This window comes from Bufo bufo, chromosome 1 (assembly GCF_905171765.1).
Source record: "Bufo bufo chromosome 1, aBufBuf1.1, whole genome shotgun sequence".
Classification (NCBI taxonomy): domain Eukaryota; kingdom Metazoa; phylum Chordata; class Amphibia; order Anura; family Bufonidae; genus Bufo; species Bufo bufo.
In genome coordinates this window covers 187759646-187831734 of record NC_053389.1, presented here as the reverse complement: position 1 = coordinate 187831734, position 72089 = coordinate 187759646, and the positions used below count along the sequence as shown (strand labels likewise).

The window sequence follows — 72089 nt, the reverse complement described above, 5'->3', positions numbered from 1 at the left end:
TTGTCGGTACGCTTCGGAGTACCTGGACAATATCGTTATCCACAGCATCGACTGGGAAAGTCACCTACCTAAAGTACAGGCTGTAGTGGACTCCCTTAGGAAGGCTGGCTTAACCGCTAACCCCAAAAAGTGCGCAATAGGATTTGAAGAGACCAAGTACCTGGGGTATGTAATTGGGCGCAGAATTATTAAACCTCGGGTGAACAAAATTGAGGCAATTAGGAATTGGCCCTGACCTGTCACTACTCGGCAAGTAAAGTCGTTCCTGGGTATGGTGGGGTACTATATGAGGTTTGTCCCCAATTTTGCTACAGTCGCCGCACCATTGACATGCCTTTTAAAGGGACGCAAGTCAGTAACGGTTCAGTGGAATGAGCAGGCAGAAAAGGCTTTCTCCGCTTTGAAGTCTGCCTTGTGTGGGTCCCCGGTATTGGCGACGCCTGACTTCAAGAGGGAGTTTGTGGTACAGACCGATGCCTCTGAAGTAGGCCTTGGAGCTGTACTCTCTTAGGACATCAATGGGGAGGAACATCCTGTTGTTTTCCTGAGCCGCAAACTTACCCTAGCCGAGACTAGGTACAGTATAGTGGAGAGAGAGTGCCTGGCCATCAAGTGGGCACTCGAGTCTATCTGCTATTATCTGTTGGGGAGAAAGTTCCGTCTGGTGACCGACCACTCCCATCTCAATTGGATGAGCCAAGCCAAAGAGAGGAATGCTCGGGTCACCAGATCGTTACAGAACTTCAAGTTCTCAGTGGAACACAGGGCAGGCCGCTTACAGGGAAACGCGGATGCCCTGTCCCGGGTACACTGCTGGCAAGTGTTCACCCCCTCAGGGTTGAACAAAGAAGGGAGGTATGTAGGAAGGCGCAAGGGTCCGTCATTGACGGAAGGTATGTGTCACCGAGATTCCTGGCCTCGGTGAGGTAAGAGTCGGTAGTTTCATGTGTCAGGGGCAGCTAGTGCTGGCTGACATGGTTTTGCTATTTAGTATGGCTGTAAAGCCGTTCCGGGCCAGCTCTTACAGGGAGTAGCCAAAGTGCTGGGTGGGTGGCTTCTCCTCTCGCTCCAGGCCGGGTCTTTTTTGGCCTATATAAAACCTAGCCAGCAGTTTCATCTGGGTGTGGTTTATCCTCCATCTGACAGAGAAGCTGGGGAGTCTCTGTGTTTTGGGACCTGTGAATTTGTGCCGTGCTAAAGGGCTGAGAGCCGCATGCCGGGAAACAGGCCCCTAAACCCTGCTGTGGACTGCGGATGGAAAACTGCTAACCAGGTGAAGATTTTGTTCTTTGGACATTGCATGGTGTGAACAAACACCAAGACTGTGAACGGTCATTTTGTTTTTCCTTATGTGTGAATAAACACCGAACTGTTTAAGTTAAAGACTTTGTGATTGCCTCTATACTGCGTCCACTAGCCTGTCTACCAGAGCAAAACCCCACAATATATATTGTGGGGATTCGCTCTGGTAGACAGGGTGTGTGTGGACGCAGTACAGAGGCAAATTACCAGCTCTTAAATCAAACTTCCATGTTTATTCACACTTAAAGCAAAAACAAAAAGTCACTTTGCAGTCTTGGTGTTAGTTCACACACAATGGAAAGTCCACATAGCAAAAATCACCTTGTTGGCAGTTCTGCCTCCAGCAGTCCATAGCAGGCTTTTAGGGGGCCTGTTTCCCTTACAGAGGGGTCTCAGCTCTCCAGCACTGCACAACCCTCAGATCCCAGCAGACACACCTCCTGAGCTCCACTGTCAGACTAAGGTAATCCTTCTCACCTGGCAGTGCTGGCTGGCAAAACCCAGCCTGGAACATGGGGAGTAGTCAACCACCCAGCACTTTGACTACTCCCAGTAAGAGCCGTCCCGGATCAGCTATACTGCCATACTAAGTATTCATTTCATGAAGGTGATCGCAGCCAAAGTGCAGGGTGGGTGGCTACTCCCCACGTTCCAGGCCGGGTCTTTGTTTGGCCTATAAAACACAGGCAGCACTGTCAGGTGGTAGGAATTTACTCCTCTCTAACAGTGAAGCTCTGTCAGACTCTGTGTTGGGACCTGGAATTTTGGGCCTGGGTAAAGGCCTGCTACCTTGTTGGCGTGAGAGCAGGTGGTTTCTGCTATGTCCAAGGACTTCTGCATTGCTGCATGGTGTGAACAAACACCAGACTCAAGGTGACTGTTTTCCTTGAAACTGACTTTTTGTTTTGCTTATCCTTATGTGTGAATAAACACCGAACTGTTTAAGTTAAAGACGTTATCGTTGCCTCAGCAAGACTGTCTACCAGAGCAAATCCCCACAATATGTATGTATGCCACAAATGTCCTGATTAAATGGATTCGTAACATAATTATAAAATTAAGATCAAAATCTATCTTGAACATGATGATCGCCCGCTCAAATAGGTCGTCAGAGATGGAAGGGTTACCCGGGATTATTGAAAACACATCTATATGGATCACAAAGACACATATATTTCTAAGGAAGAAAATAGGACAATGAGTAAAAACACAAAAGACCACAAAAACCTGTTAAGAACAAAAATAATTAATGATTAAAAAACCACAGTTAAAATAGTAATCATACCTAGTGGTCTGATGATCGCATGAACAGACGGACCTTCAGGTTGCTTATAGGAAGGGAGCAAAACTGTTACCATCATTTAGACCAAATGTTGTTGAGTATAAAGATCCAGTGTGTTTCCTTCTGGCTAAGGAGTTTCTTCCAATTTCCCCCTCTTGGTGATATATTCACGTGGTCAATTCCCCTAAAACGAAGAAGGGAACTTTTGCAGTCATGTTTTTCCTTAAAATGTTTTGAGATGGTTGTCAAAATGTCAGTATCATCGACTTCCTTGGCAGCTTCAATGCCCAATACATGTTCACGGATACGTCTCCTGAATTGGCATGAGGTCATCCCCACATAGATCTTGTTGCAGGGATACTTTGCCCAATATATAACACCAATAGTGGTGCATGTGATAGGATAAGTGATCTTATATTGCTTCAGTTGTGAAGAGTCCCAGAACACATCAGTCCTGTCCATATTGGTGCATGCCACACACCTTCCACACTCTTTGTTACCCCAAATTGGGCCCTTCGTGCCAAAGATCCCAGGTTGTTTAATCATGTGATGACTCTTGACCCAATGATCTCTTAAATTCTTTGCTCTTCTGTAGGTGACCTGTAGATGAATGGAAATAGACGTACCTAATTGAGGATCCATTCTCAATATGTTCCAATATTTTTCTAAAGCTGCATGGACCTCCCTCCATTTTGTGTTATATGTAGTGATAAATCGCATCACCCCAGTGTCATTCTTCTGTGTTTTTTTATAGAGAAAGTCAGGACGATTGGACAACCGAGCTCTCCGATAACCCTCTTCAATGGAACGCATAGAGTAACCCCTCTCATAAAATATTTGGCGCAGATCCTCAGCCTGTCTTTCGAATGCCTGTTCGGTCGAGCATATTCTCCTTGCCCTTAAAAATTGTCCAATTGGTATGCTGTTAATCAATTTGCTAGGATGTGCTGATGGCCAACAGCAAGGAATTGACTGACTTTTCTTTTCTATATAGGTCTGTGGTGATTCGACCATTGTCACCCACACACAACTAAATATCCAAGAAGTCAACCCGTGTACAACTCACCTTATAGGTAAGTTTGATGTTCCTGTTGTTTTTATTCAGTAATTCGACAAAAGTCCAAAATTGTTCTTCCGATCCATATGGCTCTGCTCTCTCTGCAACTGCCGCGCCCTCTCCACTTTCATCGACAAGGCCAGTCAGTGTCAATAAAAGGTACAGAGGGCGCAGCAGTTGCAGAGAGAACAGAGCCTCTAGGTGTAACGGCAACGCCCCTGTTGCTCTTAGAGGCTTAGTTGCATATATTAAAACATCATTTTTCTCAGCAATGCGGACACATATGGACATGGGACCAACACAGATGCCTTCAGCTGCCAAGTGCACACGTAACAGGTCAGTCAGTTTCATAGGTACAGATCTGCTGACAGATGCCCATTTTGGGTACCTATTTGAGTAGGCAAACAGCATAATTAAATAATAAAGTATATTAGAAAAATCATTTTTGGACTATTTACATTTTAAAAGTAAAAGAGTTACAGGGGTTGTCTCACTTTAGCATACTGCATTTATCATGTAGAAAAAGTTAACAACACATATAGTGTGCAAGCAGTTCCACTGATGCTGGATTGCGTAGAGAAAGTTAATACCAGGCACTTACTAATTTATTGTGATTGTCCATATTGCCGCCTTTGCTGGCTGGATTCATTTTTCCATTACATTATACATGCTGGTTTCCAGGGATTAAGACCACCCTGCAGTCCAATGTTGGTGGTCGTGCTTGCAATACATTAGTAAGTGCTTTGTATTAACTTTGTCTACATGATAAATGCCATTTGCTGAAGTGAGACAACCCCTTTAAAGGGGTTGTCCAAGTTATGAAAAAAATATATATATCACTGGAAATCTGATGGGCAGCATTATATAACTAAGCTAAGCAAGTTTTAGGCAAACAAAATCTATATTTCCTCATTTCCCTGGTTCTCTTCTGGCCCTTTGTTTATCTATAATAACAACAATCTCTGCCCCTCCCCCTGCTTTGCAAAGGATGTGAATAGAAGTGCTGCCCTGAGTGACATGTCTGCCTGCTGGGAGACTCAGCAGTATGTTGTATGTGTAGAACTACAAGTCCAAGCTGTACAATGACACTGCTGATACACACAGGATCTTTCCCCTACCTTTTCTTGTGCAATGCTTCGCAGAACTCCTCTCTCAGCTTCTGTGCCCAGCATTTGTCTCCTCACTGCCTGCAGCTACTCAGTAAAGCCTTTATCCCCGAGTCTGTGCAGCTGAAGGGGGTTAATGTTTTTCCTCAAGAATCCAGGGAGAGAGCAGACAGCAGCAGATGACAGTGCAGGGGGCGTGGCCAGCACAGTGACATCTGGTGTACAGACTCATATCTGATCTCTCAGGCTTGTGCACCAAACATCAAATGAGCAGGGAGAGAAGCTGACATCACAGGTCATGTGACCCTCAGTGAAATCTGAGAAAGCAGCAACTAGAGATAAAGTAAGTGAATTGTAAAGTCCTTTCATTTGCCTAGTTAGAAACATACAAAGAACAAAAAAATAACTCAGACAACCCCTTTAACAATTGTTAGGGTGTCTTCACACTTGGTAGTGGTTCCATTCAGAAATCTACAGTATGTGCTTCCAGAAAAAATAACCCTATTCAGATTATTGGAACTGATTTTCAGATGCAGGACAATTCCTGCAACAAAGACTGCAGTATGTGAATAGGCTCTTAAAGTGAATACTGTTGGGGATTTATCAACCTTCTATGGCAGTTTTATGGAGTAGAAAGCAATGTTCTGTATTGACTGGCTAGAGCAGCTCCTGTCCTGCTAACACCCCCATGCTATTCAAACACACATATCTTAAAGGGATTGGCGGGATCCTACAAAATGTCTTTTAATTGTGTAAACTTTATCGAATCTCCTACAGAGCATATCCTAAGACTTCACTTCAGCCTCCATGGTCCCGCAGCGCTCCATTGTTTAGAACCTGAACTTCCAGGTTCTGGTTGTAAATGAGCAGCAGCCACCAGGGCTGCACCTTGCCTTTCTGCTGCCTGAGGCAAAAACTGAAATGACGCCGCCCCCCCCCCCCCTCCTCACATGCCAAATTCTCAACCTAACCCTTCCCTCCAGCCTTACAATTAAAGGCATACTTGGAAAACATTACATATAATTGTCATGCCCCACTCTGACGATGTGCGGAGGTCAGCCAGGATTGCAGCACGAGTTTAGTTTTTGTTTTGATGCCGTGCTGGATCCGCCTCGCATCAGGTGCACTGGGTGGAGTCATTAGTTTAAATGGTCTCCAGCTAATTGCTCTGAGCGGATTATACTGTTCATTTTGGTCTGGGAAGTTTGGAGGGAAGGTTGGCTGTCAGTTCCTGCTCTCAGCAGATAAGTGTCATTTCTTGTTTGGTAGTTTATGTCATCTATCCCATCCAGGTTCTGTGCGAGCAGGCTGCTCCTTTCTCCCCACTTCACCATCTCAGGGAGTTCAGGGTTCTGTCAGTACAGGCTGGAGGACACAGCAAACCTACCTTTAAGGTCTGTCTGTGGGCTGAGCAGTGCAGGGAAAGAGGTCAGGGATAAACTAGGAGGTGACCCTTCCCCTGTCTCTCGTCCAGAGGCTGGTTGGTGTGTTATCTGTTATACTGTGCATGTCCGCCGTGACATTATAATCCGCCATACTGTGACTGCCATTGCTCAGCGTTTATGTGATGGCGTCAATTGATGCACTGGTTGACCGCATGCAGGGTTTGTCCCTGGAGGTTGCGGATCTGCGTAGTACGGTCACAAAGTGTCAGAGGGTGTTGGCTTCAGGTACAGGTCAAATTGTTGGGGAGCCTAAAATCGCTCTTCCTGAGAAATTTGCAGGGGGTACTGATGATTTTTTCCATTTCAAAGAGTCATGTAATTTGTACTTTCGATTGTGCCCATTTTCATCAGGTAATGAGGATCAGAGGGTGGGTATCATCATGTCTTTGCTGAAAGGGGACGCGCAATCCTGGGCTTTTTCCCTGCCGCCCGGTTCTCTGGCTCTCCGGTCGGTGGTGGAATTTTTTAAAGCCCTGGGATTGATTTACGATGACCCAGATCGAGTTTCGATGGCAGAGTCAAAATTACGTAACTTACTACAGGGTAAACATACTGCTGAGGTTTACTGCACAGAGTTTAGGAGGTGGGCTACTGAGTCGGGGTGGAAAGACGCAATGTCTTTGGCGATACGTTTGGATAGACGTATCAGAGAGAGGTGTAAGGGTCCCTCTGTGCAGGGGATCCCTCCTATGTGTGGTTTTGTTTCACCAGCTGACCAGGGTGATATTGCTTGTTACTCTGGGGTAGGGGAGGAACCCATGCAGTTAGGTCAGATATCTTTCCATTCGGATAGTAGAGACTTTCGAAAAGAGCACAAATTATGTTTCTATTGTGGGAAGAGGGGTCATTTTGTTTTTTCTTGTCCGTATTTTGAACCACAGGGGGAAGTGATAAAGAAAAAAAAACTCCCCTCACACTTGGTAGTATGAATGGTGTGGTGGAGCAGCCTGGTATGCAAGTTCCCTGCAGTTCCCGTTTTCTCCTTTCAGCTATGGTGGCACTAGAGTCTAGAAGTGTGTTTGTTGATGTTTTTCTTGATTGTGGTGCTGGGGTAAATTTAATTGGCTTTCTGTTTCTTGAGGGTTTGGGACTAAGTATTTGCACGTTAGAGAACGAGATTCGTGTTTTTGCTATTGATTCTTCCCCTCTTTCTCAAGGGAGCCTTACTCACGTTGTTCATGGTATTCATTTAAGGGTGGGTGATTCACATGCTGAGATTATTTCCTGTTTCGTCATGAAGGATTTGCCAGCTCCAATAGTTTTGGGGTTGCCATGGTTGTCTAAACATAACCCAATTATAGACTGGCAAGCGAGACAAATCATTGGTTGGAGCAAGTTTTGTTCGGATAATTGTCTTGTCACATCTATTTCTGAAGTGTCCGTTACGGCCTTGCCTCAGTATCTCTCTGATTTTTCGGACGTTTTTTGGAGGGTGGGGCTCAGGAATTGCCCCCTCATCGTGACTATGATTGTCCTGTGAATCTCATTCCGGGGGCTAAGTTGCCTAAGTCTCGGCTCTACAACCTCTCTCAACCTGAGAGAGAGGTCATGCGAAAGTATGTCGCCGAGAGTTTGGCAAAGGGTCATATTAGACCATCTAAGTCTCCAGTGGCTGTAGGTTTGTTCTTCGTGAAGAAGAAAGATGGATCACTGAGACCGTGTTTGGATTTCCGGGAGCTGAACTGTATTACAGTCCGGGATCCATATCCCCTGACTTTGATCTCTGATCTTTTTGATCAGATTGTTGGAGCCAAGGTGTTCTCCAAGTTGGATTTGAGGGGAGCATACAATCTGATCAGGATCAAGGAGGGGGATGAGTGGAAAACGGCCTTCAATACGCACGAGGGTCATTTTGAGAACCTGGTAATGCCTTTTGGGTTGACGAATGCGCCAGCGGTATTTCAGCGATTCGTCAATGATATTTTTCATCATTTGATGGGGAGGCTCGTAGTAGTCTACCTAGATGACATTTTAATTTATTCTCCTGATCTGAAGACCCATCAGGATCATCTGAGACAGGTTTTGACGATCCTTCAGGAGAATAAGTTATACGCCAAATTGGAGAAATTTTTGTTTGCGGTGCAAGAGCTTCCATTCTTGGGATACATGCTTTCTGATTCTGGTTTTCATATGGACCCCGAAAAGGTCCGGGGGGTTCTGGAGTGGGACCGACCGGAGAATCAGAAAGCTTTGATGCGATTTTTGGGGTTTACGAATTATTATAGAAAATTTATTTTGAATTATTCCACGCTAGTCATACCTCTTACTGATATGACCAATAAGGGCGCTGATGTCTCTGTCTGGTCAGATGAGGCATTGCAGGCCTTTTCGGCTATTAAGGAGCGTTTTGCGTCTGCTCCCATTCTGGTGCAGCCGGATGTATCTCAGCCATTCGTGGTCGAGGTTGATGCATCAGAGGTGGGGGTTGGGGCGGTGCTTTCGCAGGGTCTTTCTCCTGGCAAGTGGGTCCCGTGTGTCTTCTTCTCCAGGAAGCTCTCGGTCGCCGAGAGGAATTATGATGTTGGAGATAGGGAGTTGTTGGCGATCAAGTTGGCCTTTGAAGAATGGCGTCACTGGTTAGAGGGGGCTTCTCACCCCATTACTGTGTATACAGACCATAAGAATTTGGCTTACCTGCAATCTGCCAAGCGTCTGAACCCTAGACAGGCCAGATGGTCATTGTTTTTTACCAGGTTCAATTTCGTGGTTACCTTTCGCCCAGGGGTCAAGAACGTCAAGGCAGATGCCTTGTCTCGCAGCTTCCCTGGGGGAGGTGATTCAGAAGATCCAGCGCCGATTTTGGCGGATGGAGTGGTGGTCTCCGCTCTGTACCCTGAATTGGAGATGGAGGTGTTGGGAGCTCAGGAGGGGGCTCCTGGTTCGTGTCCCCCAGGGAGGTTGTTTGTTCCTGAGGGCCTACGATACAAGGTGTTCAAGGAACATCACGATACTGTTCTCGCTGGACATCCTGGTGGTAAGTCCACCTGTGATCTGGTGTCCCGAGGTTCTGGTGGCCAGGGTTGCGTAAGAGTATTGAGAATTACGTGACAGCTTGTGAAACCTGCGCTCGGTCTAAGGTTGCTCATACTCGACCGCCTGGTTCACTTCTTCCATTGTCTATTCCATCTCGTCCTTGGACGCATTTGTCCATGGACTTTATTACGGACCTACCGAGTTCCTCCGGGAGAACAGTGATTTTGGTGGTAGTCGATCGTTTCAGTAAAATGGCTCACGTTATACCACTAACAAGTCTACCTAACGCTAAGACTCTTGCGCAGATTTTTGTGGATAATATTGTGAAATTGCACGGTATTCCTTCGGATGTGGTCTCTGATAGGGGCACGCAGTTTGTCTCCAGATTTTGGAGGGTGTTCTGCTCTCGACTTGGCATTCAACTTTCTTTCTCGTCGGCTTTTCATCCACAGTCGAATGGTCAGACGGAGCGTACCAATCAAAACCTGGAGACCTACTTGAGGTGCTTTGTGGCTGAGAATCAGGAGGACTGGTCCTCATTCTTGTCCTTAGCAGAATTTGCATTGAATAACCGTAGGCTGGAGTCCACGGGTAAGTCGCCATTTTTTGGCGCATACGGTTTCCATCCTCAGTTTGGTACCTTTTCTGGGTCTGGTTCCTCCGGGATGCCAGAGGAGGAGAGATTCTCTTCTGCCTTATCATCTATCTGGCGGAGGATTCAAGGGAATTTGGAGAGGATGGGTGAGAGGTATAAACGAATGGCTGACAGGAGACGTGTGACTGGTCCGGACCTGTGTGTGGGTGATCTGGTGTGGTTGTCCACTAGGAATATCAAGTTGAGAGTGCCATCTTGGAAACTGGGTCCAAGATTTGTTGGTCCGTATAAAATTTCTGCGGTGATCAATCCTGTGGCGTTTCGACTGGATCTGCCGCAGACTTGGAGGATCCATGATGTCTTCCACAAGTCTTTACTAAAAAAATATGTTAAACCGGTGGTACCATCGTCATTGCCTCCTCCTCCTGTTCTAGTCGAGGGAAACTTGGAGTTCGAGATCTCCAGGATTCTCGACTCGAGAGTTCTGTGGGGTTCCCTAAAGTACCTGGTGCACTGGAGGGGATACGGTCCTGAGGAGAGGATGTGGGTTCCGGCGTCAGATGTCAACGCCAGCCGACTGGTGAGGGCCTTTCATAGGTCCCATCCGGATAAGGTTGGTCCAGGGTGTCCGGAGGTCACCCGTAGAAGGGGGGGGGGGTACTGTCATGCCCCACTCTGACGATGTGCAGAGGTCGGCCAGGATAACAGCACGAGTTTAGTTTTTGTTTTGATGCCGTGCTGGATCCGCCTCGCATCAGGTGCACTGGGTGGAGTCATTAGTTTAAATGGTCTCCAGCTAAGTGCTCTGAGCGGATTATACTGTTCATTTTGGTCTGGGTGCACTGGGTGGAGTCATTAGTTTAAATGGTCTCCAGCTAAGTGCTCTGAGCGGATTATACTGTTCATTTTGGTCTGGGAAGTTTGGAGGGAAGGTTGGCTGTCAGTTCCTGCTCTCAGCAGATAAGTGTCATTTCTTGTTTGGTAGTTTATGTCATCTATCCCATCCAGGTTCTGTGCGAGCAGGCTGCTCCTTTCTACCCACTTCACCATCTCAGGGAGTTCAGGGTTCTGTCAGTACAGGCTGGAGGACACAGCAAACCTACCTTTAAGGTCTGTCTGTGGGCTGAGCAGTGCAGGAAAAGAGGTCAGGGATAAACTAGGAGGTGACCCTTCCCCTGTCTCTCGTCCAGAGCCTGGTTGGTGTGTTATCTGTTATACTGTGCATGTCCGCCGTGACAATAATGCTACAAAACATACTGGTTAATATAGAGATACAGTTGAATATGCAGAGATGAACGCTTCCACAATGAAAGCACTCATTGCCCAAAGCCTTTCCGCTGCCCCCCCCCCCCCCACTTGTCCCTACCTGAGGCAATCACCTCACCTTGCCTCATTGGCGGTGCACCCCTGACAGTCACAACACATCCCATAGTGTTGCGAGATCAGGCAGAAATAAAAATGCCTAGTAGAACCCTTCCCTGGGCTGGAAACAATGCCCATTACACCCTCCATCTTCCCCTGGCTGTCTCCTCCTAATGTTTCTTCCCTCACCTACACCGCTTGTGGATTGAGACCATCAACCAGCCCATTCCAAGATCACATGGGTGTGGCATCGCGACCATTGGGGTGGGAACCCTGGTTGTGAAGTCACAGGAAATACAATCTCCACAGAGGCTGCAGTCGTGTGACCACTCTCCCGTTCTCCGGAGTGAGAGTAGTGGGCCCGACAGGGGAAGCACAGGGAGTATTTTATACCTGGAGAACCCTTTAAGGCTAGGCTCACATCTGCATCACTGTTCAGTTTTTCTGTTCCTGCATAGGACCAGCATGCATCAGACACCAATGGTGCTTGTCAGACCCCCTGGGGAGGAATTTATCATGAGGGGAAAGTTTGAAGTTAGTTTTGCTTGAGTCTGCATTGAAGTACTTTATGCCACATTTATCAAATGTCACGTCACTAAATTTGTCTTATCCTTAGGGCTTGCTCACACGAACGTGTGAAGCCCGTGCTTTGGACCGCAAATTGCACCGACCGTGGCCCAGCCGCATGGGGATTCACTTGAATGGGTCCGTGATCCCTCCCTTCCGCAAAAAGTTAAAGCATGTTCTATCTTTTTGCGATGCGGAGGCACGGAACCCCAGGAAGCACTCCGTAGTGCTTCTGTAGTGTTCCGTTCCGCATCTCCGGATTTGCGGACCCATTGAAGTGAATGGGTCCGCAACCGTGATGCGGAATGTACGCGGAACGGTGCCCCGGTATTGCGGATCCGCAAATGCGGTCCGCAATACGGCAATGGGCAGCACACGTTCGTGTGAACGAGCCCTTAGACCTGACACTTTTATCTAGTAAAGCCCCTCCAGTTCTCCTACTCCACCCTCCTCCTCCTGGAGTAAGATTGCAACTTGATGATAAATCTGGAATGAAACTGATGATAAATCTGGAGTGAAACTCACTAACATAGCGAACCACACCCACTTTTCCACTCACATTACAAAACTGGAGAGAGTGGTGTAGAAATGCAAAAAGTCACAAAATTCTGCACGAGTGCAAAAAAGTCTAAAAAAATTGTGCAATCGCCCTATTTTTGCAACAGCAGAATTCTGGAGTTATGGTATGATAAATCAGGGCCACTGAATGTATGTATGTAACGCACTTATATAGCGCTACTATATTCCGCAGCGCTTTGCAGACATTATCATCAAGTGTTTGCGTGGGTTTCCTCCCACACTCCAAAGACATATGATAGGGACCTTAGATTGTGAGCCCCAAAGCCAGGGGCAGATTGGCCATAGACCTTACAGGGAAACTTCCCGGGGGCCGATGCCCAGGGGGCCGCCTCAGTCCTCCTCACAGCTGGCTAGTGGAATTTTTGGGGCTGTATTTTGTGCAGCTGGCGGCAGTATTTTGTGATGGACTGTGGTATTTGGCTCTGTTGGGGCGGTATAATATTCCACAATATGGTATTGCTGGCCCTGCCTTCCATCAATTTGGACCTGACTACAAAGTTTAGTATTTTTTCCAGGGCCACTTTAAGTTCCCAGTCCACCCCTACCCAAAACGCTGTGGAATATGTCAGCGCCATATGAGTAGAATAAATGTAATAATCATGATAAGATATACTGTCTTTCAACATGGCAATACTTCAATAACTAGGCACATTTCCATTTGTTAACCTGGGTGACAACCCTTGATAGAGGCACAACTAAAAGGCAATGTTAGTAGCCACCAAATAATAATAATAATAATATTCTTCCACTATAAAGAAGCGGAGTAGAATTTAAAAAATTAAATGAAAAATACAATTCCAGAAACACGTTTTCTCTTGTCAGCAGCAGCGCCACATATTCTCTGCTCTAGAACGCGGACTGTTTTTATTCAGCGGAGGAATACATTGAGACTCTGACTGTAGTTCCGGGAGGGGCGTGGCTTTGTTCTATGGGCTGTTTTGTTTGCGGATGGATTTGCGCGCATGACATCTCGAGGCCTATGCACACGCCGTGCGGCCTAGCAGTACTGCCAGACGGGAGCGGAGAGCGGGAGAAAGCTGAGGAGAGCGGAGCTGTAGCGGCTGCACAGCGGACAGCGCCTCGGTAAGGGTGTGTGTGAGGGGACACCGGGCTCGGGTGTGGGAGGCGGCGGCGGGTAGTAGGCCGCTGTCCTCGGTGTTGGGCGGGAGCATATGGTGGGATCCTGCAGCGATTGTCTAGGCTGGAGTGAGGGTTGAGGCCTACGCCGCTTTTACTGGAGCTGTGCCGTAGGCTTTAGCCTGACGAACACGCTGGGCGTTGTAGTTCCGTTAGAGCTGCGGCGGTATTGTTTGCCTCGAATCACTCCAGACCTGGGCATGTGCCCTAGAGGAGCTGTATGTTGCTGATGGGAGTTATACTTCGAAAGGCACTGGATCAGGGGTTATACTGTGCAGTAATGGAGGCCCCTTCGGGGGCAGGTCTGATCCTGACTCTGGACCTCCAGTATGCTCCTGATGGGAGTTATACTCCACAAGAGACTGGATCAGGGGCTCTGGGCATCACAGGGGACAGGTCTGATCCTGACTCTGGACCTCCAGTATGCTCCTGATGGGAGTTATACTCCACAAGAGACTGGATCAGGGGCTCTGGGCATCACAGGGGACAGGTCTGATCCTGACTCTGGACCTCCAGTATGCTCCTGATGGGAGTTATACTCCACAAGAGACTGGATCAGGGGCTCTGGGCATCACAGGGGACAGGTCTGATCCTGACTCTGGACCCTCAGTATGCTCCTGATGGGAGTTATACTCCACAAGAGACTGGATCAGGGGCTCTGGGCATCACAGGGAACCGCAGAGCGGTCTGACCCTGACTTGCCATTCATGGTGTATGCTTGTCCCATAATGGACACCTGTACACAGGATAGCTGCTGAATGTTTGATTTCTGAGACCCCACAGGAGTCCTGAGCCCCCCATCCCTGGAGCGAGGAGAAGCTTATGGAGTGTGAGTGTTAGGCCTCTTTCACACCAGTGTGACGGATTGGCTCCGGGTGCGTTCAGTGAAACTCGCCCCATTTTGCAATCTGTTTTTCACGTTTTTTGATGCATTTTTCACGCGCGTGATTAAAAAACTGAAGGTTTACAAACAACATCTCTTAGCAACCATCAGTGAAACGCATCGCACCCGCACTTGTTTCCGGATGCAAGGCGTTTTTCACTGAAGCCCGATTCACTTCTATGGGACCAGGGCTGCGTCAAAAATGCAGAATATAGAACATGCTGTGATTCTCACGCAACGCAGAACTGATGCGTGAAAAAGAGAACGCTCACGTACACAGACCCATTGAAATGAATGGGTCAGGATTCAGTGCGGGTGCTATGTGTTCACGTCACGCATTGCACCCGCGCAGAAAACCCGCTCGTGTGAAGGGGGCCTTAAAACTCCATGGAAAGTCTATGGTAGTGAGGAGATGGCTGAGGACTGTGTCCCCATACCATAGACTATGGCTGCTGCTCTGTTCGCCTGATTGGGGGTGTCCTTCAATGATTACCTCAGTCTGACTGCTGTCCATACGTCGGCGGGGGCTACAGATCTACCTCATCCAAGTGAATGGTACAAGTTTTCATTCCCTGCAGCCTCACTAACAAGCAGACCTACAGCATGGGGGAGCTCGTTACTGCTATGCACCCCGGATGGCAGAACGAGCCACGCCTGAAGCTGCTTCGGTTCTGCTACATGCGTAGCTCCCACTCACTACAATGGGAGTTCTAGGCAGCGGAGCAGCGGCCCACTCTATTTCCGTTAGACCAGTCTTCTGGGACTGGCACTAATTCCCATCTCGCCGGGGAAATGGTGATATGGGACAGCCCCTCGTTGTGAACAAACCACCCTCTGTGGCAAGTTCAGCGATGAACCCGTGCTGAAAATTTGCTGTGATAAATGATGACCTACCCGTATTGGAAAGTGGGATTTAGGGATCATTCACACGACCGTAAGGGCTCTGTGCCCATGTTGTGGACCCAATGCATGGGCACCGACTGTGAATTCTGTATTGCGCTGCAAACCCATTGAGTTGTTCGGCAAAATATATATAAAAAAATATATATATATTTTCATTTGCAGTGCGGAGGCACGGACCCAAAAGCCCATGGAAGTGTTTCCGCGGGCTTCCGACCTGGGCATCCGCTCCACAAAAGATGGGACGTGTCCTATCTTATCGAATTTTGTGGATCGTTGACCCTTTTAATTCAACGGAGTGCACACAGCAGGTCCCCATATAGTCAGGACCCACCGTTTGCAGTCCGCAATACTGGCACGGAGCCCTTACGGTCGTGTGAATGGGCACTTACTATGTGTGCACGCTGCAGAAGGAAAAGGTATGAGTAATCACAGGGCACAGTAACTGTACAATCAGTGCTGCTGTTCAGAGAGTTTACTGTATTTCTAGTAGGGTTGTTGAGATAAAATTTTGATTCGATTTCGATGCCATAAAAAAGTATTGAGATATTCTATACCACGTGAAAAAATAAAACCCCCAAAAAGCAGCGTGCATTCTGCATTAAATTTTTTTAAATCATTTAATCCCTTGTCTGTCTATTAGGGTGAATAGGAGCTCACACTGTCCCTTCTGCCCTGTGCTCAGTACACACAGCAGCAGGGATGTTGCCATGGCAGCCAGGGCTTCAGTAGCGGGGGGGGGGGGGGTGGGGTTGAGGGCAGGGGGCGCACTGTGCCACCAATGATTTTAATACTGGGAAGGGGGGGGGAGCACTGTGCCACCAATGATAAATAACCTTTAATACAGGAGGCAGGTGCCGGCAGCTGAATCGCATAGCTGGGAGCTGCGATCAGCGGCAGTTAAACTTTTAGTGGCCACAGTTGAGGGGTTAACTGCCTCTGATGGTGGCTATGTGATTCTGCTGTCGTCACATGTATTTGTATTAAATGTTAACTTTCATTGGTGGTGCAGTGCGCCCACCCCCCTCTTCTCATGGGTAGCAGCGGCGCGCTGGGGGGGGGGAGAGTGACTCCTTCTCCTCTGTGCTGCTGAGGGAACATGGCGTGCGCTGACAGCAGTGCGCTCAATGTTCTGTGATGCAGTAGCGCAGCCTAGTATCGATAAATATTTAGATACCTGCAACAAACCTAATTTCTAGGCATCATTCCCTGCACTGAGGGGCGTACTGCTGGTGCCCAGCGCAGCCAATAGTAAGGCTCCTTACTCTCAGCCAAAGGTAGGCGGCGCCGGCAGTGAGTGAGGAGCTTTTTATTACTAACCCCTTAACGCAGAATGGCACAACTATACGTCATTTGAGTGGAAGGGAAGTATGGAGTGGGCCAATAGCCAGAGTCTGCTCCATACACGACGGGCAGCCACCATGACCGGGATAACAGAGATCAGCATCTGAGAGGTTAGGGCGCTTCCTCTGCCTCCAATCAGAGAACGCCGTAATGGGTAAAAAATAAAAATTGTCATCTCAATCAATCCCCCCCACCCCCCCTCCCCTCCCATATTGAATAAAAAGTGATCAACATAAGTGACCTCTAGCATTATATATGCATGCGTATTAATCAGCATTACTGCAAATTGTGTACTCCACCTTAGATAAAAATACTCCTCAAAAAGAGTATTTTTAGTCTACTGGATAAAATGTAGAGAAATCTTTAGTAAAAATTAAAAATCAATAAAAAAGTATATTAGAAACTTTTTTAGGGAATTTTAGACCTTTAAAAAAAATACTTGATTGAAAGTGTAGTTACTCTAAAGGGGTTTTCTCATCTCCCCCATAGTCTCCTGCACCTATATCGGGAACAGAGCCCCGAAAGTGAAGGATTGCGCATGTGCAGCCACCCTACATTCATTTCTATGGGGCCACCGAAAATAGCTGAGCGTTTGCTCGGCTATTGCCGTCTGCCCCATAGAAATGAATGGAAACATGGGTCGCGCATGCGTGGCATGCTCCCATTCATTTCTATGGGAGAGGCGGGGATTAGCACTTGGTGGTGGATGGACCCCGGGAAATCTGGGGTCCTCCAGCCACTGCGCTCCCCGCTTTGTTCTCGATATAGGTGCGGGTCCCAGTTATATAGGTCTTGATCCGGCCGCCGCACGGAAGTTGTCCGTGCATTGGGGACCACAAATTGCGGTCCCCAATGCACAGAACAGATGCACAACCTGTGCATGAGGCCTAAGTTGTATTTTGATATCATGCTGCGGGCTGTATGTCAGTCTAATTGCAGTGAATGATACATTGTCAGGTCCTAGATTAGAACACACACCTGAGCCCTGGTATTTCCTGTGAATTTACTGTGCAATAAAGAGCCTCTGTGCCACCCGAGGACTTTGTACCCCAGCACAAGGGCAGCATCTTGATGTTAGAGCGCTGAAATGGTTCCCTTCTGTTCAGAACTGCTGAAAATAAACTTGAGCTGAACCCGTCTGAAACGGTTTCTCCAGACTTTCCTTGGTTTTCTTCACCTCTTTACACACTTGTAGATTTGGTTTTACTTGGTCATCACTTTTTCCTTCCAGGTTGGGCTGTCTTCATATCTGTGTTGTCTTCTGACTGTAGTGGAAGCCACAAATCTGTGCTGGGCCTGTCGTGGTGGACGCCAGCAGAACCCTATGGACCCCATAGATTTATCCTGGGGTCAGTCAGGTCCCACAGTTGTCAGTCATTTTAATGTAATTTAAGTAGTGGCGCTACATGCCATTTTAACCTTAAAGAAGACCTTTCACTAGATTAAAAAATCTAAACTAACTATACAGACATGTAGAGCGGCACCCAGGGATCTCCCTGCACTTACTGTTATACCCGGGCGCTGCTCCGTTCGCCCGGTATAGCCTCCGGTATCTTCATAGTTAGGCTCCACCCAGTTGAACCTGCCGGCGTCTTTCTCCCATGCTGTAGCGCTGGCCAATCACAGCGCTCAGCTCATAGCCTGAGAGTTTTTTTGTTTCTCTCGGGCTATGAGCTGAGCGCTGCGATTGGCCAGCGCTACAGCCTGGGAGAATGAGACGACGGCAGGTTCCCCTGGGTGGAGCCTAACTATGAAGATACCGGAGGCTATACTGGGAGAACCGAGCGGCGCCCGGGTATAACAGTAAGTGCAGGGAGATTCCTGGGCGCCGCTCTCCATGTCTGTATAGTTAGTTTAGATTTTTTAATCTAGTGAAAGGTCCTCTTTAAATGATGGAATTGTATACAAATGTGGAGACCAACATGATTGAAACAATTCATCTTGAATTTTTCAATATTTGTTTTTTTGATAAAGGGGTTAGGAGGCATAATCTCCCACCCAGTTTCAAGACCCCTTTTATACAGGCCAATTTTTTTAGGCGTTCTTTCCTGAGAATCGCTTACTCGTCGGTGAAGGAGACTTCTGCTATTACATGCAGCGATCTCCTCTACAGTATGGGGAGTAGTGATCACTAATGCAATTGCTTGTCCCCATACTGACTCGTTGTCTTGTGGCAGCAGAACGTGATTACACAGCGCAATCGCTGATCTGGTGATTTATGTGACCGCATGAATGATGAGCGAGTGTGTTCCTCATTCATCGGGTGATCGGCACCACCTTTACGCCACCAGGTAATCACTAACGAGCATGGCTATGAACACTTGTTAGCGATCATCTGGTCGTGAATCGTCCCATGTAAAGGGCCCTTTAGAGGTGTTCCAGGATTTCGATATTAGTGGCTTATCCTCAGGATAGGTGTGTAGGGGTCCGACACTCAGCACACCTACCGATCAGCACGGCCATTTTCTCTCAGCCGCACGGGGAGAAGGAAGCAGTCTCTCCCTCCCCCTGTGCTGCTACCAATGAGAGGGGAGGGGCTTTGGCCACTGCTCCACCAATGATGACAAACGTTTAATACATTACAAATACAGTCGGGTGCTGCGATCCGCGGCAATTAAACGTTTATTATCATTGTATTAAAAACACAGTATTAAAATCGTTGGTGGCAGTGGCCACAGAGCCCCCTCACCTCCTCTCATTGGTGGCAGTTCTGATCAGAGCCCCAGCTGTGTAAGCCTTGGACTCCGACCGGTTACCATGGCAGCCAGGACGCTACTGAAGCCCTGGCTGCCATAGTCTGCTCCCTATTAACCCAAATATAGATCTATTAGGGTGAATAGGACAAGGGATTAAAAGATCCCAGGTTCTACCCCTAAGGGAGGAAATGGTTATTAAATAAACTGTAAAAAAATACACCAAAATGGTATAAATCGCCCCCTTTCCCAATTTTACATATAAAATATTACATATCGCCACGGCCGAAAAGTCCAAAATATTAAAAGATCTCTCATATGGTTAACACTGTAAAAAAAAGAAAAGAGACGAAAAACTGCGCGATTCGCCACTTTTTTTTGTCACCTTGTAGCCCCCCAAAATAGGATCGGACTGTTCTATTATGGGCCGGACGTTCCATAAATTACGGAATGCACGCAGCTTTTTTTTGGTGTTTTTTTATTTTTTTCGCATTGTATCGAGTATCGCAATACTTTTTTATGGTATGGAAACCGATTAACCGAATCAAACTTTTGGTATGGAAACAAACATACATGAGGACAACTGCGCTGTGTGGTCGTCCCCTGAGTGTGCTGCCACGTTCAGGGTTTGTGAATGAAGTTTATGAAGCCAAAACCAGCAGTAGATTGAAAAAAGTCCCCAGATCTTATTACTTTCTACTTTTGTGAACTTCTCCTGATTGAAAAACCTGAATGTGTGAGAACCCAGCAGTAGATTTTGTATAAAGATGCAGTATTCATTGTACACATCTCATCGCCTCTCTCATCAGGTCTTCAAAATGACGCAGTTTTTGCCCCCGAACTTGCTTGCGCTGTTTGCTCCCAGAGACCCAGTTCCATATTTGCCACCGTTGGAGAAACTACCTCATGAAAAGCACCACAACCAGCCATACTGTGGCATAGCTCCTTATATTAGAGAATTTGAGGTAAGAGTAATCAGGCTTTTGACAAGTGATTTATTTGGTTTTGTTTTTTTAAATTTTAAATTCTGTATTTTCCCTTGTACACAGGACCCCAGAGATGCCCCACCACCAACAAGAGCAGAGACTCGCGATGAGCGGATGGAAAGAAAGGTAAAGGCCTTATGTTAATCCGTGTTGGATGGACATTACAGTCATCGGCAGTTTATTCCTGTGTGGGATGTCCTCTCCATTCATTACGCTAATCTTTCTGAAAGTAGTTGACTGAGAGCTCTCGGCTGTTTTTGGAAGTTTCATAGCAGTGAATGGAGAGCAAGTCACACGTGTGGCCACCACTTCATTCCCTGCTACTGGAGTTCCGAAAGTAGCCGAGTCAGCGTTCTGCTATTTCCTGAAGTCCCATAGCGGTGAATAGAGCGATGGATGCACATGCGCTGCTCACTCTTCCTTCACTCTGGGGCCCCATACTTGAGACAGGCGTGGATGTCAGAGATGGGAACTGCTCCCATTAGACATTTATGACACGTCCTATTGATAAGCCACAAATGTCTCCGATAGGATTACCCCTTTAACTCTGTCAGGCCATCACTGCGATCCTCCATCCATTCAGAGCATCGCACAGTACATTAATAAATGCAATGTTCTGCTGTTAGCATCTTCATCTAGGCCTGTCATTACCATATAGCCAACACTGTTATCCCAATTCTATTCCTACTATTATGAGGATTGCTCCTCAGATGAGATCTTTCCCTCACAGCTCCACTAGACTGATAATGAATTACCCATGTAGACAGAAGTGGTTATTTCTGCTGACTGGTGCAGAAGGACAACATTTTCTAATTTTGTTTTTCCATGGCATAGAAATGAAAAATGAAAACAACCAAATATTCTAAAATTACATTGTTTCCTATGAATATTGAGCTGTTCTGATGGATGTCACTTTAAATAAAGTTGGCAATGTTTACTGTTCACTTGTGACACTCCCTCTTTGATCAGTTTTCCATCATTTAGGGTTTTGTTGCTCTGTGGTTGAATGGGTGACTTGAGTTTGTTAAAAATATAGTAAAATCTTTTAGATGAGCAAAACTTCATGTTTACATTCACAGATCTGTGAGGATGATCTGTAGTTTTATAGATGCCATTTTTGGTGTGTTTTTTTGTTTTTTATCACTTTATTCAATGAAAGAATGGCAAATCAGCCATTTAAATATTTTTTTTATTTTATTTTTTCCCTGTTCACTGTATGGGATAAATATTTTTATATTTTAATACTGGGGTTCTGGGATGCGAAGTTGCAAAGAATCTATTTTTAAATGGGTTGTCCTCAGGATAGATCATCAATGTCAGATCGGCAGGCGTCCAACAACTGGCACTGCCGCCCATCAGCTGTATGAGGATAACGGAATGCCTCTAAAGGCATTCCGTCATAGAATTGCGTTATGGTCTGTGGTAACGGAATCCATAACGCAATTCACCTTTTACCAACAAACGAAGCGTGAACTAATTTCATAAGCGGAAATTCATCTCTACTTGACGTGATCATCTGATGCAGAAAATTTGTTCTAGCTAAAGGGTGGTCTTCTCCAGACCAGTCTTCACTTATGTGCAGTTTTCCCTTTTATAAATATAAGGCTTTCTATATATTTCAAACTGTTTTCCCTGCACAGAGGAGAGAGAAGATTGAAAGAAGACAACAGGATGTGGAAAATGAGCTGAAAGTCTGTAAGTGTTGTGTGTGGCCTTGCTGATCTGTGTTTTACTCACAGATGTGTTTTGTACTGTAACTGTAAGTCTAAATTCTATGTTGACCTGCAGCATTAAAACTGATCATTGTTTTTCTTGTCTTATTGCAATCAGGGGATCCTCACAATGATCCGAACGCGCAAGGAGATGCCTTCAAAACACTGTTTGTCGCCAGAGTGGTAGGTTTCCATGTTTGTGTCCCTGATCTATAGTCATGTGATAATTTCATCAGAATTATTTTTTTTCTTTTAACTTTGGTTTTTTCTTCTTGAAACTTTGTTGTTGACTTTGTATAGTTATAAAAAGCCCATCTAATGAATTATACCCTTTAATGACTACTGATATGCATTTTGGCAGCCTAGATTAAAGGGAACCTATCATGTGGATATTTGATTATAATCTAACTAATTATATACAATCATTAACTACTAAAGTGCCTTAGATTTATTCACTTACTTGTGTGACAGATGGTTACCTCATAATATACACACAAAGATGCCGCATGCTAAAGAGCTGATTTGAGTCCAGCGTGATGTCATTAAGTCCAGCGTTTATTTAATTAACAGCTATAGCCACTCCTCTGCCCACCTGCTGCTGATTCATATGGAAAATAACTGTCAATCAGCAGCAGGTAGACGGGGAGAGTCAGGAGCTCATGAATATTCAGGACTCATCATTATCAGCTGGAGCTTTTCAATACAAGATGTTGGCAGATTGACTAGGTCAATTAAAGAAAGTGACCCAGCATTGTGCTAAGAGAATCAGTCACTTATTTATGTTGCCCTTAGTTAGGACACCATAAAACTGGTGATAGGTTCCCTTTAAGTACAGCATGGGTTTTCTGTGCAGTGAGGAGCAGAAGCTCAGCTCTCATGACAGCCTTACTCCTTCGCGAAAGTCCTGGATCGGCAGAGGCGCCAGTCTAAGCAGTTTAACCACCTCAGCCCCCAGTGCTTAAACACCCTGAAAGACCAGGCCACTTTTTACACTTCTGACCTACACTACTTTCACCGTTTATTGCTCGGTCATGCAACTTACCACCCAAATGAATTTTACCTCCTTTTCTTCTCACTAATAGAGCTTTCATTTGGTGGTATTTCATTGCTGCTGACATTTTTTACTTTTTTTGTTATTAATCGAAATTTAACGATTTTTTTTGCAAAAAAATGACATTTTTCACTTTCAGTTGTAAAATTTTGCAAAAAAAACGACATCCATATATAAATTTTGCTCTAAATTTATTGTTCTACATGTCTTTGATTAAAAAAAAATGTTTGGGTAAAAAAAAAATGGTTTGGGTAAAAGTTATAGCGTTTACAAACTATGGTACAAAAATGTGAATTTCCGCTTTTTGAAGCAGCTCTGACTTTCTGAGCACCTGTCATGTTTCCTGAGGTTCTACAATGGCCAGACAGTACAAACACCCCACAAATGACCCCATTTCGGAAAATACACACCCTAAGGTATTCGCTGATGGGCATAGTGAGTTCATAGAACTTTTTATTTTTTGTCACAAGTTAGCGGAAAATGATGATTTTTTTCTTTTTTTTTTTCTTACAAAGTCTCATATTCCACTAACTTGTGACAAAAAATAAAAACTTCCATGAACTCACTATGCCCATCACGAAATACCTTGGGGTCTCTTCTTTCCAAAATGGGGTCACTTGTGGGGTAGTTATACTGCCCTGGCATTCTAGAGGCCCAAATGTGTGGTAAGGAGTTTGAAATCAAATTCTGTAAAAAATGACGAGTGAAATCCGAAAGGTGCTCTTTGGAATGTGGGCCCCTTTGCCCACCTAGGCTGCAAAAAAGTGTCACACATCTGGTATCTCCGTATTCAGTAGAAGTTGGGGAATGTGTTTTGGGGTGTCTTTTTACATATACCCATGCTGGGTGAGATAAATATCTTGGTCAAATGCCAACTTTGTATAAAAAAAATGGGAAAAGTTGTCTTTTGCCAAGATATTTCTCTCACCCAGCATGGGTATATGTAAAAAGACACCCCAAAACACATTCCCCACCTTCTCCTGAGTACGGAGATACCAGATGTGTGACACTTTTTTGCAGCCTAGATGGGCAAAGGGGTCCACATTCCAAAGAGCACCTTTCGAATTTCACTCGTCATTTTTTACAGAATTTGATTTCAAACTCCTTACCACACATTTGGGCCCCTAGAATGCCAGGGCAGTATAACTACCCCACAAGTGACCCCATTTTGGAAAGAAGAGACCCCAGGGTATTCGCTGATGGGCATAGTGAGTTCATGGAAGTTTTTATTTTTTGTCACAAGTTAGTGGAATATGAGACTTTGTATGAAAAAAAAAAAAAAAAAAAAAAATCATCATTTTCCACTAACTTGTGACAAAAAATAAAAAATTCTAGGAACTCGCCATGCCCCTCACGGAATACCTTGGGGTGTCTTCTTTCCAAAATGGGGTCACTTGTGGGGTAGTTATACTGCCCTGGCATTTTCCAGGGGCCCTAATGTGTGGTAAGTAGGTAAATGACCAGTGGAATCCGAAAGGTGCTCTTTGGAATGTGGGCCCCTTTGCCCACCTAGGCTGCAAAAAAGTGTCACACATCTGGTATCGCCGTATTCAGGAGACGTTGGGGAATGTGTTTTGGGGTGTCTTTTTACATATACCCATGCTGGGTGAGATAAATATCTTGGTCAAATGCCAACTTTGTATAAAAAAATGGGAAAAGTTGTCTTTTGCCAAGATATTTCTCTCACCCAGCATGGGTATATGTAAAATAACACCCCAAAACACATTCTCCACCTTCTCCTGAGTACGGAGATACCAGATGTGTGACACTTTTTTGCAGCCTAGGTGGGCAAAGGGGCCCATATTCCAAAGAGCACCTTTCGGATTTCACTCGTCATTTTTTACAGAATTTGATTTCAAACTCCTTACCACACATTTGGGCCCCTAGAATGCCAGGGCAGTATAACTACCCCACAAGTGACCCCATTTTGGAAAGAAGAGACCCCAGGGTATTCGCTGATGGGCATAGTGAGTTCATGGAAGTTTTTATTTTTTGTCACAAGTTAGTGGAATATGAGACTTTGTATGAAAAAAAAATCAAAAAAAAAAAAATCATCATTTTCCACTAACTTGTGACAAAAAATAAAAAATTCTAGGAACTCGCCATGCCCCTCACGGAATACCTTGGGGTGTCTTCTTTCCAAAATGGGGTCACTTGTGGGGTAGTTATACTGCCCTGGCATTTTCCAGGGGCCCTAATGTGTGGTAAGTAGGTAAATGACCAGTGAAATCCGAAAGGTGCTCTTTGGAATGTGGGCCCCTTTGCCCACCTAGGCTGCAAAAAAGTGTCACACATCTGGTATCGCCGTATTCAGGAGACGTTGGGGAATGTGTTTTGGGGTGTCTTTTTACATATACCCATGCTGGGTGAGAGAAATATCTTGGCAAAAGACAACTTTTTCCATTTTTTTATACAAAGTTGGCATTTGACCAAGATATTTATCTCACCCAGCATGGGTATATGTAAAATGACACCCCAAAACACATTCCCCAACTTCTCCTGAGTACGGCGATACCAGATGTGTGACACTTTTTTGCAGCCTAGATGCGCAAAGGGGCCCAAATTCCTTTTAGGAGGGCATTTTTAGACATTTGGATACCAGACTTCTTCTCACGCTTTGGGGCCCCTAGAATGCCAGGGCAGTATAAATACCCCACATGTGACCCCATTTTGGAAAGAAGACACCCCAAGGTATTCAATGAGGGGCATGGCGAGTTCATAGAAATTTTTTTTTTTTGGCACAAGTTAGCGGAAATTGATATTTTTTATTTTTTTCTCACAAAGTCTCCCGTTCCGCTAACTTGGGACAAAAATTTCAATCTTTCATGGACTCAATATGCCCCTCACGGAATACCTGGGGGTGTCTTCTTTCCGAAATGGGGTCACATGTGGGGTATTTATACTGCCCTGGCATTCTAGGGGCCCTAAAGCGTGAGAAGAAGTCTGGAATATAAATGTCTAAAAAATTTTACGCATTTGGATTCCGTGAGGGGTATGGTGAGTTCATGTGAGATTTTATTTTTTGTCACAAGTTAGTGGAATATGTGACTTTGTAAGAAAAAAAATAAAATTCCGCTAACTTGGGCCAAAAAAAAGACTGAATGCAGCCTTACAGAGGGGGGGGGGGGGGGATCAATGACAGGGGGGTGATCAATGACAGGGGGGGTGATCAATGACAGGGGGGTGATCAGGGAGTCTATATGGGGTGATCACCCAACTGTCATTGATCACCCCCCTGTAAGGCTGCATTCAGACGTCCGTATGATTTTTACGGATCCGATCAGTCTATCAGTGGATCCGTAAAAATCATGCGGACATCTGAATGGAGCTTTACAGGGGGGTGATCAATGACAGGGGGGTAATCAATGACAGGGGGGTGATCAGGGAGTCTATATGGGGTGATCACCACAGTCATTGATCACTCCCCTGTAAGGCTCCATTCAGACGTCCGTATGATTTTTACGGATCCGATCAGTCTATCAGTGGATCCGTAAAAATCATGCGGACATCTGAATGGAGCTTTACAAGGGGGTGATCAATGACAGGGGGGGTAATCAATGACAGGGGGGTGATCAGGGAGTCTATATGGGGTGATCAAGGGCTAATAAGGGGTTAATAAGTGACGGGGGGGGGGTGTAGTGGTGCTTGGTGCAACATATTACTGAGCTGCCTGTGTCCTCTGGTGGTCGATCCAAACAAAGGGGACCACCAGAGGACCAGGTAGCAGGTATATTAGACGCCGTTATCAAAACAGCGTCTAATATACCTGTTAGGGGTTAAAAAAAACACATCTCCAGCCTGCCAGCGAACGATCGCCGCTGGCAGGCTGGAGATCCACTCGCTTACCTTCCGATCCTGTGAGCGCGCGCGCCTGTGTGCGCGCGTTCACAGGAAATCTCGCGTCTCGCGAGAGGACGCACCGGCGCGTCCACCCAGAACAACAGGACCGCCGCAAAGACGCAATCCTGCGTACGGCGGTCCTGAGGTGGTTAACCTTTTAGATGCCACAGCCCATAGCGGTGGGCTCCCTCTGTCAGGCATCAGCACTGTGCCTGACTGTATTGTACTGACAGGATATAGTACACTGTACTTCATATGTAGTACACCGTACTATGTGAAAAATCAAAGGTTTGCATGGCCAAGCCCTATTGTGAGACTAAGTGGTAAAAAAAAATGTAGTTAAAAAGTTTATATAAAAAATACACCTTTTCAACTGAAGAAATAAACCAACCTCTGCATATTTGGTATTGCTGCATCTGTAACAACTCACACTATACAGTTAACATGTAGTGGACGCTATAAAAAAAAGTTTCCTGAATTGCTTTGTTTTTGCGTATTTGCCACCTAAAAAGCGATCAAAGTGTCATGTACCACAAATTGATACCAACTACCGTATTTTTCACCCTATAAGACGCACCTAGGTTTTTGGGGAGGAAAAAAAACATTTTTAACCAAAAGGTGTGCTTTTGGTGGGTTTGGAACTAATGGTGGTCTGTGGATGTTACTATTATTGGGGATCTGTGGATGAGGGACACTGTTACAGGGGGGATCTGTGGATGAGGGACACTGTTACAGGGGGGATCTGTGGATGAGGGACACTGTTACAGGGGGGATCTGTGGATGAGGGACACTGTTACAGGGGGATCTGTGGATGAGGGACACTGTTACAGGGGGGATCTGTGGATGAGGGACACTGTTACAGGGGGATCTGTGGATGAGGGACACTGTTACAATGGGATCTGTGGATGACAGACACGGTTACAGGGGGGATCTGTGGCTGGCACGGTTACAGGGGGGATCTGTGGCTGGCACGGTTACAGGGGGGATCTGTGGCTGGCACGGTTACAGGGGGGGGATCTGTGGCTGGCACGGTTATATATGTGCCATCCACAGACCCTCCCACCCCTTAACTGTGCCATCCACGGATGTTATCCACAGATCGACCCCTGCCGCCGCAGGCCTGGCGGCGCGCCACTCACTGACGTCACTTGCCTGCGCCGCCTGCTTCATTCATAAAGTAGGCGGCGCAGGCACGTGACATCAGGGAGTTGCGCTGCCGCCCGCCCGGCCTGCCTGCTGGCATTGTACAGAAGCCATTATGATGTGAGGTACTATTAGGAGTGAGGGGCCATGTTTAATAACTATCGTATTAATTGAATAAGACATTTTATATTAGTATACCGGGGCGGGGCTATAGTACAGTGACTGCACCTCCCGGCCGCGATTGCCCCCCCCAGCTCCTCCTCCCAGTCCCTCCCCCTCTCGCTCGTACATCGCATCCAGCGATGTTAAACTGTCCGCATTCACCCCATAAGACGCAGGGGCATTTCCCCCCCATTTTTGGGGGGGAAGAAGTGTCTTATGGGGCGAAAGATACGGTAGCTGTCCCGCATAGTTCAAGCCCTTACACATTTCTATAAAATGAGAAAAAAAATATATGGGTTTTGGGATGCAATAATACAAAAACCATTTAAAAAATAAAAATGTTGTGTAAAAGTAGTAAAAAGAAAAAATATGTATTTGGTATTGCTGTAATTGTACTGACCCAGAGTAATGACATTCTGTTAATTATGCGGCAAAATAAATGTCACAATACTTGCATAAAAACTCAGTGGCAGTATTGCAGTTTTTTTTGCCATTCCCCCAGAAAGAGAGTTAACAAAAATTAACTAGTAAGTTATGTGTACCCCAAAATGGTGCCATTGAAAACTACAACTTGCCCCACAAAAAAACAAGCTCTCATATGACTACATCAATGGAAAATAGCTTATATTATAGCTTTTGGAATGCAACAAACAAAAAAATGTTTTTTTTTTTTTTTACTTGGGCATTAAGATCTAAAATGCTTTCTAGGAGAAGAGGTTAAAATAGGTGAAAAACTTTATTTGAGTTTCCATTTGATGTTGTAAGTATTGTATTATTGAATAGCTGAGATGTTTTCTGAATGTTGATCGTGAGTACTTGCCCACTTAATTTCCTGTGGAATTTTGTTTCAGAATTATGACACCACAGAATCAAAACTGCGAAGAGAGTTTGAAGTATATGGACCCATCAAACGGGTATGATTTTGTCTAAGTTTTTTTCCCCTCTTGCCTTAGTATCTTGATGAATTAACAACTCATCTGCTGATTTCTGTAATTCCAATGGTTATTACAGTGTCTTAATTTTTACAAGGGATATATTTTTAACCTCTTCACAACCATCTCCAAAGCCGCTGGGTGTCTACAGTGTTTGCAGGCGTTTAGCTCCTCACAGTGAATTGTGACCATGGCTTCCCCACTCAGAGATCAGGGAAAACGGTTTGTTCTCTTGGGCTCTTGCTCGCGACCGTTGTTTTTGCAGTCCGCAAATTTTCGTGTGGGTTCTGCTTTTTGTGGGAACAGTCCTATTCTTGTCCATAATGTGGACATGTATAGGACATGTTTAATTTTTTTGCTATACAGACATACGGACCTGGAAACACATGGCGCCATTTCAGGCCCAGTCTAATCGCTGCATGGGTCCCAGGCTTTCGCATGAGAGCCGCAGCCCTGCTCTAACAGACTGGACTGGCAGGAGTGCCGATCCAAGCTGTTTAACACTTTACATGCCGCGGGCAATGGCACCCGCAGCATGTAAAGTGCTGACAGAGGGAGCGGTAATGCTCAAAGGTAATGCCAGTAAATATTGTGTCCTTAAAATGAAGGGCCATACGTTTAATAAAGGGTGCTTTGAGTACACCAGAATGCTCCTAAAGAGCAAATCTGCAGTTAGGATCTGCTGTCTGTAATGTTCATATTGCCTTTGAGACTGTCTTAGGACAGGTACATCATGTTCCCCACTTTTGGTGCTGAGGTTATTAATGCACAGTCAGTCTATGTTGAAGTAAATTGGACCTCTGTACCAAGAATTAACTCGAATCCTCAGTCTGGAATAGCTGGGCTCCCAAAACTCCGACCTCCACCAGTTACATTTGTGACAAGTAAGAAGTTATTTACTAGGGATCGACCGATATTGATTTTTTAGGGCCGATATCGATACCGATAATTTGTCAACTTTCAGGCCGATAGCCGATAATTTATACCGATATTCTGGGTATTTTTATTTTTGAGGGAAAAAAAAATTTCCTACACAAATCTGCTGAAAATTAATGTTTATTGTTTACGTGTATTTTATTTTTTTTGTAAATCTTTTTCATTTATACTTAATATTTTTGTGTTTTTTTTTTTTTTTTTTTTTTTTTTTTACTAACTTTTAGCCCCCTTAGGGACTAGAACCCTTGTCCTATTCACCCTGATAGATCTCTATCAGGGTGAATAGGATCTCACACTGTCCCTGCTCCTCTGTGCTTTGTGCACACAGCAGCATGGAGCTAAATATGGCAGCCAGGGCTTCAATAGCGTCCTGGCTGCCATGGTAACCGATCGGAGGAGCAGGGGAGAGGGGATCCTGTGGCCACTGCCACCAATGATTAAGGCCTCTTTCACACTTAATACTGGGTGGGGGGGCGCACTGCGCCACCAATGTTTTTACTATTGGTATGGGGGTGGGGGGCGCACTGCGCCACTAATGAAGATACCTCTCTTTCACATACAGGAGGCGGGAGCTGGCTGCAGAGTCACATAGCCGGCTCCCGACCTCTATGAGCGGTAGCTGCGATCCGCGGCACCTAAGGGGTTAACTACCGCGGACCGCAGCTGCCGTTCATAGAGGTCGGGAGCCGGCTATGTGATTCTGCAGCCAGCTCCCGCCTCCTGTATATGAATTAATGAAAGACTCATCTTCGTTGGTGGCGCAGCGGCCACAGCCCCTCCCCTCCTCTTGTCTCCTCTCCTGCCATTGGCGGCAGTGGCAGCAGCAGCACAGGGGGAGGAGACACTGCTTCCTTCTCCCCTGTGCTGCGGAGGGAACACAGAACGCGCTGAGAGCAGCGCGTTCTGTGTTCCCAATACGTTATCGGAATATCAGCAAAATAGATGCCGATAACGTTCAAAATCCTCAATATCGGCAGATAATATTGGTAAAACCGATAATCGGTCGATCCCTATTATTTACTGTGGGTGAGGAGACGCCCCTTCTAGGCAGAGAATGTTTTCACCTATGTGCCATACACCGCCATTCACTCAGGTGAGCCTTGCTTACTTTTCCATTGTGGCCACTGTATGGCTATATAGTGGTATGTCATGGAATACCTCTGATCTGTAGACTGAGTGTGATGTGAAAAGAACCTTATCCTCACAAGTTGGAAACACGCTGAAATTTTGTCTGGAGTCCACATTGATTTTATTATTGTACAGTATTTTGTTTTTAGCCTTGTTGGCAGTTTTAGATATTGCCTGGTCTTTAGAGTTTTCTAATATGACATGGCTCTTTTTTTGCTTTCAAAATTAGATTCACATGGTTTACAACAAACGATCAGGAAAGCCCCGTGGATATGCCTTTATAGAGTATGAGCATGAACGAGACATGCACTGTAAGTTTCTTCTAATAATTCTTTCTCTAATATGTTTGTCAATGTAACTATGTAAAATGCCCTTAACATTAAGGGCTGTTTCCAGAAGGTAAGTAATTGTGTTGTGTGGGTACCCGAATTCCACTAATCCCACTGCTACACTCAACACGTGAGGCTAGATATTGTAACTTGCTAGTTCCAGGTTGGGGAGCTTGTCTTATTCATTGTGTATTACAACCCAGATTTTCCCATACGTTGAGTCATTCATCTTGTCCATCTAAAGTACAGTTGTAAAGCATGGTTGGCTTCTAATAAACGAAAGCTGGTGGAAATTTCATATTGAATTTGGGATTACTGTAATACGGGTCCTACTATGTAAACTGACAGAATATGATGGGCAACAATATTTTAGTCATCAATGCCATGAATTAATCTACTTTTCAGAGCCATAAATCCACTTAGTTTATACATTCTGTTCCCCGTGGCATTGACTCTTAATGGACAGGCTGCAGTTCACAGTAGCCTATGTTTGGCCCCCTTTTTCTAACTCCCTTTGACCATAGAATTAAGATTTCTTACAGTAACTGTTGCCCATCTTTGTACTGTAAAATGTTTTATGCAAAAACTATCTGTACAAAGTAAATTGTGAGTGGGGTGTATTAATTTTGTGTTCTTATTGCCACTGCAGCCACCATTGTGATGGCAATTGCCACTGCTGGCTTGCAGCTGATGCTAATGCTCCCCTTTACAACATCTCATTGTATGGTTGGTATAAGGGTTTGTATGATGGGTAAGACTTTGCAGCATTTACACACGAGACACAGGGCAGCAGCTTAAACATCAGCCTAGAGTCAAGAGTCATAAACACTCGGCAGTCTAGTAGGGAGTGTGGAGGTAGACTCTTCGGTAATGTACATTACTGAATCTTTAGAATTTCAGACATTCGTGGTACAGAATACAGTGCATCTTGCATTGTTCAAGGGTAACTCCACCCAAACGATGGTTCACTCGTTACAGATTCTGGTTATAGTGGGGTTATTTGGGCAGACACTTTTGTTTTTCCTGTTGACATAACTACAGTGTAGATACCACATCACCACACACATATATTTCTTTGTTTGGCAAGCTAGGAGTGGGTGTACATGAGCAAGTTTAACAGCTCTGTTTCTTAGTTTAGGCTCAGCTTCATGTGATAGTACAGTTCTTTGGGTGGAATTACCCTTTTAAAGGGGTTATCCCACAACTGACAGAGATCTGCAGGAATGTTTAGTTTGCAACTTTGCACAAACGGGGCTCTCAAGCCCCTTGTTCATCCTCTCTGCAAAACCAGATTGAGATGTTTGAATTGAGCAGCTATCGAGTCAAAGTGGTGCCACTTTCTTCAAGATCTGTAGGACTGACTGAGTAAGAAACAGTAAATCGCTCCATTCAAACCGCTCCTCTGAGGAGGCACAGGGAGCCCTGGACCAGTGGTGGGGCTCCCACCCAGTTTTTACACATTTATATACATTTTACTGCGGATAAATGTTAATTGTGGGAAAGCTTACTTACAGCTTCTGTCAATTCTCCTATCCTACCCCCAGTAATGTTATGGAGATGCCCCCCCAGGACTCCCATTCTTCTTGCACCTCCCACCCTCACGGAGTGACAGCTTATGGGTTTGTATTCGAGGACAGCTGTCAATCACTGTGTGTGGGCAGAAAGCAGAAGGTTAAGTATGTTAAATAAGTGTCTTCATATAAATACTGAATCCAGTGCGGGGGTTCTATCCTATTCCACTTTCTGATACAGAATAGGAGACCTGACAGATTTGCTAACTTTTTTAGCTGGGAAAAGTACCATGTAATCGGGGTAGGGCTTCCTCCGAGCCCTGTCACATCCCATAGACTAGTAGTTGTAGTGTAAGTTCTTCTAATGTGTTTCTGTAGACACACAAGTTACAGATCAGCTATTGAGGTACATCTACATAATCTCCATTGAATCTTCTTTAATTGCTTAAATGACCACAATTAGTTAAATTAAGATGCTGTAAAAAATAACTCATACCTCACCAGTCTCCCTTTCGGTGAGGTTAGTTTAAAATCAAACTTTATTTTTTACAGCAGTCCATGCCTTTTCTAAATTTTAACCCCTTTTAAAGGGGTTTTATGGGATTTGGGGAAATTAACAGGTGGAGATTAATTTCTTCAAATCCCAGACAACCCCTTTAAAGGTGGGTACATTATTATAGAACTCAATTGTTTAAGTCTACATACACATTGTACACATGTACAATAACTGATTCAGACTTTTGATTTGGTCAATTTTCTTCTACTCAAATTTCTGGTTTGTCTGTCCTGGGTAACTAAGACCCTTTTATATGGGCCAAGGATTGGCAGTTATTGGGGGATGAGCATTACTATGAACACTTGCCCCTGTAGAGGGGCCACCAGTCATTTGTTTGCTCGTTCATGGAGTGCATGATATCCTTGTTCATCAGCAGCACATTGCCGTTTGCCAACGTATGTGCTGCCGACAACCAAGGAAACTGTATGGGGGACAAGTGATCATAACAATCATTCAGCCCTTTCTCTTGACCAATGTAAAATGGGCCTTAACCCATAATTTTGATCAGTATTAACCATCAGTACTACTTGGAAAGGTAAGGATTTTAAGTAAGTCTAACCCTGTGCTGCCCCTTAAACATTTTTGCCCCAATATGAAGCACTGAAACAATGCTTCTGTGGCAGAATATGGTTCAAAATACGGCATCCAGTGGAACGTCCTGAGACTCCACATAAAAAAACTGCACCTATTGCCGTATCAAATAATGCATGCACGCGTAACTAAAATGCGTTGCTGACTTATTTGGGATCTGTGAGAGATGGATTCTAAATATATTTGTGAGGATGAGAAATTAGTTTAAAAAAAAAAAAAAACTTTCATCTTTAGTTGTGGTAGTAATCTGCCCCTTTTTATGCTTCTATCCAGTTGTAGTTGGTAAAGGAAATTCTGAGCATTTCTTAGATTAGTTTTTCTTTATCAGTACATGTAAAGGGTGAGGTTCTAGGTTAAGGTAGCACGATTAATTATAACTTGGCTTGCAGCTTTCCAGTGTCCCAGCCTGGCAGTGAAATCTGTGTGCCATCATTGTGGTTTCACACCGTTTCCATTGTCTTTGTGGGAAGTTTAGGGCGTGACTCTGGCAGTGATAACCAAATCTCGGCAGCAGTTGCATAATGGTGCAGCCCTTCTGGATGGTTGTTGCAGTTTGTCTTCCATGCCCTTTCATGTTACTTAAGATTTAAGTTGCATGGCACTGCACTTGGAAGGAGACCTTGAAATAAGTTATGGCTGCAGTAATGCATGCATAGATAAGAGTAGCCTGAGTAAGGTGTAGGGCCCAGGTAAGCCACGGCAAGTGGATGGAGTCATCCTTTCGCCTTCTCTATGGCACATGATGCTTCAATCAAATAGAGGCAATAAAGAATCGGCAGCCAACCAGCAATGGTAAATCTTCGCTTTCTTTAAAGGATGAAGCTGAAGACTGCTTGGATGGAAAGGGGTAGGTGTGGGAAGTAGGTTTGTGTCAATGTTGAGGCCTTGTCGAAGCTCATTTTGATGTTAGTTGCCATGACCTTTTCTGGTAATCGGTTTGTCACTTTCTGGGCCTTTATCCCATCCTTGACCTTGAATTCAAGTTTTACCAGTGCACATTTCCCTCCCTTTTCACCTGCATTCACTTTCCCTCTTTTTTCCCAACCTTTTGATATGAAAAGTAGTCTGTCACCAGTGTTGCTTTTCATCCCTTAAACAGTTACTCCCACTTTGAGTTTGTTTCCTAAGAGCCATCTTGGATTACAAAATATCTTAAGGTGAACAGTCATCTTTAGTAAATTTGCACTTGTATGTTAGGGGAATGCAATATGAGCAAATTCCCTATTCTCCAGTTACCCGAGTATTTCTCTGTACAAGCAGGGGCTGTTTGGGTAGTAAGTGGAGAGTAGCCCCCCCCCCCATGGCTTCTCTCATGATGCCTTTACCATATGAGAGAAGCTATGGGGGAAATGTAGTACCTCATATCCTAAGTCCAAGGACAGCTTGTAAGGATCTTTTAAACACAGGCAGATAGACTACTTGTGCCTATTGATGATATAACAGGTTGATTGTTTTCTTTACTTTCATATTGCAATTCATTGTGAGGTTTGTACGAAAGAATCTTCCTCCCTCCCCCCAAAAACCCCATACAGGTAACATTTTTGCGAGCACATCCTCTACCACATGTAAAAGGTCCTTAAAGGGCTTTCCAGAACTGAATATTGATGACCTATCCTTAAGATGGTGGTGGTTTGACTCATGGCACCCCTGCAGATCAGTTCGAAGGGGTTGCAGTCTTTTTGGCCTGTGACGTCACATCCATTGATCAAATGACCTTTCTGTAGTTCTGACCTATTTAAGTGAGTAGGGTGGAACTGCATTACCAAGCACGGGCTTTAGGCTAACCTCTGATTGGGGGTGCTGTCAGTCAGACCCCCACTGATCTGGTACTGACGACCAATCCCGATGATAACTTATCAGTTTGAATCTTGGACAACCCTTTGACAGGCTGTCTGCCAGAGCTGCCCTTCAAGAGAAACTACTTTTAATTTGCCCTCTGTTACTGTCCCTTACCACCTGTATTTGCTCCAAGTTTGAAAAGGGAATCATCCTGATATTTCAAGGAATTGCTCATAATACAGTTCCCTAATATAAACAAATGTTGTGAAATCTTTAAAAAAAACATTTCGAATACGGTAGGTCTTCCATGGCAAAATTTTGTGTGCCATCTTTTGAAATATTAAAGATTCAAACCGGCCTCCTAGGTTAGAGTTCTGGAGTAACTATACGGTATGGTGATCAATAACACAGGGAAGGGTGTCCAGCCTCTGACGTTCTCCTCTACCAAGTTTGGTAATCTTGGTAGAAGTTCACAAGCTGCTGCTGTATGTAAGCATTACGTCCATGAGAAATTTTGGTGTTGTCAATATATGCAAATTTTAGCTTGGCCTTCTCTGAATGGAAAGTACTATGTTTGGCTAGTATGTAAGTTCATTCCTGCCAAACAAAATTCATCCGGCTGAAATTGCTCCATATGCTATTTGGTTGGTTCAGTCCAAGCAAAGGACATTTAATATGGACGCTTATACTGTGAGATGGCAGATATTGCCAGTTTTCGAAGCACGAAAGGCCGTAAAGACTTTAATGGAGCCTCGATTAGCTGTTGGGTGTGGATCCTGTTCTGCAGCTCTCAACTGCTGACCATTTACTGATAACTTGATTATACCGGAGTTAAGTAGAGCAGCTCAGACAGGTAAGCTTTTCACAGCTTTAACTGAACATCAGATCACAAAAAATAGAATAAAAAGGACCTTCCAAGATTCACTCCTCCTTTTCCAAGATATCGTCATGAAATTCGTTGAATTTGAGGCGGTTATTTGAAAGTTTTTGTAAGTAGTTTCACCAGGTAACAAATTTTTTTTTTATTACTTTAGTGGTTTTGTCTAGTGCTTCTTGCTGTATATGGTTGTAGCTTTTCACTACCAGTGTGCGTGTGTAATTCTTTAGAGACTTGTGAACACGGAAGGTACATCTCTAGATGCTTTACACATACTGACCATTGTATTGTTTTTTGTTTTCCTAATAGGGTGGAATAGGGTGCAAAAAAGTGCATACAATAGGGGGCATTTACACCATCACCATACAGTTTATTTTAAGTGAATAGGAAACCTTCAATTTTTTTTTTTTTTTTAACCTGTACTCTCTCCTTTTCAGCTGGGGTCATGCAAGTGGTGGGCATGTTATAATGGATGTAGAATTTAGGAAGTGAATATAGAAAAGTCTTTGAAATGCTATTTAAATTCACTTTATTCATTGATGAATGGGATGTTTTACTATGAAATGCAAAACCCTCTACACACTGGATCAAGAGGTTGTATGAGATTAGGTCAACATGACTTGCGGATATTGCCACTCCTGTCATGGGTATATGTATAATACTGTAGCTAGCCTCCATCCAGTTGAATGTGGACAGGAGTGGTGCCATTTCTCCAAGAAGTCATGTTTTTTTTTTTCTTCTTCTAATTTCAATCAACCCCTTTTAATTCCCTTGAAAACCCAGACTCGTGCATAATGAATGTTGGGAATAAGCCCAGTGTGCAGTGCGTTTTGTATATAAAATGGGCATTTCAGCTAGCACTTGGCAGGAAGCCGTTGCTGAGGTGTGCAGACTGATTGTGAGGAAATATATAATTTGATTACCAGAGAGTGGTATTGCCGAAGCCATATTTTTCCTGGATGAGCGTGGAAAAGCAACTGCTTGATGTCCTGCATTTTTAGATTATTTTTTTTTTTCTATTTTAAGTTTATAAAGTTTAAGGTACTGGGAGGGGGGTATGTGTTGTGCACCTGAGCTAATTTCTCTTGTTCTGCCCTTCTGGAAACGATGTGTTACAGCGGCGTACAAACATGCAGATGGGAAGAAAATTGATGGAAGGCGTGTTTTGGTTGATGTTGAGAGAGGACGTACTGTGAAAGGCTGGCGCCCACGCAGGCTTGGTAAGAAAATTGTTGTCAGTCACTGCCTGGTCCCTTGAAGGAGCTACAGATTTTAATAACTGACATCAGATGTGCTGGGGGCAAAAAGTCAAATGCAAAAATTTGTGCAAATTCTATTTTCTCTTACAACTCTGCAGAATTATTTGCACCAAAACACTATCGTATGTTTTAGACACTTTGCTTCTCACTTGACAAGGGAGCATAGTTTAGCTGCACTGGGGTGGGTTTTAAGATGCTTCAAAATTTTAAACACCGTAACCCATTGCTGGTGTAAACAAAATTGTCTAAAGATGCTCCAGATACCATTTAGCACGTCCCACTTTGATAGAGGGTGGAAAGCCTCTGTAAGATACCCCTTTCTATGGCTTATCTCCTTTTAGAACAAAAGGCTAGGGCAGTTTAAATCGAGCTGCTTGACCCTTTTTTCCCCTGATATCTGTGACTGGGGAGAGTTGGGAGGTCCCCTCCATATATTTGGACAGTTGCGCCAAAATTTGCTCATTCGGCTGATATTCATCTGATGTGTATGGCGTTGTCTAAATATTAGACAGGATTAGGAAACCTGCCCCATTATTTCCCAAATTGTTTAGCCAGTTCCCTAGTAATTGATGATGCAAAGAATGTGAAAATGGCTGCTCTGCTAGTCCATCAGAAGCCTGTAGATTGTCTGGCAACTGTGAAGCAGTTAGTACCCTTTAAATATCATTTTCCCCACCAAGATTGTTTGCTATCAATATTAAGCCAAGGTGCACAGAAGACATAAGTGACAATGAAATGTTACATGCAGTCCTTTAATATCTTAGGTGGTGGTCTTGGCGGTACCAGACGTGGGGGAGCAGATGTCAACATACGGCACTCGGGCAGAGATGATACATCTAGATATGATGAGAGGTCAGTATTGTCGCCATAGCAAATTTGACTTTTGTAAGTAGAGGAGTTAAAGAAGGACCTTTCAGTAGGAATCGATGCTATACAACCAGGCATACTGCCATGTATTGTTGATCTTGCAGATCAAAACAATACCTGAATCGTCCAAATCAGTTTGTGCCATCCCAGAGAAAGCTTAGCTTTCATCAGTGTGTCATATATCTTCTATATAAAAGAATCTTCATATAAAAGAAAGTATATAAAAAATATAAAATTATATTATCCTTCGGGCGGACATAAACACGCCTCTAAGTTCTTTTTATCAAGTATCTTAATTTGATTTGTGCAAGCAGTGAAACAAAAGGACAATTGTATATGCAAAAATATATAATCGTTTATTATTAAACAAAGAATATAAAATCAATACAATTGCAAAACAGATGATGAAGTTACAAAATAACACCTAAAATGTACCACACGGTGGTGTTAACACACCCCTATCTGATCAGCACAGTGTGACTTAGTGATGTATGACGACCAGTGTCATACTTTTAACAGACTCATATACCAAGAGAAACTTAGGATCTTCTGTTTATCAAACAGGCTATAACAATAAAACACTGATATACAGGAAAATAACGGTTATCCCTTGACTGTTTTCCTATGACCAATCAAAAATATGATATGATAAAATATTCAGCTCGGCAATCAGACTATGGAAAATAACTTTCCAGGGGTTTTAGTCTTTTCCTCTTTTCAAATAATGTCAGATCTTCCATTAACAATATGCATCTTTGCTAAGAGAACAATCGGCATTATGGAGGCGCCTAACACTATATATTCCCACAGTATGGGAACTCTTGGCTATATACTGAGAGAAATATCTTATTAAGATCACGAGTAGTAAACAAAATATACGTTACCGGGTCAAAGGTAGACAGAGTTCAGATGGGACCAGTTCTCAAGAACTTTCCTAGTAATCCAAAAAAATAATCCAAGTTTCTTCTGGTAAAGTTTTTTCTTTTTGATTGGATGGATCTATGGAATCTACATGGATCTCCCTAATGCTCTGTACACGAGTAATTCTACCCCCCCCCCCTTCCTCATCTAAGAATCATCCCCTTTAGATTAGGGATTCCCAATCAGGTAAGGTGGGTGTATTCGCATGCTAATAACACCATGATGTCATATTAACTCCTAATATGGCATAGAACAAATAATGAAATATAATATTGTCCATCTGCCTCCAGATGGCACTGTGGTACGGTAGATGAACAACACAACTTTTAAGCGTTTAAAACTAAATATCTAATACATTCATATGACCTCCTTATCCTTTTTAATATACATCATTGAGGAAGGTCTTCTGACATTTTTAATTACCTATATCCTGGACTTGTTGGAGTTGGCTGTCTTCTATCTTTTTGAAATATAGGTTGACTTGATGAAAATTTTATATAACGGCTTTGATGCTTGGCATCGGAACTTGTACATTTCACTTATCTACATCCATGAATAACTATTTTGAAATAACATTTACTCTTCTCAGAAATCCAATTAACAAACTTACTTCAATGCTTCTGTACGTTCTACAATACCTTCTAAATGATAAATACATGGTATAATGTGTGTGTGTGTGTATATGTGTGTGTATGTATATATATATATATATATATATATATATATATATATATATATATAATTTTTTATTTTTTTTTTTCGATACATTGTTACACATAGATAACACATTATATGAATTATTGATTAAAATATGTTGTAAACTAAATATACCATACAGAAATATATATATTATAATTGTGAATATATAAATTGAACCTCATTCAGCAGGTGTGCCTCAAGGATATGAATTCTTATCACGCCATGACTTATCCATGAAACAACCTTGTTCCCTTCAGACAGACATGTCTGAGGAGGCTGGTATACTCCCTATAGATAAACCCATATCCTTAGCGATAACTTTTAAATACAATGTCCGTTCATGTTCACAATTATTTTTATATAAACTGAACTTGCCATGAACTCATCTTTGCTTCCTCAGCCACATAATAGAACTTTGGTTCAGGCTGATTTTATTCTTAAAGGCAATGAGCATTCATTTTGGTTATAATGTCATTAGATGATAATGTATACGTATGAAAATGCACAACAAGTGTTAGTTAGGGCTTCAGTTCACCGATTGGCAGACCCTTGATGTTCCTCAGCTCCTCCATTTTCTTAACTTAACCATGTCTCATCATTGTGCAATTGCCTGGCCCTATATTCGGTGCATGTGCCGATTTTATAAGATCAGTGACATGTGGGATTACAGGGCCCACCAGGAGCACAATGAGGTTACCCAATCAGTCAAGCGAAGGAGGCATGGCTAAGTCAGGAAACCTCATTGACTGAGGCCTCTTTCACGGTGCAGTGATGCCCCAATTAGTATATTGATTAAAATGCCGTCTGGAATGATGCAACTGATTTGGGAAATTAATGTTTTGGGCCTCTTAGTTTAAATGGCAATAATTGTTACCCCAATTTTCAAACAACTATATTATGACCACAAGGCACCGACCCCATCATGGTTCTGCTCAACTGAACTTGACCCACCATAGATTTTGTGCCTTGTCAGTATTACAGGACCTGTAGAGGACTGAAGTATTACTAAAGTTAGACTGTGTTAACATGAAAAATTCAAACATTGGCTAGGATATTTCACAAATAACATGAACGTTTGGTAAGCATCTGTAGTCAGCATATCGTTGTTTATGATCCACAAGTTCATGTCATTCAAATTTTATATTTTTTTCAACACATTGGGGCAATGATATAAAATGTTTTTCTAAGATACTTTATTGAGCACTTTTTTATTTTATTTATACATTTTATTAGTAAACTGCCTCTTTAGTGAGTGCTGCAAAGAAAATTCAGTTTTAAGTCTACTGAGCTAAAGACTGGTACTTGGTAAGATGCAGTGGCAAGCTTCTCAGTCTACCTTTGTTCTCCCTGTGGCTGGCTTGCATTTCTGATCTTTTACTTAAAACGTCACATACTTCACACTGTATTTCTTCTGCTGTCAGCCCTGATTGCTGGCAGCAGTGCTCTCCTCTCTCTGGTTAGTGCTGGGAAAATAGCGAAAGTAGTGGGGCTGTAGCAATCTGTGCTGACAGTATGTATACAGGAACATAATACATTTACGGTCAGTGCTTATTGCTACAGACCCTCTTCCCCCCACCCCTCCTCTCCCTATTTACCCAACGCTAACCAGAGACACAAAGGGAAACTAGAGACCACAGTTAACATTTGGAAAGAGGTCGGGAACATTCATTCAGGTGAGGCCGCTGACTGATTTACCACAGAATAGTTTTTTGCAGGTGCTATGCATTAGGAAACGGAAGCCAAATTATGTAATATTTTCAATAAAATCCTTTTTAGGAATTTTTTTTTATTTTTTTTCCCTCAAACAATCTCTGAATCGATAATCTGTTACTTCTACCAAGCACACCCATCATATTTCTTCAAGGAGTTAAAGTGGGCTATGTTAAGATTAAATGTCAAAACCCCTTCCCGTTCCACACACTGTAATATCAGGGAGATACTGTATTTTCTAAATGTCCATAGTATGAATGCTTCTGAACGTCAATTTCCAATTTTATTCATATACTGATAAAAGGCTCTTCTGCTTCCAACAGGGATCGTGACCGAGAAAGGGAAAGAGACCGTCGAGACAGAAGCAGAGACCACGATAAAGATCGTGAGAGACGTAGAAGTCGTTCCAGGGAACGTCGGAGGAGGACCCGCAGCCGTGAAAAGGATGAAAGGAAACGTAGCAGAGAAAAGAGTAGGGACAAGGATAAGGATAAAGACAAGGACAAAGATAAGGATAAGGACAAGGAGAGAGACCGCAAGCGTAGGAGTCGTAGTAGGGATCGGAAACGAGATAGAGACCGTGACAGGGAAAAGAAAGAAGAACGTGTTGAAGGGGAGTCTCAAGAAGCTGCAGAGGTTACTGCTGAAGATTTACAAACAGATGATACAGGCTTGGATGGTATTGAGCTGAAGCCTGAGCAAGAAGAGAAGATTAGGGATCGTGACAGGGACAGAGAAAAGGACAGGGATAGAGACCGTGATCGAGACAACAGGAGACGCAGTCATAGAGACAGAGATAGAGAGAGAGATAAGGACCGGGATAGAGATAGAGATCGCAGAAGGGACAGAGATAGAGACCGCGACAGGGAACACAAACGGGATAGAGACCGTGGTGACCGCAGCGAGAAGAGGGAGGAGCGAGTTCCAGATAACGGTATGATTCCGGAGCCAGTTGAGGAGACCAGCCAAGATATGTATTTAGACCAAGAATCCATGCAATCTGGAGACGGCTATTTATCCACGGAGAACGGCTATGTGATGGAGCCTCCTATGGAGTGACCTTGTTTAATCTGAAGAACTCTCCATCCTCAAATGAACTTCTCTTCCATAGCCAGATTTCTTAGTGTACATTCAAGATCCACAGCCACTGTTCTCACTTGTGAATACAGCTTGGATTCCCTCAACCACAATTTAAATGTGCAGTTACTAAACTAAGTAATGCTGTTCACCATGAGTTTCAGACAAACGCCATTGGAATATTTTTTTTGTCTCGTAGGTGGGTATGTCTTACATGTTTATGTAACAAGATCATCCCTGAACTTGTGTAAAGTTGCATTTATTTTATTTGCTTTTTTATGGCCCCTCGAAAATAAAATCATTTTAATGTTATTTTTTTCTGTTTGGTTGTGACGTGTGCTTTCATTTCTTTAGCTAGCATTGACTGGTTTCTCTCATGGACTTCACAGAAACTGTAAAGAATGTGTTTTTCTGAATGAATTAATGGGGTTGCCTTTTTTTTTTTTTTTTTTGTGATGGCCTATTCTCAGCATAGGCCATGAATAGCTGATTAGTAGTGGTCCAAAACTCCACATCCCTGCCGGTCAGCTGTTTTGGTGTAGCTCTAACATCAGAACTACACTGCACAGTCACCATTGTAAAGGACAACGCCTGTTATCGCAGCACTGCTGCCATTGAAGAACAGCAGATTGGCAGTGTGTCAGACCCCCACTAATCTGCTATTGATGGCCTAACGAGAGGATAGGTCTTCAAGGCTATGTACACCTTTGGGGGCAATTTTTTTATTATTGCATTGTACTCATTATGAGCTTTAACCTCTTAAGGACATAGGGCGTACAGGTACGCCCTTGTGCCCTGGTACTTAAGGACACAGGGCGTACATGTACGCCCTGTGTATTTTCGATCACTGCCGTGCGGCTGGCAGTGATCGGAACCCGGTGCCTGCTCAAATCATTGAGCAGGCACCTAGGCTAAATGCGCGGGGGGGTCCCGTGACCCCCCCATGTCGGCGATCGCGGCAAACCGCAGGTCAATTCAGACCTGCGGTTTGCTGCGATTTCTGAAGTTTCTGGTCCCCGCAGTCCCTGACCGCAGGGATCAGAAACTTTATATGCCAAAAAAAAAGTTTTATTTACCCCCCCCTGCACCCCCGAATGATTTTTATGGTGGCGGGAGGTGCAGGGGGAGGGTTGCGGGCGGTGTGGGCGGTGCGGCAGGCGGGATCGCGATCCCCCGCCCGCCTCCCCTTGTATAATCGTTGGTGTCTAGTGGGGATACCAGGGTGCCAGCACATTGCTGGCACCCTGGTATAAACGGCTGACATCTGCGATGCGATGTCAGCCGTTTAACCCTTTCCATACAGCGGTCCGTACGGACCGCTGTATGGAAAAGGTTAACAGCGCAGGGAGCTCCCTCCCTCTCCCATCGGGGGGCTGCTGTGCCTTTGCAGCCCCCCGATGGGGAGGGAGAGAGCCCCCCGAGAGATCCCCTCCTTACCCTTCCCCGTCTGCGAAGTTCTGAGCAGTACTGAGCAGACGGGGAAGGTTCCCATGGCAACAGGACGCCTCTCAGGCGTCCTGCTGTCCATGGTGCTGAACAGATCTGTGCTGAAAGCATAGATCTGTTCAGTGTAAGTAAAATACAGTACAGAACAATATATATTGTACTGTACTGTATTATTCAGACATCAGACCCACTGGATCTTCAAGAACCAAGTGGGTCTGGGTCAAAAAAAAGTGAATAAAAGTGAAAAAAAAGTAAAAATCAAAAAACACATTTATCACTGATAAAAAATGAAAAAAATAAAATTCCCTACACATGTTTGGTATCGCCGCGTCCGTAACGACCTGATCTATAAAACGGTCATGTTACTTTACCCGAACGGTGAACACCATAAAAATAAAAAATAAAAAACTATGATGAAATTGAAATTTTGCCCACCTTACTTCCCAAAAAAGGTAATAAAAGTGATCAAAAAAGTCGCATGTACGCCAAAATTGTAACAATCAAACCGTCATCTCATCCCGCAAAAATCATACCCTACCCAAGATAATCGCCCAAAAACTGAAAAAACTATGGCTCTTAGACTATGGAAACACTAAAACATGATTTTTTTTGTTTCAAAAATGAAATCATTGTGTAAAACTTACATAAATAAAAAAAAAGTATACATATTAGGTATCGCCGCGTCCGTATCGCCCGGCTCTATAAAAATATCACATGATCTAACCCCTCAGATGACCACCGTAAAAAAATAAAAATAAAAACGGTGTAAAAAAAGCCATTTTTTGTCATCTTACGTCACAAAAAGTGTAATAGCAAGCAATCAAAAAGTCATATGCACCCCAAAATAGATGCCAATCAAACCGTCATCTCATCCCGCAAAAAATGAGACCCTACTTAAGATAATCGCCCAAAAACTGAAAAAACTATGGCTCTTAGACTATGGAGACACTAAAACATTTTTTTGGTTTTAAAAATGAAATCATTGTGTAAAACTTACATAAATAAAAAAAATTGTATACATATTAGGTATCTCCGCGTCCGTGACAACCTGCTCTATAAAATTACCACATGATCTAACCTGTCAGATGAATGTTGTAAATAACAAAAAAAAAACGGTGCCAAAAAAGCTATTTCTTGTTACCTTGCCGCACAAAAAGTGTAATATAGAGCAACCAAAAATCATATGTACCCTAAACTAGTACCAACAAAACTGCCACCCTATCCCGTAGTTTCTAAAATGGGGTCACTTTTTTGGAGTTTCTACTCTAGGGGTGCATCAGGGGGGCTTCAAATGGGACATGGTGTCAAAAAAACCAGTCCAGCAAAATATGCCTTCCAAAAACCGTATGGTGTTCCTTTCCTTCTGCGCCCTGCCATGTGCCCGTACAGCTGTTTACGACCACATATGGGGTGTTTCTGTAAACTACAGAATTAGGGCCATAAATAATGAGTTTTGTTTGGCTGTTAACCCTTGCTTTGTAACTGGAAAAAAAATATAAAAATGGAAAATCTGCCAAAAAAGTGAAATTTTGAAATTGTATCTCTATTTTCCATTAAATCTTGTGCAACACCTAAAGGGTTAACAAAGTTTGTAAAATCAGTTTTGAATACCTTGAGGGGTGTAGTTTCTTAGATGGGGTCACTTTTATGGAGTTTATAATCTAGGGGTGCATCAGGGGGGCTTCAAATGGGACATGGTGCCAAAAAAACAGTCCAGCAAAATCAGCCCTCCAAAAACCAAACGGCGCACCTTTCACTCTACGCCCCGCTGTGTGCCCGTACAGTAGTTTACGGCCACATATGGGGTGTTTCTGTAAACAGCAGAGTCAGGGCAATAAAGATACAGTCTTGTTTGGCTGTTAACCCTTGCTTTGTTAGTGGAAAAAATGGGTTAAAATGGAAAATTAGGCAAAAAAATGAAATTCTCAAATTTCATCGCCATTTGCCAATAACTCTTGTGCAACACCTAAAGGGTTAACGACGTATGTAAAATCAGTTTTGAATACCTTGAGGGGTGTAGTTTCTTAGATGGGGTCACTTTTAGGGAGTTTCTCCTCTAGGGGTGCATCAGGGGGCTTCAAATGGGACATGGTGTAAATAAACCAGTCCATAAAAATCAGCCTTCCAAAAACCAAACGGCGCACCTTTCACTCTACGCCCCGCTGTGTGGCCGTACAGTAGTTTACGGCCACATATTGGGTGTTTCTGTAAATGGCAGAGTCAGGGCAATAAAGATACAGTCTTGTTTGGCTGTTAACCCTTGGTTTGTTAGTGGAAAAAATGGGTTAAAATGAAAAATTAGACAAAAAAATGAAATTCTCAAATTTCCTCCCTATTTGCCAATAACTCTTGTGCAACACCTAAAGGGTTAACAACGTATGCAAAATCAGTTTTGAATACCTTGAGGGGTGTAGTTTCTTAGATGGGGTCATTTTTGGGTGGTTTCTATAATGTAAGCCTCGCAAAGTGACTTGAGACCTGAACTGGTCCCTAGAAATTGAGTTTTTGTAAATTTCGGAAAAATTTCAAGATTTGCTTCTAAACTTCTAAGCCTTATAACATCCCCAAAAAATAAAATATCATTCCCAAAACAATTCAAACATGAAGTAGACATATGGGGAATGTAAAGTCATCACAATTTTTGGGGGTATTACTATGTATTACAGAAGTAGAGAAACTGAAACTTTGAAATTTGCTAATTTTTTTCAAATTTTTGTTAAATTAGGTATTTTTTGGTGCAAAAAAAATTTTTTTTTTTGACTCCATTTTACCAGTGTCATGAAGTACAATATGTGACGAAAAAACAATCTCAGAACGGCCTGGATAAGTCAAACCGTTTTAAAGTTATCAGCACTTAAAGGGACTCTGGTCAGATTTTCAAAAAATGGCCTGGTCCTAAGGTGTAAAAAGGCTGTGTCCTTAAGGGGTTAAAATACTGTTTTAAATTGGTCTTTATTAAAATATGGGTTTTTTGTTTGGTGTTTTTTTTTTTTTTGTCTGTACAGAGCTGCTCTAGTAGCACCCTTTGGATTTTTTTGCTTTTCCATCAGACCAGGAGCCGACGGTCTCCTTATCTCTGCTCTCTGACCTTATAAAAACGCATTATAGCTCAGTTCTTACTTATAAGACTGTGGCTTAAATAAGTGTCTATGACCTCTTAGTAATTTAGAGATAAGGTTTATTAAATGACCAGCACAAAGTGAAAGTACCAGTCACACTGCTAGAAAAAGTTAACCCTTTATGACATAACAGATCTATATTTTTAATAACCTCTAATAGAAAAAAATATTTTTAGCCAAAAATGAGTAACATGCAATAAGAAAAAATTGCCTCTGAAGGTGTGCATAGCTTTTAAAGGCTGGATAACCCTTTTACTTGTCAGTTTATTAGTTTTCAATATTTAACAAAAAAGTCTGTTTCCATGTGAAAGAATCATATGATAATACAGTTCCGGTCCCTAGAAAAGTGGTGGTTTCATATTGCATAGCATATAGACCCACTAAGGGTTACTTGGATATCTTGCACTACTGCAAGAGAAAATTAGGCAGTTAAGTTAGACAGCCAATTGTCAACATACAGTAAGAAAATGCCTTCCACTGGCACCAACGACCATACTTTGAGTGCAAGTGTCATCACTTTATACCCTATGGAATGTAAGGCATGATGGGTTCCATTTCTGAGAATCACGACAGGAAAACCTCAACGGTAAGGGATTTTATGATCCCTCAAAGCAGAGGTTATTAGTGCCAATATTTTGTATTGCTTGAGCATAGCTGCAGAGAGATCGGCAAATTGGTGTTTTGAAATGAGGCAGTGATCACCCTTCTTCCTCGCTATCTCCAACATTAGTTCTATTATACGGAAAAAACGTATCCTTGCCAGGACATACCATGGAGTAATATCTGGTAGGTGGCTTGGTTTCAGCACTCTAAGTGCCCTATCAATGGTTTTATCATGTACCGAGAATGATGGTAGTAGAACTTTAAATACTGAGCATAGATACTGCTTTAGATTGGTATTGGGTATATCTTCTGAGATCCCCTAAACTTATTATTTCTAGGGATGAGCGAATCTACTTCGGATGCTTCTTCCGAAGTCGATTCACATGAAACTTCATTGTAATACTGTACGGAGCGGGTGCAATGAGCCAAAGTTATTACTTTGCAAAGTCGCGTGACTTTGTAATAACTTTATGAATTACTGTAAAAAAAACCTTTGTACTGAACTCTGGTTCGGTTCCAAGGTTATTTACAGTAATTCCTGAAGTTATTACACTAAGTCTCGCGCGACTTCGAGAAGTAATAACTTCGGCTCATCGCAGCCAATACATTCTAATACTGTACAGATAGATGGGGACTCGAATCCCAGAAGGAAGTGAGACACTAACACATTTTCATAAGCATTAATGTCCTTTACTTTTAGGAATTTATCTAAACCCTTTTTAAAAATGTCCAGCGTTCCTGCAGTGACCACGTCCTGAGGAAGTCTATTCCACAGATTCACAGTTCTTACAGTAAAGTTTTGACGCTTTTTCTTCTCCAGTCGGAAGCGGGCATTTGACATGGAACAGTTTTGGCATTGGGTCAGTAATGTGTGGGGTGGCATTTCTTTGGAGGGCCGCACAGCCCTCCATGTGCTCGCCAGAGGTAGCCTGACTGCCATTAGGTACCGAGATGAGATCCTCAGACCCCTTGTGAGACCATATGCTGGTGCGGTTGGCCCTGGGTTCCTCCTAATGCAAGACAATGCTAGACCTCATGTGGCTGGAGTGTGTCAGCAGTTCCTGCAAGACGAAGGCATTGATGCTATGGACTGGCCCGTCCGTTTCCCAGACCTGAATCCAATTGAGCACATCTGGGACATCACGTCTCGCTCTATCCACCAACGTCACGTTGCACCACAGACTGTCCAGGAGTTGGCAGATGCTTTAGTCCAGGTCTGGGAGGAGATCCCTCAGGAGACTGTCCGCCACCTCATCAGGAGCATGCACAGGCGTTGTAGGGAGGTCATACAGGCACGTGGAGGCCACACACACTACTGAGCCTCATTTTGACTTGTTTTAAGGACATTATATCAAAGTGTTTTTCCACTTTAATTTTGAGGGTGACTCCAAATCCAGACCTCCATGGGTTAAAAAATTTGATTTCCATTTATTTATTTTTTCTTGTGATTTTGTTGTCAGCACATTCAACTATGTAAAGAACAAAGTATTTCAGAAGAATATTTAATTCAGATCTAGGATGTGTTTTTTTTTGTGTTCCCTTAATTTTTTGAGCAGTGTATATATTTTTGGTTATTTTATTGCATTCTCACTTTGAGCTTAAAATTATTTTTGCAGTTGGTCTTTATTTAAAATCTGAGCCAATACATTCTAATACCGTATGGTGCTCCTGCTCCATACAGTATTAGAATTAAGTTTTATGCGAATCGACTTTGGATGTTTTATCCAAAGTCGATTCTCCCATCCCTAATGACGATATAACGTCATCAACTCTCATTTAACCCATAGAGGACTTCTGCCGTACATATACGGCACTGGGAGCCATGACTTAAGGTCCAGTGCCGTACTGCTAAAGCTTGCTGATCGGGTGGGTATTGCCGTGTTTGTTACGACCGACTATAAGAATATCACCTGATCCACCCCATCACCTGAACACCGTAAAAAACTGCCAAAACAAAAATTTTGGTTACTTTTTGTCCCAAAGTGTAATACTAAGTAATCAAATAGTCATATGTTCCCCAAAATGGTACCAATCAAACTGTCACCTCATCCTGCAAAAATTTAGCCCCTACATAAGACAATCACCTGGGGGGGAGAAATAGCTTTCAGAATATGGAGATACTAAAACATGATTTTTCTTTTTTCAAAAATGCTTTTATTGTGTAAAACTAAATAAAGAAACAAAAATAGACATATTAGGTATCGCTGCATCTGTAACGACCTGCTCTCTAAAAAATATCACAATCTACCCCCTGGTAGATTGGTGAATGGCGTAAATAAAAAAAACCTGCCAAAACAAACTTATTTTTGTCATCTAAGGGCTCTTTCACACTTGCGTTCTTGTCTTCCGGCATAGAGTTCCGTCGTCGGGGCTCTATGCCGGAAGAATCCTGATCAGGATTATCCTAATGCATTCTGAATGGAGAGAAATCCGTTCAGGATGCATCAGGATGTCTTCAGTTCCGGAACGGAACGTTTTTTGGCCGGAGAAAATACTGCAGCATGCTGCGCTTTTTGCTCCGGCCAAAAATCCGGAACACTTGCCGCAAGGCCGGATCCGGAATTAATGCCCATTGAAAGGCATTGATCCGGATCCGGCCTTAAGCTAAACGTCGTTTCGGCGCATTGCCGGAGCCGACATTTAGCTTTTTCAGAGTGGTTACCATGGCTGCCGGGACGCTAAAGTCCTGGCAGCCATGGTAAAGTGTAGCGGGGAGCGGGGGAGCAGTGTACTTACCGTCCGTGCGGCTCCCCGGGCGCTCCAGAGTGACGTCAGGGCGCCCCAAGCGCATGGATCATGTGATCACATGGATCACGTCATCCATGCGCATGGGGCGCTCTGACGTCATTCTGGAGCGCCCCGGGAGCCGCACGGACTGTAAGTATACCGCTCCCCGCTCCTACTATGGCAACCAGGACTTTAATAGCGTCCTGGGTGCCATAGTAACACTGAACGCATTTGGAAGACGGTTCCGTCTTCAAATGCTTTCAGTACACTTGCGTTTTTCCGGATCCGGCGTGTAGTTCCGGCAAGTGGAGTACACGCCGGATCCGGACAACGCAAGTGTGAAAGAGGCCTTACTCCAAAAAGTTTAATATTGAATGATCAAAAAATCATGTACCCAAAAATGGTACCAATAAAAATTACAACTCTTCCTGGAAAAAAACAGCCCAAGATGATTAGCAGAAAAATAAAAAAAATGGATTTCAGAAAATGAAAACATTAAAAACATGATTTTTTTTTCTTCTCATAAAAGCTTTATTATGTAAAACTGAAACGAAATAAAATAGTAGTATTTGGTATTTTTGCGTCTGTATAAATCTGCTCCATAAAAATAGCACATGATCTAACCTTTCAGGTGAACATTGTAAAAAAATAAACTGAGCCAGAACAGCCATTTTTTTTTTTTGGGTTACCTTACCTCACAAAAAGCATAATATAGAGCAATCATATTATCCCAGTGAAATCTGCCCTCCAAAAACCACATATTGCTTCTTATGTGTGCCTGGTCGTGTGCCAATACAGCAGTTTACAACCACATATGGGGTGATTCTGTAAACTACAGAATCAGGGTAATAGACATTGTTTTGTTTGGCTCTTAACCCTTGCTGTGTTACAGAAAAAAATGGATTAAAATGATAATTCTGAAAAAAGGTGAAATTCTGAAATTCTACATTTTCCATTAATTCTTGTGGTACACCTAAAGGGTTAACAAAGTTTGTAAAATCTGTTTTGAATACCTTGAGGGGTGTAGTTTCTAAAATGGCCATTTGTGGGTGTTTTCTATTATGTAAGCCCAACAGTGACTTTATAACTGATCTGGTCCCTTAAAGTGAGTTTTGGAAATTGCGTAAAAAATTAGACACTGAGGCGAGTATTGCCTAACCCTTTCTTTACTGAACCACACAGCAGCAAAGAAAATACAATAACATAATCCACCAATGGGCGAATAGCCCCTCCTCCTAGCCACAGTATAAAGGGAACTCCTCTCAAGTCCTTCTTCCTCTTTCTTTGTCCTCTCGACATCTTCATCAAAAGGAACCGGAACGAACGCCATCTGAAGAAACCGATCAACTCGAAACGTAGAGCCAAAACCAATCTCCCAACAACCGAAACGGAGAAACTGACAGCAAAATACCATCCGCCGAAGCAGGGATCAACCTTCCATCCGAAGCCTAACGGAATCAACCTTGAAAAAGAAACAAAACAGGTAATAGTAGAAACAACGCAAAATAAGTGTCTAACTTTTCAATATCATACTTGGAACAGCAGTAAATATAATTACATAAATAAATAAGCATAAATTATCATCAGGGAAAAACAACTAATGTTCAATAATAACAATATTAGAAAAAAACCCATCATTGGAACAGTACCATGAGAAGATTAATAGAGGAGGGAAGAAAAATCGGTGGGTCAATACTCGCCTCCGTGTCTTTCATAAAATCATGACTTTACGTCATAAAATAGGCAAATCATTCAATTTTATCTCAAGACACGGAGGCTCCTATTGCTAGTTTAAAGCCGATTTACAATAGAAGCGAATACATGAGGGTCCGGTGTGAAATAAAATTCCTTAAAAGTGGAGACTCGTGACCAGTCCGCCAACTTCATGACATCCTCCAATCGCGCCCCAGACAGAGCCAAGGATGTGGCGGAAGCCCCACGGATGGAATGCGCAGTAAAAATAGAAGTGTCTATACCAGAGAGAGACAAAATCCATTTCACCCACCGTGACAGAGTGAGTGAAGAAACCGGAGCATAGGGTCTACGAAATGAAATAAACAACTGAGAGGCCGAAGATGAGGGTGTCATGATCCAAAGCTCGGACATCCGAAACCCTCTTACAGGAAACAAGACAAAAGAGAGTAACCAATTTGGCCGACAATTGGCGAAGTGACAATTCCTCATTGGCCTGCCAAGCTGAAAGGAAAAACAAAAATGTGGAGACGTCCCAAGAGCTAGTAAAGCAAAGACGAGGAGGCCGGAACCCTTAAAGGGAATCTGTCACTAGCATATTAACAATTTTTTTTTTTTATGAATCCATGTGTAATAAAGTACCTTATATCCATATGTCTTGTTCTTTTTATTGTGAGTCTTGTCATTTCTTCAAAAAAACGCTTCTTATGATATGCAAATGAAGCTGTAAGGAGCCCAGTGGGGCATTATTCTTTCTCCACGGTGCCCAGGAACGCCCCTCTGAAGTGCCGTGCCCGCCTAAATTTGAAAACTAATAACTCCTCCAAGTTCAGCTAAATCGCCTCCCAGAGGCGAGGCTAAGTGCTCCCCCCCCAGCGCCGCACTCTGCGGCAAACACCCCCGATTCTCCTCTCGCCTGCAACCGAAATCCCGCGCAGGCGCAGTGTCGGCGATTTAGCTGGCTGAGGAAACAGCGAACACGTCACTGGGATCGGCCCATGCCCAGTGACGCTGTTGAAGCTGTTGCCCTCAGTAGTCTTATCATAGCGCAGGCCCAGGAAATCGCCGGCACTGCGCCTGCGCGGGATTTCGGTTGCAGGCGAGAGGAGGATCGGGGGTGTTTGCCGCTGAGCGCGGCGCTGGGGGGGGAGCACTTAGCCTCGCCTCTGGGAGGCGATTTAGCTGAACTTGGAGGAGTTATTAGTTTTCAAATTTAGGCGGGCACGGCACTTCAGAGGGGCGTTCCTGGGCACCGTGGAGAAAGAATAACGCCCCTCTGGGCTCCTTACAGCTTCATTTGCATATCATAAGTGTTTTTTTGAAGAAATAACAAGACTCACAATAAAAAGAACAAGACATATGGATATAAGGTACTTTATTACACATGGATTCATAAAAAATTTTTTTTGCTAATATGCTAGTGACAGATTCACTTTAAGTAACCTACACACCAGAGGATGACATCCAGCCGGACAACCCTCAAACCCAGTGGCGTAGGGATCGCCATAGCAACGGCTATGGGGCCCGTCCGGACCGCCTTTTTTTTTATTTTTATTAACACACACAGACAGTCAGGCAGTGGCGTAACTACCGGGGAAGCAGCTGCTTCGGGACCCGGCGCCCCAGCAGCGTGTGACAGTTTATTTTCAAGTTAGTTAAATATCGATTCTTGTAATAGAAAGAGAGAATTGTGATGGCACACTCGCACTTGGTTTAAATTAAAAGATATTTATTATTATTGGTTAAAATATTTAAAATATAAATGCTATTAATAAAATTATAGGAGGATAATGGTAGAAATCTCCAAAAATTGCAAATAGTAAAGTGGGATGATAATTGGTGATGTTGCTTGGGATAAGGTCTAGTTAAACTGCTTCATGTGAAAAAATGGGCAATATTGAACAAGATCAGGGTATTTATGGCAGGGATAATGTTCCAATGTCCAAAAGTTTTTTAAAAAATTCTAGAGTCCGTAAAAATATATATATATATAGTCCCATAAATATTTAGTGCTGCGTAGATTCAATAGAGTGGTAATAGTCTTTAAAAAAATGTGAGATATCTTCTCATATAAAAAAGAAGAAAGAAAAAAATATATGTAAAGAATATCCGTGCAAAACAATAGTGAGAAAATGCTGCTCAATTGAGTAAAAATGTGTTGTGCACAACAAAAATATTAAATGGCATATCAGTGCTCAAAAAATTGGTTTCAATTATAAACCATAGCATGTATGTCACATAGATAGTGTTCATGTGTTGGAACACTTAGGGTTAACTGCTATTGTAGCCGTATAGGTTATAGTAATCTTACTATAACCTATACGGCTACAATAGCAGTTAACCCTAAGTGTTCCAACACATGAACACTATCTATGTGACATACATGCTATGGTTTATAATTTAAACAAATCGTCTTTTAAAAAAGAGAGAGAGCGGCACTCCTGGTAATCAACTGGTTCGCTCAAATTTGTATATAGGCTTTCCAGTTGATTTTAGTGGATATTGCCTATGTTGTTATAACAAGTACATTCCAAAAAAATGCATATGAGCAAATAAAGTTGCGTTGTACTTTACCCCTCTTCGGTTTATTGTAGTGTCTTCTGTTCTGCAAGGACCTGCTTGGCGTCCCACGTGATCGCTTGCCTTACCATGTGATGGTGCACGTGATGGTGATGCAGCTCAGTGTCACACGGATCCTGGTTGTTGATTGGCCAATCCTTTGACTGTGGGAAAATTTGAAAATTTATAGCAGTAGCGTATATTTTCATCCAACAATCTTCACTTTCAGGGTCGGATCCTTTGAAGTCCTCACTGTTTCCCCAGTTAAATATCGATTCTTGTCTTAATGTTCAGGGCCCCTTCACAGCAGCAGCGGCTGACCAGGCCCCCTCGCTAATGTGATCTAATCTTACTGTCTCCGGGATTCGAACTCACAACCTCCAATGTATCAGTGGCAAAGCATTTACCCACACAGCCATAAAGGCTGCATTGCAACTGATTGAAAAAAATATGAGACTTCTACTGTTATAGCTGGCTAAGTGTACATCTATACACATGACAGCTGCCCCAACACACCCAGCACTGCTATATCTCTATATGACAGCTGTCCCAGCACACTCAGCTCTGCTATATCTCTATATATGAGCAGCTGTCATGTTTATAGCCAGCTATAACAGTAGAAGTCTCATATTATTTCAGTCAGCAGCAAGGCAGCTCTTCTGGTCTTGTGGTTAAGTGCTTTGCCTCTGATACAGAAGGTCGTGGGTTCGAATCCCAGCAGAAACTTTTCTGAAATACAAGCACTGACTCTATATATGGACATACAGGGCGGGACACAGGAAGAGGCTGCAACGCATCGGTGACAGGGAGGTAAGTAGAAGTGTTTTTATTATTATTTTTTAATACCCGACTGTTACTGCCATGGGGGGAGCGGGGGGCACTTGATACTGGCACATGGGGGGAGGGGGACTGGCACCTGGGGGGGTTGGCACCTGATACTGGCACATGGGGGGGAGAGAGGCACCTGATACTGGCACATGGGGGGGAGAGGGGTTGGATACTGGCACATGGGGGGGAGAGAGGCACCTGATACTGGCACATGGGGGGGGGGGGAGCGAGGCACTTGATACTGGCATTTTTTTTGTGGATGGGAGATGGCACTATGATACTGGGACATGGGGGGAGGAGAGAGGCACTTGATACTGGCACCTGGGGGGGAGGGTGGTTGGCACCTGATACTGGCACCTGGGGGGTGAGAGGCACCTGATACTGGCACATTGGGGGGAAGAGGGGTTGGCACCTGATACTGGCACATGGGGGGGAGAGAGAGAGGCACTTGATACTGGCATGTGGGGGGGGGGTTGGCACTATAATACTGGCACATGGGTGGGTTTGGCACTATGATACTGGCACATGGGAGGGAGAGAGGCACTTGATACTGGCACTTTTTTGGGGGGGGAGATGGCACTATGATGCTGGGACATGGGGGGGAGGAGAGAGGCACTTGATACTGGCATGTGGGGGGGTTGGCACTTGATACTGGCACATGGGTGGGTTTGGCACTATGATACTGGCACATAGGGGGGAGAGAGGCACTTGATACTGGCACTTTTTTGTGGGGGGAGATGGCACTATGATATTGGGACATGGGGGGAAGAGAGAGGCACTTGATACTGGCACATGGGGGGGTTTGGCACTATGATACTGGCACATGGGGGGGTGGGAAGGAGAGAGGCACTTGATACTGGCACATTGGGGGGGAGATGGCACTATGATACTGGGACATGTGGGGGGGAGGAGAGAGGCACTTGATACTGGCACATTATGGGGGGGGCATCTATGGGGACACTTACTGGCACATTATTGGGGGGCATTATGGGGGACACTAGGCCGGCAGCCTATCAGAGGCCGGACACTGAGGGGCATCTACTGGGGCACTATATATGGGGCATTTCATACTGGTACATTATGGGGGGCACTAGCAGGAAGGGGGGAGAGGAGCACTATGGGGGAATTTACTGGGGGCACTATATAGGGGTATTTTATACTCAGGGCCGGTGCTACCATAAGGCAGACCAAGCGGCCGCCTTAGGGAGCAGAGAAGGGGAGGGAGGAAAAATGAACGTTCTTTTTATTTATTTATTTATTTTTAAATCACTTACTTGTGAGTTGCGCCGCCTGCCTGCCCCAGCCTGCGTGCGCCGTGCGGCCCCGGCCCTCACTCACAGAGCGGAACGGGCCCAGCAGTACGGCAACACAGTCACGGGGTCAGGCCAGGTGGTGTGACTGGCGAGTGGCGCCGGGCGGCAACATGGACTGGAGCTGACAGTGCCTGTAAGTCTGACTCACACACAGCCAGATTGCCGTAGCAGCAGGACAGGTGGGTAGATGATCACTGATGAGCGCACTAGCGCCAGAGCGCACGACATAAATGTGTTTAAAAAAAATTATTACACAAACAAAAATCATAAATAGAGGGGGGGGGGAGTGACCGTGACATGATGGGAGGGGGGACAATGTCTGTGACATTGGGGATGATGTGCCATGGGGGGGGGGGATGTGACACAATAGGGGGTAATGATGTGATCATGAAGCGACACGAAGGGGTTGATGTAAACTAAAAAGGAGGGGGTGATGTGACATGGTTTGGAGGGGGATAAATGTGACATTAAGGGGGTGAAATGTGACATGGAGGGCTGATGTGACATAGGTGATTTGACATGGAGGCGAGAAATGTGACATGGGGGGCTGATGGCTGACATGGGGGCCTAATGGCTGACATGGGGGCCTAATGGCTGACATGGGGGCCTGATGGCTGACATGGGGGCATGATGGCTGACATGGGGGAGCTGATCTGAGGCATTGTGGGTCTGATCTGAGGTCTGAATAACATTGGTGGCCTGATTGCTGGTCTGACCTGAGGTGTAATGGAAAATATTTTTCCTTGTTATTCTCCTCTAAAACCTAGGTGCATTTTAGAGGGCGAAAAATACGGTCCGCAAACCAGCGATTGTCTGAAGCAAGGGGTGGGGGGCACCAAAATGTAGCTTCGCTTGTGTTAGCAAGAATCCTTGCACCGGCCCTGTTTATACTGGGTCATTATGGGGGCACTATGGGGACATTAGCTCAACTGGGGGCATTACAAGGGGGTATTTTTGCACTGTCACATTATAATGAGAATTATTACTACTGGGGGGTGGCATTATAGTGGGTTTTATTACTCCCCCATGGTATGACCCCCTAGTAGCAGCACCAGCCTCTCCCTGCTCTGCTATCCCTCTGCCCCTTCTCCAAATCCTTATTATGAAATCTTTCTCATTAGGATAAAGCACAACATCAGCACCGCCGAGCCCCCGGCCAAGTGTTGAAGTGGTGTCCGAGATCCCCAAGGGTCAAGTAACTGTAAGTTTTCATATGAAATATGTTTATGTTATACACATATAGCATCCATTGTGCCGCACAATATACAGTATACCGCTACACTGTGCCAAAGGAGTGGGGTTTACACAGGAGGAGGGAGGTGCGAAGTGCGCTGGAGGGGCCCTTACAAATATTTGCTGTGGGGCCCAGTCACTTCTAGTTACGCCCCTGCTCAAACCCCTTATGTCCAGAGGAAATAGCCGATCTAAACACATTAATAGTGCGATAGGCTTTACCCTCCTCGTAAAGAGAAGTGAGGAACTGGACAACATCATTCACAGCTGCCGTAGTGGGATCCAAGTTCCGAAGGAGGCACCAACCAGACCAAGAGTGCCAAGCTGCCCGATAGGCCCTTCTGGTTCCCGGGGCCCACGCACTCTCCAACAGGAATCTAGCTGTTTCCGAAAGTCATTCGGTCTGCCAGGACACCCTGACACTCTGTAGGTCAGCAGACGCAAGGAACCCTCCAGAACCAATGGATGTGGTTGATTCATTGGACCCAGCAGCAGAGATGACCGGATAGCAAGTAATAGGGGTACTTCCACCAGTAATTCCAACAGCTGCGGAAACCACGGTTGAGTGCTCCAAAAGGGAAGTATCAGAACAAACTCCGAAGCTTGGAGACGCACCTTGGCTAAAATCCTTGCGATAAGTGAGAACGGAGGGAAAGCATACATCACGTCGTCCGACCATTGCTGAAGAAACGCGTCCACTGCTTCCGCGGCCGGATCCAGTCTCCAACTGAAATACCTGAGGAGCTGGGCGTTCCAGCGAGATGCAAAGAGGTCGATCTCCACATCTAACCCCCAGTTGCTGGCGTCTGAAATGTAGCGCGAGTTCCAGTCGGCTAACGTGTTGTGTAGACCAGGCAGATATTCTGCCACCACTGATATGTTGTTGGTCAGGCAATAGTCCCAGAAGTCCTTCGCCAAATGCGTCAACATAGTGGAGCGGGTACCTCCCATGGAATTGATGTAACGGACAGCGGAGTCATTGTCCATCCGAAGACGAATACATGCCCTGGCCTTCCCACTGGTGAAGCTGCGAATCGCAAAGGAACCTGCCAGGAGCTGCAGACCAAGTGCCCCCCGTGGAAACCCCCTCGCAGTGGGCGCCCCAGCCGTGAAGGCTGGCATCCGATTCCACTACAATATCTGGACTCGGACCAAACAGGGCTCTGCCGTTCCACGCGGAAAGGTTGCCAATCCACCACTCCAGCTCGTCCCTCGTTTCCGAATCCAATGAGATCAGATCTACATATGATGCACCCGCTTGCAGGTGGGCGATCTTGAGACGTTGAAGGGCTCGATAATGCAGAGGTGCTGGGAATATAGCTTGAATGGAAGACGACAGAAGATCTATCACTCGGGCCAGATGTCGGAGAGAAATCTGCGATAAAGTTAGGGTGCGTCGCAACTCCTTGCGGATCGTCCGCACCTTCGCTGGAGGGAGGCTGAGCGTCAACGAGGCAGAGTCCACCATGAAACCGAGAAACTCCATGGTTTGGGAATGAGTAAGACAGGACTTCTCACGGTTGATTACGAAGCCCAGAGCGGAGATGAGCTGAATAGACATCTGCAGGTGGGCCTGGAGGGAAGCACGGTCCTCGGCCATAATCAAAATGTCGTCCAGATAAATTATGAGTCTCACCCCCCGATAGCGGAGCCATGCCACCACTGGACGCATCAGTTTGTTGAAACACCAGGGGGTGGACGAGAGCCCGAAAGGAAGACACGTGAAGCACCAAATGGCCCCCTGCCAGCGGAATCGGAGCAGATCTCTGGAAAAGGGTGCTATCGGGAATGTCAAGTACGCATCCTTGAGGTCTAACTTTGCCATCCAGTCGCCTGGAAGAAGCATGTCCCTTAGCAAGTGGATGCCCCCCTTCTTGAAGTGTCGATACCTGACGAAGGCATTCAGAGCCTTGAGATTGATGACGGGACGGAGGTGACCTCCTTTTTTCTCTACCAGGAAAATATTGCTGATCACCCCGTCGTGGTCATGAGGGGCCCGCTCTACGGCCCCCCTGAGATATAAGGCCTGTAATTCTGCGTCTATGAGACGCTGTGACTCCTGAGACCTGACTACGGGATGAAGTGGAGACGCGATCAGCGGAGGCCCCACCAACTCTATGTGAAAACCCTGAATCGTGGACAACACCCACGGGTCACTGGTAATGGACGCCCAAACATGAGTAAAATGTTGGAGTCTGCCCCCGACATAATTGTCCGAAAAAAGGAGATTAGGTGGGAGACTTACCAAAAGGGCGCCTGAGGTTCGGATTTCCTCTATATGTTCTCCCTCGTCCGGTAGCGCCACGGGATGGGAAAAAGGAAGGTTGGTGTCTTTGGTCCTGAGCTGGTGAACGGTAAGATGGGAAGGAGCCTCGACCCGAGCCCCGGGTCTGAAAAGAGGAGCGGCCGGACAGACGGCCCCTTGCACTGCCGGCCCTGGTGGAAACCCTACCGCTGAAAACCCTGCGCATGGAAGACTGTGCTTTATCCAGGGCGGTAAAGGTACCTACAAACTTTCCAAGCTCTTTGATAAAGGGATCCCCAAAGAGAAAACCTTGGGCTTCTTTCCCTGACTCTGTCAGAGCCATATTAGTCAGTTTAGGCTCAATTTTCATTAAAATGGCCTTGCGTCGTTCGATATCTAACGACGTATTTGCATTTCCTGCCATGCAAATGGCTCTTTGGGCCCAACCACGGAGTTCCTCCGGGTCGACCTGCTGACCTTCCGCTTTGGCAGATTCTGCCATATCAAAAATCTTTGCTAGGGGCCCCATAATGTCTAACAGCTTGTCCTGGCAAGCTCGTAGAGCCGAATCTAGGCCTTTCCGGGGACTAAACCCCGATTTGGACAAAAATTAAACCATCTTTGGGTCCACAACTGGCGTTTTGCACACCTTATTAGATATAGCCGGTAGCGGGCATTCGGCCCGGAGCTTATTCCGTGCCTCATTGCTAAGAGGCTTACGGACCATGGACTCTAAATAACTGGTCACATGAGGGCCGGGAGCCATTCTGCGGACCTAGGGTGGTGGAGGGAATCTGGGTCAAGCAACGGGTCACCCGTAGGGTCCGTAAGGAAAGCGGCTTGACCGTGTGTCGTTGCTGGTTCGGCCTCAGCAGGCCGTAGTGACCCCGGCGTAAAAGACACTGACGCCCTCTGGGTAGGTGACATATCTATGTCCAATTCCTCTGAATCGTGAGGAGATTCCATCAAAGCCTCCTCCTCAGACTCTCTCACAGAGTCGGAATCGGACTCAGGTTGAGACCGGGCCCACTTCCAATGCCGTGCTCGTTCTGCCTGGCGCGGACAGGCTCGTTTGCGCGACCTAAGCGCGTTGTCATGGGATGGGACTAGGCCATCATTATGATCACTTCTGGAGGCTGTCGGGGCTGGCAAAGGAGTTGGGTTAGAGGCCAGACTAGAGGATGGGTTGGCAATCAGAACCTGGGAGATGGAGTGTGTTAACACTGAGGACATGAAGCCCATGGCAGATATAATGGCCTCCGAAATAGACTTTTGGAGCGTCAGAGCCTGTGTCTCAGAAGACATAGGCAACATCCCCCTTGATAATGGTACCATCCCTTGATCGGGTAATTGGGAAGGGATGTCTCCCTGATTAGAGGTAACCTGGGCAGGAGGCGGTGTCTTATGGGAGGACATGATAATGCTTTCAGAATAAATGCGGGCGTAATATATATAAATAGGTGAAAGAACACTGTCCCTAATGTTGAGAGCAGGGTTAGTCACCCTACTTCACCTGAAGAGCCGCCAAAACAGTGCGTACGATGCAGAGGCCGCCCGCCGAATGAATACAGCGGTGCGGCGCTCTGGAAGATGGCGTCCGAAATGCCGCGAGATTTCGGAAGCAGACGAGAATAATGCGATTCAAGCAGGTAAGATGGCGCCTGAGATCCCGCAATTAATCGCAAGATCTCGGGCGCGAAGGTGAGGAGAGAACAGGGACGGTAAGAACACCTAAGCAGGGAAAAAGGAGAGGTACGGGGGCACAATCGCAAGCGGTAAGGGGGGGAAACGCAGAGAGAGGCAGAATGCCTCAATAGAAATTAGCAGATTGACCCCAACCGAATAACAGAATAAGAGAATCGCAGCAATAGGTATAACAGAGAGAGAACTCCATAATAAAGACCTTAAGGGACGAAATCATTCATATATACCACAAAGGAGACTAAATTTCCTGAAAAATAAATCCACCAACACCTGCAGGCAGGTGTGTGAAATACTTAACTGAGTGGCAGCAGCAAAGAAAGAGGAAGAAGGACTTGAGAGGAGTTCCCTTTATACTGTGGCTAGGAGGAGGGGCTATTCGCCCATTGGTGGATTATGTTATTGTATTTTCTTTGCTGCTGTGTGGTTCAGTAAAGAAAGGGTAAAGCAATAGGAGCCTCCGTGTCTTGAGATAAAATTTAAGATTTGCTTCTAAAATTCTAAGCCTTCTAACATCCAAAACAAAAAAATTAAAATGACATTTACAAAGTGATCCAAACATAAAATATCACTATCTGTTTTAAAAGCAGAGGAATTGAAATTAGGAAAAATGATTTTTTTTTCCAAATTTCTTGTAAATTTTGGGGATTTTTTAATAAATAAAAATGAAATATATTGACTTATATTTACCACTATCGTGTGTCCCGAGAAAACATCTCTGAATGGCTTGGATAAGTAGCGTTCCAAAGATAGTGACACATGTCAAATTTCCCCAAAAAATTCCTGGTCCATATGGCAGAGATTTATTATCCATTTGACAACAATTAAGCTATGAGTGTTTATGAGGCCAGGAGATCAGAGATAAGAGCTCTACATGAGCGGTATGGTGACCGCAAAGTAGCAGTCTGAAAATAGACTGATGTTTAACCTCTGTATCCCAAAAACTGCAGGGGCACACAGCATTATAAATCATGATAATGCCATGCGCTCCTGCAAGTCCAGAACGGAGGATCACACTCACACACGGAGTGTGATTCCCGCAATGGACTCTCTTGTGTGAAACAGCCTAAGTGTTGCGGAAAGAGCCAAACAAGCAGCATACAGTTTTTTGTTTTTTTTTGTTCTGTAGGTAAACCTTTCTAATGAAACAAACAAGCATGCAACAACCTGGATTTCTTGGTGGATTTTTGGGGCTGTGATATAAGTATTTGAGATGGTAAATATCTTTACCCCTTTACTGACCATGCCACACAAATTTACGGTAAATCAATGTCTAACCTTGATTTGGGTATATATCGGCTTAGGCCTCGTTCACATCTCTGTTTGGAGATCTCGCAGGCTGTTCCAGCACAGAGCACCCTGCTGGATCTTGCAGGATCCAACGTTGCCAGATCCCCATTGACTGCAATGAGGTCCGACGGTGATCCAGCCACTTTCGGCATAAATACCGTGTTTTGCATGCAACTTTTTTTTGTCCTGCCAACAACTGGCATTTGCGCTGGATCAGGCACCCAGCTCTCCTTGACAGAGATGTTAATAAGGCCTTAGTTTAGCTGCTTTGACAGATTTATCACAGGACGGCTTTCTGCAGCTGCTATATTGTGTGAAACATTGCAGTTGTAGAATTATTATTTTTTTAAACCAAATGTTTTAAAATCCTACCAAAATTTTAATTAGGCTGAAATATATGTAAATAGTAGTAAGAAAAAATGTCTGCAAAAATATCTAGCTTTTATTTATTTTTTAAATACAACTCCAGCCTTTGTACCTGTTTAAAAAGCATACCGTAGTTACTTTCTCCCTGCTGCTCCTTTCACTGGTCCTTCTGGTCCCCATCTTGAAAACTGGGTGGACAAGGTCACATGTGCCTCTGCAGCAAATGACTTGTTTTAAAGTTGACATGTCCCTAAATGGTACATAAACAAGCAGTGATGTATCACTTAGGGCTCAAGCCCACGACTGTATTTATTTTGCGGTCTGCAAAAAATACAAATGACGTCCGTGTGCATTCCGTATTTTGCAGAACGGAACAGCTGGCCCCTAATAGAACAGTCCTATCCTTGTCCATTATGCGGACAAAAACAGGACAGGTTCTATTTTTTTGAGGCATATGGAAACGGAATGCACACGGAGTAACTTCCATTTTTTTGGGCGGACCCATTGAAATGAATGGTTCTGCATACCGTCTGCAAAAAAATGGACACGGAAAGAATATACGTTCGTGTGCATGAGCCCTTAGGGGCATGTTTTCCCTGAGACCAGTAATTGGCTCCAGCAGTGCATGTGACCATGTAGGGGCATTATCCATAGGTCCAGTAAGAAAACAGCTGCAGTAAAGACCTGGCAAAGCATCACAAAGGAGGAAACCCAGCGATTGGTGATGTCCATGGGTTCCAGTCCTTGCCTGCAAATGATTCTCTGCAAAGTATTAAAAATGAAAATTTTATTTATGGTAATATTAATTCACCCAATTACTTTTAAGCCCCTGAAATGAGGAGACTTGGTACAAAAATGGTTGCAATTCCTAAGCGTTTCACAGGATATTTTGGTTCAACCCCTTGAATTAAACCTGAAAGTGTACACTTCAATTTCATCTCAGTTGTTTTATTTCATATCCAATGTAGTGGCAAGCAGGCACAACACTTCGTCAGTGCCACTACTACTCCTATCTTCTACACCGGCTCCTCAGGGGGTTGCTTCATGTCATAGTTTTGTCATGCAAGTAAGTCATAAATGTTCTCTGCTACTTTTCCACAGACAAATCACTCAGTGCTGTATACTGACATCATTCACTGTGCCCAACAGAGCTTACAATCTATCTGTCCAAGGCATAATCACATTGGACAAAGTCAAGCTAGGTAGATGCACACCCCACTTACTAGAGGTTAACATCCAGTTGTCAGTTTATTCATATATTTCCAGGAGGAATAACATAGCACCATAATTGTCATTTTACGGGAAACACAAGTATTTACTAAAACAGATATGTTAGCAGCAGTGAACAGACCTTTTTAATCCCCACCTAGAAATACCATTATACCACAAGGAAATGCCTCATTTTATGCCCCCTTTCTGGGATCAGTCCTGCAGAAAACAGCATTGTTGCCAACTTTGCATATGAACTTGATAAAGGGAGTCCTTCATTTAGGACCTCTCTCTGTCAGCCACAGCAGAAAGCTATCACTCTGGAGGACCTACAGTGCCATAGTATGGGAATCAGCAGAATTATAACAAGCATTTTTGGGGCCTTTTACAGTGGTGTGCAAAGGTGGGACCGCCCTGAGTGCCATCTGTCAGGGGGGTGACGAATGCAGCAGTGAGTGCTTCCATCAGTACAGATGGAAGCGTTCATTGCCTGAGCACCAGGGAGCTGGCTGTCCTTTCACTTACTAACCGCTCAGCTCCCTCCCAGCCATCTGCTACTTACTTCACCATTCAGCCCTGCAGGCTGCCGACCTGTGTAGGAGGAGCCTGCAGGCCTGGGAATCTGCCTGTGCTCCTCCCACACAGTGCTGCAGCGTGATCTGATCATCAGGAACGGGATGAGGTGAGTAGTTGCTGTTTTCTTTTTTAATTAAAGCTGAGGGGCACTGAGAGGGCATTACTACTGTGAAGGGGGCACAGAGGGCATTACTACTGTAAAGGGTTATAACTGTTATTGGGGGCACACACAGGACATGTCTGCTGGGGGGGCACAGACAGGGCATGTCTACTGTGAGAGGGGGGCACATAGAGGGCATAACTACTGAGAAGGGTGTACAGAGAGGCCATAACTACTGTGAGACGGGCACAATGAGGGCATAACTCCTGTGAAGGGGGCACATTGACAGCATACCTATTCTGAAAAGGCCACAGGGAGGGCATAACTACTGTGAGTGGGGCACAATGAGGGCATAACTACTGTGGAGGGGCACAGAGAGGGCATAACTATTGTGAGTGGAGCACAATGAGGCATAACTACTGTGAGAGGGGTACAGAGCGGGCATTTCTACTGTGAAGGCACAGTGGCAGCATAACTACTCCAAAAGGGGCGCACAGAGGTCATAACTACTGTGAGTGAGGCACAATGAGAGCATAACTACTGTGAAGGGACACAGAGAGGGCATAACTACTGTGAGGGGGCACAATGAGGGCATAACTACTGTCAAGGGGCACAGTGACAGCATACCTACTCTGAAAGGGGCACAGAGAGGTCATAACTACTGTGAATGGCCACAGAGAGGCAGGGCCATCTTTAAAGAGGGGCAAAAGGGGCAGCTGCCCCAGGCCCAGTTGCTCCTGGGGGGCCCAAGGCAGCTGCCTCTTGTTGTTCAAATACTTTTATTGACATGAGTAAAATTACTTAGGACACAGTCCAATCACAATCAAGTAGAGTTTTCAGACATATCCATTTCAGAATATTTTGTATATCACCAAATTTTGTGAAAAACATGTACCATATCTGATCATGAAATGATTACAAATAGATGACCAACTACATATCCAAGGGGGAAGGGAAAAAACGGGGGAGGGAAGATGTGGAGGGACTATAGTTAGGGTATACTGATTCTTTATAATACTAGACACATTCTAGCCAATTTTGGAATGCCTGAGAACCTTTAAATAGGATCCAAGGAGTCCAGATTTTGATATACCGCACTTCTCATCTGTTCCCTCATCCTCTGCTGAGAACTCCTCCATTCTACGTATTTGTTCAAAAGTGTGCAACCAATCCCTAATATGTGGTGTAGTTTGGGATTTCCAATATCTAGGTATGACCAAGCGTGCGGCCTGCAAAAAAAATCTTAAAAGGCCTCTCTTCAGAGCGGAGATGGATCCCGGGAGCATAAAAAGTATAGCCCCTTCAAGGGTCCACCTTTCCGAGCGACCACATACTGGAACACTGCCACCAAATATGGGACGTTGAGCCTATCTCTTTGTTGCAGCGCCAACATACATCCGAACAAGTGGGATAAAAAGAGTGGAGAAGTGCTGGGGTTCTGTACCATCTGGACACGATCTTGAAATTCTTCTCCTAAATATCGCAGCTAATGGACGCCTTATGCGATAGGGTAAATGCTTTCAACCACTGCTCTGAAGAGAAGGACCTACCCAACTCTCTCTCCCAGGCCGACACATATGGTAAGGAGGATAGGGAGCCTCCGCTCTCCTGGAGCCGCCCATAGACCAAAGACACAAGATGAGTAGGTGGAGTAGATTGAAGACACAAAGATTCAAAGGGGGTAAGATCTCTGGATATAGTTGATAAGGGACCCAGGGACAGCAAGAAAGTTTTAATACTGGTATATAGATACCAAGCCCCTCTACCCCCGCCATCTGGGAATGAGTCTAAAGGGCTTATCGCCCCCCTCTTCAGGAACTGATGTGCCCTCGCGCAATCCTCCCTCCGCAGGCCCAATAACGCCTGTTGCCCCACCCCAGGGGGGAAATCTGAATTATCAAACATAGGTGTCATGGGCCCCGGAAGGGTTGTGATACCCAGAGGTGTCACATTTTTATCCCAGAATTGTAATATTTTTGATGTCAAAAAAGGAAGGCTTTTGGGTCTCTATGATTTCGAAATCCATAGCAAGTCCTGGGCTGGGCATCCAATCTCCATCTTCTCAAACTGGATCCACCGTTTAGTCAAACTGCCATGGAACCAGTCGAGAATGTATAAAGGAAAGATGCTTTATGATACAATTGCAGGTCAGGGAGCCCAACTCCCCCCCTCAACTTGGGATGAGTCAAGAAACGTATACCCAGCCTAGGAGATTAACCTGCCCATATAAAATCTAGGAACATTGATCTGAAGGCCTTAAAGTATTTATATGGCAGGGAGATGGGGATAGTTCTAAAAACATACAGAATCCTAGGCAGGATATTTATTTTGATCGTATGAATCCTTCCAAACCATGATAATGGTGCTGACTTCCAGGCCTGTAAATCCTTTCTAATTTCCTCCAAGAGGGGGGCAAAATTGGCAGAGTAGAGGTCTTTTAAGTTCGAGGGGATAGCAATACCCAGGTATTTAATATGACCCTGCGCCCATTTAAAGGGAAATGACAACTGTAACAGAAGTACAGTGGAAGGGGGTAGGTTTATGTTGAGTATCTCAGATTTGTGGAGGTTCACTTTAAAGTTACTCAAGTCCCCAAAGGTCGAGAACTCCTTCAGAATATTGGGAAGGCCAACAACCGGGTCTGAGCAATATATGAGGAGGTCGTCCGCATAAATAGCTATTTTAGAGTCTACTTTACCCAACCCTACACCTCTAATGGATTTATTAGCTCTCAGGGCCCTAGCTAAAAATTCCATAATCATAATATATAATAAAGGGGAAAGTGGGCACCCCTGCCTGGTACCATTATGGATCCCAAAAGGAGATGATAACGAGCCATTAATGCAAACCTGAGCTCTGGGGTTCTCATAAAGAGCAAGGATACGAGTAAACATTTGAGGGCCCAATCCAAAGGCCTCCAAGGTTACTCCCAAAAAGACCCAGTCCACCCGATCGAACGCTTTCTCAGCGTCGACCGAGAACAGACACGGGGGGAAGCTGATGCTTGGGCACAAGCTATAAGAGCCAAAGAACGTATTGTATTGTCTCTGGCCACCCTGCCCGGGACAAAGCCCACGGTCCTCATGGATTAAGGACGGCATATGGATTTTTAGTCTATCAGCCAGAATTTTAGAGTAAATCTTTACGTCGATATTAATCAGTGATATCGGCCGATAGTTACTACATGCCAGGGGGTCTTTGCCCGGTTTAGGGATGGCACAGATGTGGGCAGTCAGGGCCTGAGGAGGAAAAGAGGCACCCCCCGAGAGGTAGTTACACATCGTATTGAGAGGTTTGGAAATATCCTCCAGGAATCTCTTATAGAAAAGAGGAGTGAATCCATCAGGGCAAGGGCAGCTGCCTCTTGAGCCCCACTGGACACTGGTGACGGGGCGGCGGCAGGGCACAGGGAGATGAGCGCTTCAATTGTGGAAGCACTCATCTCCATAGTCATCTGTATCGCCGTCCTCAGGACAGCGATACAGATGGAAGTGCTGCGACGGGGCAGGGGAAGGAGAGGCGTCTCCCTTCCCCGTTCTTCTGATAGGCTGCAGGCACAAGGCCTGCAGCCTATCAGAGGCCTGTACAGCGTGGGACACAGTCTGGAAGAGCCCTGCATCGCATTGCTGCCATCCTGATGGAGGTAAGTATAAGTGTTTATTTTTTTTTATGGTACTACTACTGGCACATGATTGGGGGGCATCTATGGGGGCAACTTTTTCTGGCACATGATTGGGGGGCATCTATGGGGGCACTTGTTACTGGCACATGATTTGGGGGCACTTGTTACTGGCACATGATTGGAGGGCATCTATGGAGGCCCTTTTTACTGGCACATGATTAGGGGGCATCTATGGGGCACTGGTTATTGGCACATGATTGGGGGGCATCTATGGGGCACCTGTTACTGGCACATGATTGGGGGGCATCTATGGGGCAGTTGTTACTGGCACATGAGTGGGGGTATCTATGGGGGTATTTGTTACTGGTACATGATTGGGGGCCATCTATGGGGGTACTTGTTACTGGCACATGATTGGGGGCAACTATGGGGGTACTTGTTACTGGCACATGATTGGGGGACAAATATGGGGGTACTTGTTACTGGCACATGATTGTGGGGCAACTATGGGGGTACGTATTACTGGCACATGATTGGGGGGCATCTATGGGGGCACTTGTTACTGGCACATGATTGGGGGCATATATGGGGGCACTTATTACTGGCACATGATTGGGGGGCATCTATGGGGGCACTTGTTACTGGCACATGATTGGGGGCATCTATGGGGCACTTATTACTGGCACATGATTGGGGGGAATCTATGGGGCACTTATTACTGGCACATGATTGGGGGCATCTATTGGGGCACTTGTTACTGGCACATTATTGGGGGGCACTTGTTACTGGCACATTATTGGGGGGCATCTATGGGGGCACATCTTACAGGCACATTATTGGGGGGCATCCATGGGGGAAACTTACTGACACATTATTGGTGGCACTTTTTACTGGCAAATTATTGGGTGGCTCTATGGGGGCACTTCCTACTGGCACATTATTGGGGGCATCTACTAAGGCCACAAAGAAGGGGTATTTTATATGGGGGGCTCTGTATAGGGGCATTCTATACTGGGGCACATTATGGTGGGTACTATGGGGAAGGGGAGAGAGGAGTACTATGGGCTCATCTATGGGGGGTATTTTATACTTGCAAATTATGGGGGACACTGAGGGCATCTACTGGGGCACTATATATGGGGCATTTTATACTGGTACATTATGGGGGGCACTAGGAAGAAGTGAGAAGAGCGCGATGGGGGCATTTACTGGGGGCACTATATAGTGGTATTTTATACTGGCACATTATGGGGGCACTATGGGGACATTAGCTCAACTGGGGGCATTAAAAGGGGGTATTATTTGCACTGGCACATTATAAGGAGAATTATTACTACTGGGGGGCATTATGATGGGCTTTATTACTACTGGGGGTCTATGGAGAACATGATTACTAGTATGGGCACTATGGGAGCATTATTACTTCTGGGGCACAGTGGCGACATGTTGGGGGCACTGTAGGAGAACTATTACTACCATGTGTGCTCTAGCAGATAATTATTCCTATTGGTGGGACATTTGGGAGCACTATTACTCTGGGGGCACCTTGGCACAGTATCAGCTTACCACAATTATTTTTGGGGGACGTTATGTTTACACTATTAGTGTCAGGGGCTCTATTTGCTGGGCGCAGTTATTTTAGGGCACTGTGTGCCAATAATTGTTGAAGGGCACTTTCTGCATGGTACTACTATTATCAGGGGTTTATCTGTTTCTGCAGTATAGTATTGGGGAGCACAGCGGCACAGTATTGGGGGTGGTAGGATGATTTGTCCAGAAGATGGGAGGATGATGGAAAAGTAGTAAACTAAGATTTTGTTTGTCAAACTGCAGAGAAGAGAAATGGCTGAAAAATGGTGGTCTGGTCTGAAGGTCTGAAAGGAGAAGATGAGGAAAGAGAGCATTTACATCAAAGAGACGTCACTGGATGTAAGAGGTATGTGGCGCTGTATTACCCTGTATGTAGGGGTGGATGGAGGGGTATGTAGTACAGTACTATCTGCACATTGTAAAAAAAAAAAGTAATCTGCAAAATACTATGGGCCAGATTTATCATTACTCTGATAGCTCACTCCACTTTCACATATGGCTAAAGTCAGTTTTAGCCAAGTCAGATTTATTATCGGCCCTTTAAGACTGTAATAAATGTGGTTTGACGGTAGCAGTTTA

General features: G+C 44.6%; 1 protein-coding gene and 1 long non-coding RNA gene across 2 annotated transcripts; one reads left to right on the top strand and one right to left on the bottom strand.

Moving 5' to 3' along the window:
• The first annotated feature begins 13209 nt into the window (after positions 1–13209).
• On the top strand, positions 13210–43603 carry SNRNP70 (small nuclear ribonucleoprotein U1 subunit 70). The gene is made up of 10 exons (XM_040433530.1): positions 13210–13351; positions 20035–20190; positions 20275–20337; positions 21852–21906; positions 22042–22106; positions 28971–29033; positions 31345–31426; positions 37877–37978; positions 38782–38869; positions 42538–43603. Exons 2-10 carry the CDS (start codon positions 20044–20046, stop codon positions 43271–43273), a joined length of 1401 nt encoding a protein of 466 aa, XP_040289464.1. The 5' UTR covers positions 13210–13351; positions 20035–20043; the 3' UTR covers positions 43274–43603.
• On the bottom strand, positions 41656–42526 carry LOC121002194. Its single transcript, XR_005779247.1, has 2 exons — positions 42105–42526; positions 41656–42067 (listed from the first exon to the last, which is right to left on the bottom strand). It is a non-coding gene; the product is annotated as an uncharacterized LOC121002194 (long non-coding RNA).
• Positions 43604–72089: the final 28486 nt, after the last annotated feature.

What these genes read in the sequence shown, in the direction of transcription:
- SNRNP70 (XM_040433530.1), top strand. Translation starts at nt 20,044, where the DNA reads ATGACGCAGTTTTTGCCCCCGAACTTGCTTGCGCTGTTTGCTCCCAGA. An exon ending in CACTGTTTGTCGCCAGAGTG is followed by an intron (nt 22,107 to 28,970) that starts GTAGGTTTCCAT and finishes ATTTTGTTTCAG; the next exon opens with AATTATGACACCACAGAATC. An exon ending in ACATCTAGATATGATGAGAG is followed by an intron (nt 38,870 to 42,537) that starts GTCAGTATTGTC and finishes TGCTTCCAACAG; the next exon opens with GGATCGTGACCGAGAAAGGG.